We start from the raw sequence: 60948 nt of genomic DNA, 5'->3' as shown, positions 1-60948 counted from the left end.
CTCGAAAAATCTCTTGGTGCAAGTTGTGTTTAGCGATCACAGCGTTTCGTTAGCTTTTTTGAACATGGGTTGCGTTTCCCGGAACTAAAATAGAAATTGGTGGTCCGATCTAAATTTTTTTGATAAAGTCCTCACCAGATGTGATGCCTCAACTGGGCTATCGAACAAAATAACCTCGACTCTATTGGACATTCCGTTGGCGATGCCATCTCCGTAGATGAATGACCCTAGTGGCCACTTTAGAACTCCGCTCACTCTGTTCGCTTCACTCAAATTTAACAATCCCTCAGTAATCTTAGGTTATATAATTGTCTGTCTGTAGGTTATATAAATGTTGAGATAAACAAATCTATATCATTTATTATTACTAAATATAAGACTTATGTGGTGGCAAACAAATAGAGTAAAGCTTTCGCAAACTGAATAATCTCCGATCCTCCGAGCTTGGAAACTCCATACACACGATCAACAAACGTAATTGGCACCTCGCCTATAGTGTATTCTAGCTGTCTTGCTCTGAAAGGATTTTTATTGAATTATAACAATTTAACGTAAATTTTACATATTTTCTATCAATGAATACTTATATTCTTAAGTAAGTTAAAAAAATATTAATATATAGCTTTATTCTATAAGTTTTTTGTTTTTCTACAATCTTTGAATCCCTAAAATTCAATGATTCTTAAATAATACTAGATCTCACCTTATAATCATTTCCATTTGGAAGACATAGCCCTTAGACACACAGCTGTCTATTAATTTTTGAAGAATGTCTTTCTTATACAGTCTGGAATAATAATATTTAATTAAAATAATATAAGACTAGCTGTGCCTGCAACTTTGTCTGATCACAATATTAATTTATATTGAAAAAAAAAAACTAAAATTATCGAATTTTTTCAAAATACACATGTCAAGCAGTTTAAGTGAATTTTGTTATGGCTGATAAAGGAACAGACGGATAATATTGTTTTTTTTAGTATATTAATAAGCATATAGTGAAAAGTTGTAACTTCAGTATTGAAATCATCAATCGTAAAACATATGAACATAATATTAAATTTATCTACACAAAAGATATAAGTCGTGAACTGTAAATGTTAATAAAAATAGAATAACCTAAAGGATCCCGTCAAGTCTGATGCACCGGGCCTCAGAAGCAACTGTGTTATAAAGTTGGCACCCCTGGATATTAATTTCCTTTTGAAGTCCCAACCATACACTCCACCACCATCCTTGTAACGAGTCCCAGAAACCACATCTAGATCGTGTTTCTTTTGTAACTCAATGAAATTTGGTATGAATTTTGGCTAGAATTTTAAAAAAGATTCATTTAAATATTTTGTAATAAGCAAAAAATTAACAACACGACTATATCTATATAACACAGATAAATTGCTAACGTCTAATAAGATAATAAAAAACAATAAAAAAAAACTTGTCTCATAATTTCTTAGTCTGTTGGGGTCTGTGAAGAGAATATATATTTTTAAACAAAGCAGAACTTACGTGGTGACTTAAATCCGCGTCCATAATTATGATAAAATTACCCGTAGCATGTTTTATACCATGTATGTATGCGGTGCCTAAACCTAATTTCTTTTCCCGAGGTCTTAAAACTATTTTATCCGACCCGTATAATTTCTGTAGCTGCTTAGCCACTTCCAAAGTGCCATCGGGACTTCCATCATCAATCACAATCACTTCGTAATCGTGTCCACTGAAAAATATTAACAAAAACATTGGAACGCGAAATTTGTTATTGTACACAAGTAAAAATGTTGATATTTTACCTATTGTCTAGATACTTAATAATGAGCCATATTATGATCGGTAAATTCTCTCTTTCGTTGTAGGTTGGAAGTAAAATTGAATACTTATCACTTTTTGTGATTTCTGAATCTGAAACCGTGGCCGCCATGCTGTCAAATTATTAAAAATGTTAAGTGACAAAAACATGTAGATATGTTTTATCGTTTGTCACATTATATTAAGGATTAGAATAAAAATTTATATTTCACTTATACAATACACTTTTTAGTTTTACAAATATTTATAATCTTGCATTATATTATTATATTGAGGTACAAAGTAATTAAATAAATTAATCATAGTCACAAATAATGTATTTTATTTTATTTTATTTGAAATCATAAGTTGGAATGGACTATTACTTGTTTGTAAAATTGAGAAATGTCAAAGAAGTCTTTATGTATGGTAAAACAATACCTTAATGTCAAAACAACTTACGTCGGTTGTCGCATATTAAACTTGTGTTTACGTAAACATTTTATACACATAAAAATTAAAAGAATATATTGTCGGATGTGATTTAAATTTATGGCAATTGAAGTAACCATTAAATTCACTTACTTTAAGAACAACTACTACAATGTGTAAAATAAGTAAATCGGAATAAAATTCGTAACTTTATCTTGAAAAATGGGAAAAACTAGTAAAGTAGTCGTATGCGGTATGAAAAGTGTAGGTAAGACTGCGGTGTTGGAGCAGCTTATATACGGAAATGTGAACCTGAAGTCCTCCTTCTATCCAACCATTGAGGATATTTACGTGGCCAATATAGAGACGGATCGCGGTACTAAGGAAAGGGTCTGTTTCTACGACACCGCAGGCCTGGAGCCTCCACTTACAGGCGAGTTGAAAGGTTTCGTTGAAAATAAAATTATTTACTGCTTTTATTACTCAGTCGTTTTGTCAAATATGTATAAGAATACTAGAATTTTTTTATTTCGGTTAATGATAACTTTTTACTGCTTGTTATTATATGCTTAATTATCATCTCTTTTTATTTAATTATTTCATATATGTATAAAATATAATATAGCTAATATTAATTGGATTACATAAAAGTTAAGTACTTTATTTTTGCCATATTATTTGCCATTCTAATATTTATTTGTAACTGATATCTCGTCTATACTCTTCTATTGCTTTCATTATTACATGATTGTGAATACATAAAACTATATATATATATTCTCGTGAACACAGGGCCGCCACAGTCACCGACAATGCAGTTGACAACCAACCAGGTCCTTCAGCGACATTACCTCGGCTTTGCAGAGGGTTATGTGATGGTTTATGACACCACAAGACCAGAATCACTCGACGTCCTGATGTACTTGAAGAAAGATATAGATAGGAACAAAGATAAGAAAGAGGTATGAATAATTTTACCTTAAAAATGAGTATTAAAAATATGATTTTATATTTTTGTTGTTAAATTTAATATATTTAGCTTCATTTCTATAATATTACTTCTATTTACATTAAATTGGTAATTATTTTTTACATGTCTAGAGGTGAGACAAAATATAACTAGCACCGTTAGAGAAATGAAAAATTTTTATTCATTGAATAAGTTGTTAAAAAAATTACCAATTAAGTTATATACGCTTAACTTTCTCACTGTATATCAAGCAAACAAGCCACCTCTTCTATATCAGCTAACAAAAAGCCCATAACTACACAAATATATCTGAAGTTGTGGTGGCCTGGAAGTTGAAAGCCCCACCTTTCATACGTGAGGGTGCGGGTTCGAAACCTGGCAAATACCAATGTGATCTTTTCCGAGTCAAATTACTTTCTAAGAGTATTTAGACACCACTGACAAACGGTGAAGGAAAACATCGTGAGGAAACCTGGTCTTATAATTTCTAATTATAAGATTGAAATTGCCAACCCGTCTTGAGCAAGTGTGGCGATTAATGATCTAACCTTCTCCGTGTGAGAAGAGGCCTTTGCTCAGCAGTGGGCTTCGATAGGCTGATGATGATGATGATGATGATATCTGATACTCATTAATGCTAAAACAATTAGGGTGATTTTCATTAAACCTAAAGATTTTCTAACTTTAACAGCACTGCTGTCGTACTACCTACTGTAATTTATGTACAGGATTATTTTAAGACCAGTCTATTAAATATTCCGAAGTTATTCTACTTAACAAAAGCTTTCATGTATGTAAATAAAATCTAGCTATACATCAAAAGCCTCTCCAGAATCTTATATTGAGCTACCATCAATTATAGCCAGTCATATTGGAGGGTACTCCATAGATATTGAGTAATTCACATAGGCAAATACATCATTTTGAATTATTTCATGCACATCAGTATTTGCTTGTGACTTATCTTATGTGCCTTGAAGAATTTTTATGTCACATCTACCGGGACATGATATTACACCTTGAGTGATATTCTTGGGTGATAGTTTTCTGCTAAAAGCTAGATCGTGTTTTTTGATAACACCAACCCTGAATAGACGTCACATATACAAACTTTTAAACTAAATTATTTCTAATTGTGTTGGGTGTATCAACAAATGCAATTAAATTGACATCGAGTTTCATTATGTACATACATAAGTTGTTCTGATCACTTTAAGTGGTTCCCAAATAATTGTAACTAGTTTCACACATGTTGTTCTTGATGGGTTGGGGGGGGGGGGGGGGCTTGCTACATTTCTTGGTAAGATATCTATGGTATTATAGATCATGTTTTTTTTTTTGCCACAAAGTTCATTTTGCCACAACTATACGTTAAATTTCACTAGTCGGCAATAAAGAATGCTCCGAGTTATTTTACTCTGCCCTCCTACATTTTAATAATCCCTCAATGTCATATACAACACAAGTATAAGCTCATCATCGCTTTTTTTTTATATCCAGATCACTTCAACCAGCTGTTTTTTTTCTCCACAGGTGGTTATGCTGGTTGTTGGTAATCGAACCGGCCCTGATGATCCAAACAGCTTAGAAAACACTTGTTCCAAGGCAGCGAATTGGTGCGCCAGGGAGAAGATAAGGCACTTCGAAGTGTCTGCTATGGACAGACCCTCGCTGTACGAGCCGTTCATCTACATGACAACTAAGTTGAATCCAGTACAAAACAAGACCGCCTTCCCCCAACTTAGCACTCTGAGCAAACTCACCCAGAAGAATAATAGAAGTGACGCCATGTAACAGTATGCCTTTAGACTATGCCCCTTTTGCTACCAGCCCTGAGAGGTGGGATATTGTCAGGTAAACATACGCATTGTCAGTCATTTGTTATTGTTTTACTTAATCTACTTAAGTTTCATAATTATTAATTGCTCATAAAAATAATTTACTAAGGCAAATATATACATATATATATATATATATATATATATATGTTTGCTTGTTTATTCAATAATTTATCATAATATTCGGGGCCTTGTTTTTTCGTTAGTGTTGCTATAAATTAATTATATAGTTTATTTATGCTAAAATATTATCTGGATCTTTAAACGCCTCTAGTTTATATTATTGTACATACAAATAATTATTTATGAAAGATACTTAATGAAGTAGAATTTTCTAGAATCTCAAATATAAATAACTTATACGCTTGTAAATGTTATTGACGTTTTAATGTTTTACTTAAAAATGTACTTAAATATTGTTTAAGTTAATTTTGTTGATTATTTTTAGAATCACATTAATTATATTATCTTTACATTGTCCCATTAAATTTTTTTTCATTCATCATATGGATGTGTGGGGCATAGATTCTAAAAAATCGAGATGTTATGGAAAATAACTCAATATATATTAAGTGTTGGATTCGAATTTAGTTATAATAAAAAATTAGGAATTAAGACGGTTGTTGTATGTGAGGCAGTATATTTTGAACAGATTTCATAAAAAAAAAAGTTGTGAGTTATGTTTTATTGACGTTTGTTGACATTTGACATTTAACTAAACTTATGACAGTTTAGAGAGATGTGCATTTTCTGTGTTATATTTACGACTGCAGTATTTGATTAATATTCATTCGTATTTAGAGTATTATATACTAGGACATAATTTATTTAAATATGATGTTATAAATTAATTCAAAAATTAAAATGATTTAGTTCCATATTAAAATGGATCTTGCTCTACTTAATGCTTTAAAATCTTTGTAGTTTAAAAAATAATATATTTTTACGATAGGATTATATGCGATTCAATTGAAAAAAAAATCAGAAATTAGAATTTTTCATTTGCATAACAGATACTATAATTAAAATGTAATTTTTATGATAATCGTAAAAAATATTATAATGATAATTTTTTTTAAATTAAATTATGTATATGCAAATTTATGTGGAGATTGTCTATGTAGCACATTCAAAATTAATATAAATTTTTTTTATTGTAGAATGTTCAACTACCTTAGATATATTTAATGAGCTCTCATGTAAAATTTCTGTATTTCTGTATTATGGTTGCTAAATCCTGGTTTAACGTGGAAAAATACTAAATGTAATTGAGAAGTCGATTCATCTATAGTATCTATATATACATATACATACACATATAAATACATTTTGTAACTTTTTGTGACGTCATCATAAGATTGACAGTTGTGAAGTCCTCAAACTGTCACTGCTTTGAGTGACAGATATACTTTTTTTTTTTGGTCAAAGATTAGCTCACTGGGAGTAATTAATTAATATATTGTATTAACAATAATATTATGACATTAAGGTGTAATTCGAAATTTTCAATATTTTAAAATGTATACGGCTTGTAAATATATGGAATTAAATTAACTTGGAAAAGTGTTTAAGCATTTTATTTGTATTTCCTCTATTGAGAAATTTTCTAAATTTACTTTAAACAGTTAATACCTATATGTTTCGATCAAATAAAATTTTTTTAAGATGTTACGTATGCTGTATTTTTGTGCTGGAAATTTGTCTTGAGAAATAATATTAGTTTAGTTTTCTTAACAGCGCCATCTATTGTTAAGCAACTCCAGTGTTGCTATGTCGGTAAAACAGTTACAATTACAGTTTTCATTAGCTAGGAAACAGGTTAAACAGTTTTCAAAAAATTAATTCTGATAAAATTCGCACCCTAAACTCGTTTATGTGAAAGTGTATGAAAATATTTGGAACCTTAAGTTTGTTTGTAAGCATTGGAGTTGAAAATTGAAGTATAACTCGTTGACTAGTTATTAGGAATGTAGATAGATAACCGACATTTAATACAGTATGCTAAGGTTAAAACGTAAATACAATAAAATTTTGTTTTTCATTTTTATTTTACTAAAGTGTTAAAATACATCGCGTCTGTCGTTGAAAATTTTTTATAATTTATATTTTACTATTAAAGGAGAATGTGACTTATATTAATTTTTTTGGACGCTTCATAACGTTTGAAATAAGAAGTATTTTGTGACTTGACGTGGCTTAAGTTGTCTTTGTCTTTATGACGTCACTAATATAGAAGACGGCTATATATAAAACAAAAGTAGAAATGTAAATCATAAATCGTAAATATTTTAATGAAATGAGACTTTTTATCCGTTGTTTCAAAGGAGTAATAATACCTAAATTGCAAAATAACTCTTTTGCAATTTGGGCTTATATAATATTAAAAAAAATGTATTATATACTCTATTTCGGAAAAGTTATATGTTTTTTTCTTTCATTTATATTATTATAATTATGAACAGTGTCAAATTAACTTGAAAATAGTAGCAATGGATATACGTAGTCCTTTCAAAAAGGCTCTTTTATTATTCAAATCTCTTATAGTAGGTCGAGCGTATTATTTTTTATTGTCTTTTGTTGAGACTTAGTCTATTTAATTTACTTAATTCAGTAAACATAAAACTTTTCCCACAGAATATCTAAGCTAACTATATAAATATATCAAACTTGTAGCAGATCAAAATAAAAAGGAATTTAATACACGCGCCGAACTTCCGTATTATGCTGACTTGGCACTTGCTTAGTATAAACTGTTATATTGGTAAAAAGACTTCTGTAATTAATAAAACATCAAAGACACCATCTTTATTAAATAATATCTTTAGTCTCAATAAATTTGACTTAAATCTTTAAACAATCATTTGGTACATTCGCATCACTGGCGGACGTCCTTGGCTGAGGGACGTCCGGGCAGTTTTAGGACGTCACTGTCTTCAAGACGAGGGTAGCTGGGTCTGGTGAGTACACCGCATGTGTTGGACCTTGCGTGTATTCGCATGAAGCCGCGCTCGCCCCACGACTCCGACCAGGAGTTCTTCAGGATAAAGTGCTCTTCATTCTGGTCTCCCCAACCCACAGCTAACACAGCGTGATTCAAACGCGGACGCGTCTTACCGCTGCAATATTTATTTATCTTATTTATCTGTATAGACAAGAAATTTAGTATGCGTGATAAAGAATTTAGTATGTGTAGAAAGGCAAACCCTCATTTGAAATATAGGGAGTTTTGTTAAGCGATTGAGGATGTCGAATCTACTAATCGCCCCCTCCCAATAAGTTTTCTCACTCCCTTTATGCTCATAAATTAATTCTCGGTCTATATGTTAGCACTCGTACAGATCTTTCAGGATTCAGCTACTGCTGATAAGTATTAAACTGTCACGTTGTATAAAATTCTTCTGCTCGTTTTCTAATGTTTTAAAATATAAAAAGAACACAACATAAAACTGTGGACGAAGGCTTCTGTTTATTTCATTAAGAGACTATTTTGGAATGCCTACCATCTATTTATGTATAAGTGTTAGAGGTAACCTATAATAGCATGAATTTTTGTGCTTACCATCTGTCGTCATAGAAGACTCCATGCTTGTAAAACACAAAGCTCTTGAGTTTCGCGTCAACGATGACCACGGTGGGCGCGTGGTCTCGTATGGCCACCTGAGTACATCACATTAAATGAAATCTTGCAGATATTATGATAAAGGATTGAAGGAACCCAAGCTGTTAGAGAAAATTTCGTACCTTAAGAGCTGAAAGGCTATTTTCGGTAACGTTAACGTGTCCACTAATACGTGTTACGGGACGAACTGATTTTTCTGCGCATTGTTCGACCTGTAATATTATAGAGGCAGTTATGATTAATATTAAGAATTCGAGCATTACTTTAACAAATAACATAATAATAAAAAAAAAACATTTTGTCTATAGTTAAGCCATATAAAGTATTCTGTATTTGCTATTATATAACCTTCGCTTTATATGATGGGTACTCGTCGAGGGCAGGCAGACCCCGGTTTTTGACGTAGTCATACGCATGGCTTGGCCAAGTGCCTTTGCAACCTTTGCCTCCAAATCTGAAGATAAATTAAACATGTTACCCTATTGATAAAATCTAAATTCTTGGTCTAAATAAGCTTAAATAAAATAGACTATAATTTAATTTAGAAAGTATTTAATAAACAATTTATCTTTACGAGCAAGATTCGAACTTTCGAATTCGAAAAATTCGAAATTTCGAATATTTTATTCTATATTTTCTATTCTAGCTTTTTATTTAAATATAGCTTTAATATTAACAACATAATTGCATGAATTCAATAGATTATTTAGAGAATAAAATTAAGACATATCTAAATCCGGTGTCTCATCCAAATACTTTCAGTTTCATTAACATGGATAGACAGAACATCTTGATCAGGTATATACCAATATATTTATTGGAAAAAAAAAGTGTCAAATATATCGTCGTCAAAAATGTAATGAAAATTATTACGTAACTTGGCTTATAATTGTGTTGATTGTTATTCATTCATTTGTTTATTTCAGTTTTTTTTACAGCTTTTAGCCTTTGAACTTCCCATTTAAAGGTTTTAGGTATTGCGGCTCTTTATTGCCATCGGACGGAGTATTTTTTTAAATGGTACTCACGGATGTGCACAATCCACGAGGCATTGTTGTGAGAGGGGCACGAGCTTGCCGGTCCTTGCGAACAGCGCCCCTTCCACAGCACCAGATACCGCGAACGACCAACACGATGAACACTTACCCTGGACTGATACAACACACGAATCAAATGAGTACACAAAATGAAACTAAATTAGAACAACAATAACTATTTATAACACAAATACACCATATAATGGGTACCTACTCAAATTGTTTTTCATCGCGTTAAAACGACGCTATCATAGAATGCATTTATTTGCAATTCGTAATTGAATCTTATCGCTTATGATAGATTAATTGAACAGTAATGGAATCGCAGAAATCCTTACATCCTACAGGTGAGACTCCGCCTTTAACCCTCCAGTCGAAATTATCGGGTAGTTTAGCGCTTTCCTTTCTCAGCATACTTCTTGAATGAGGGAATTGCTCCGCTTGCGTTCTTTCCTCCTCTAGCTTCACGCCGCGCAGTTGTCCCAGCTCGTTGTCCAGCCTGTCTCCTAGAAAGTTCACCCCTAGCTCGAAGGTGGCCCCCTCTCGGTTACCGGATGAAATGAAACGCTTGTGCTGCATAAGTAACGTCGTTCTCACAGCTTCTTCGGAGCTGTCTATGTAACGACGGTTGTATTTCACCTTGAAACTGAGGAAACATGTTTTTCTGAATTTTGTTCAACTGAGGAAAATATACTATCATTCTCTATATTGTCTCTACGTTCAGACATATAAAGCTAAGTTATTCTATATTAATTCCTTACTCTCGTATCGCCGCCTCGTATTTCTGGTCGCGATGAGGTTGTATGTATTCCCTCAGAGGTTCGAGGCGAGATAAATGATTCGGTAGAGAAACATTCAACAATTCAACAGTGTCACATAGATCATCTATAAATGTAAAAACAAAGTTATAAAATTAAGGAACTCATTTTGAACCACAAAATACTACGATGATTTAGAATTTGAGAAGATTTTTTTTTTATATAAAATAAAACTTCTTACTTATTTTTGGTATGAAGAAATCAGCGTTCTGTTCGTGGCGACGTACATCCAAATAACGATGCTCATAGCTGTCAGCGTTTGGACCAAGGATAGAACTGTTCACTGACACTGTGTAACTGAAAATGATTTATATATTTTTATGGCTTTCAAATTTTCTCCTACGTTGCTGTGCAGAAGATTTTCCTGTACTAATAAATGGGATAATCAATTCAATACGAGATAAAAATGGTATAATTCTCATAACACTCATTAAAATAGCAACTATTTGCTCTATAAACGAAAATTTATTAGGAAATTAGTTAACAAAGATAGTGTTTTCGTTTAAACGAAAATAGATTTATAACATGATCACTATAATCTAAGCAAAACATTTATTCCGATCATTTTTAATTTCCTACCATCACAAAAAACGGAAAGAACTATGCGGAAAGTTAGGTGGGATAATAAAAATCTATATTATTTACAGTATAGGCGTTGCTTTGTCTTCAGGATCACGTATGAGAAGCAGGTCATGTTTTAGACTAAGGGACTCCCCTTGAATAGCACCAAGCTCTCCTTCTCGACCAACGACTGTGTGCTGCCAACGCTCCACACGCCCGTCAGGCTCATAACCTGATTGAAATTTTGAGTAAATATACATAGCATACTTCATGGGTTCCTAAGATTCTTGACTTCTTAAGATTGACTTAATGGAGTTTGAGACATTTCATATAGATTGAAATGTGTATATAAAATTTATTAAGAGAATAATCAACGACAAACATAAATCATTTCTGTTCTTTACTTAGTCTTATTTGTTTTCTGGAAAAATATTACAGTTTTTACATTATTATATTTTAATTGCTTTTTACTTTTCATATATGTGATATCCTCAGGTAAATTGCTTATTACTCATATCTATTTACACATTGCTAACTATGAAATAATGCAAGAGAGAAAAAACATTTCCATACAAGATTATTTCTCTGGGTACGTCAATCTTACCAACGAAGTTAAATAAATCGATGTCTGGTAACGCGGGATGAGTGATGTCAAGGGGATGGTTTTGGTAGGAGGAGGCTTTCCCACAACGACGAACAGCGCGTTCTCCGGAGCGATCCACTCGCATCTATTAGAATGTTAAGAATTTCACAATGAATCACCACATGATGTTGTTATAAAATATGTTCTAAAATTAAGATTTAGGTCACTGTTACTCAAATAAAAGTTGAATCTACAACAGAAAACTAGTAAATGTCCAGAATATCAATTTTTTATTCTAAAAGTTGCTACTTTCATGCATCATACTTCCAATCGCTGAAGCCTTTTGTCGGCCATCACTGTCCTGTATGTGCTTGTAGATCCACCATGGAAGTCAACCTTGGACGATCCGCTCGAGGCATCCCACCTGATAATGTTCCAAATATAAGTTCCTAGTTGCATAAAACATTTATCTAATATTATATTAATCTCTTGTGATCAAAACTCATGTGAAGTTTAATATCAAGACTGCTTTTCAGAGATTTTATAGTCAAAAATGCCTTGTTTGAGAGATATATTCTTAATGTGCTTTATATAAAATAACGTCTTAATATGTTCGTAGTTTTTACGTGATTGAATAAGAAACACGCGTATACACAAACTATATAGAAAAAGAGCTCAAGAAGACACGTAGGATTTTAGACTTCATACAATTTTTAAACTTTAAATTCTAGTAGTAGTAGTAGTTCTAGTACTTGTATTTAATACAAACCAGGCTGTATAAGGTTCTGTGAAGTCAGCTCTAGGGACGAAAAGTTCGCCTCGTATCACCACTGATTGTGAGAAACGGGGCCTTGATGGTTGGGGTTGAACTTTTCTTCCTCGACTGTAAATGTTTTGTTGAAATGGCAAACTAGTTTTGACGGTTGGCACTGTTGCACTTTCTTCTATGAAGTTATAATTCATTTCATTATCCTCTTCTTCTGGATGCGGTATACGTTCACTTTTGTCATATTCTGATAACAGTACAGGTGGCAGTTGAGGGGCTTGAGGCGCTTGTGCAAGGAATTGCTCTAATATTTCCTTCGATGACACTAAAATAGAAATATTTGTCATTAACGTAAGGTACTTGTTTATAATTATATTAATTACATCCTATGCTTTAAAATTCTAAAATGTTACAGTACAACTTGTTCGTTTTTGATATCTTCTGAAACATTCTGGACAAATATTATCCGAAAACATAATAAAGATTAGACTATTTACAGTTATTTATAAGTATATTTGTATTTACATATTTTATTAGTGTATATGGAAGTGTCGCAACACTATACTCACCAGAAGGAGGAATTTCCGGTGGGCTCACAGGTTGATCCAATTTTTCTACGTTGATGTACGATGGATACGAAGGTGCCTTGATTGGAACTTCATCACGATTTGTAGCTTTTAATGGTATGTTATTCATGGTGTTAGGAGCAGCTGGCCTTGATAAAATACCAACAGGCGGACTTGATAAAATACCAGCAGGCGGACTTGATGCTATACTTGGGGCACCCCATCTCACATCGATTTGTGGTTCCTCGGGTTCTGGTGTTAGTTTACATTCTAAAATATTGTAATTCAGTTATAAGTACATATAAAATTCTTTGCGTAAAATAATAAGTACCTAATATAAAGCTAGAATATTTGAATTATTTGATAGAAATAAAATTCCATCCAAAAAAGCTAAATGTTGAGTTCCTTTTCAGATGATCACTTCTGGAGTGAAGAGTAAAAATATTTTAATTATATTTTTCTTGTGAAAATGTATTTTATTAGAATTATGATATTATTTGAAATATAAAGCATTACCTGACTTCTGACTAGCTCCAGGATTGAGTGCTGACGTTGGTATTGGGAGTACCAGTAACTGTAAGTTGGCACCACGAACCCCTAAAATTTTGTTTGGTGTTACACAATTTAATACTAGTTCATAATAATACTATTCTTATCCTAGAAATCTTATAGTAGTAATTCCAAACAAAACTAATATTTTCAGATTCAGTACGCGTTTTATACTATTTTAAACTTCATACTCCCGACGTTTCGGTTAGTTTGCAGCAACCGTGATCAAAATATTACTTTTATTTCAATTGATAGTCGCGGAAGTCTAATATTTTATTAATAATAATTCTGGTGAAGGCTTTCACTTTACTGTAAATTTATCGATAAATATACATGTTGTTAATAATCGGCGATGGAATTATTTGTTTTCAGAATAATATGAAGATTTTGTACACATTCTGAAGGTATGAGTTTGTTACGTACGCGCTACACATTAAAAAATAAATGACCATCGCCGGGGCAACATCGTTGTATGGATAAATTATCATATAACGAGTGACGCCGCTGACGCCGCGGAACGAGCACCAAGCCGTGTGAGCCAGAAGATTCCTGATACCACACAAGCTAAGGAATGGCATTGCTGTCCTAACATCGGGGCAATCATGTAGTCTTAGGTATAGGTTATAAGTTTTAATATGTAATTTTTTATTATAATATACATATAGGTAAGTATGTTTCGTAGTTTTCCTGGAACCTCCGGTTGCCACCCTATATAATTAGTTTGTAAATATTGATATTAATTATAAACATATTTTTTTTATTGGTTACTTTATTATCATGAAGATTGTTTTTTATTTTTAATTGATAGTTTATATTATATTCCCTTAGTTTCACATTTCACACACATTGTGAATAAATAAATATATTTACATGTACCAAGTAGTTTTACCTAATTAATTATTTATCTAATTTATAGCGTTTGTAATGTTTGACATATGATTTTGTATAATGGCATAGTCTTTTTGATTCTCATTGCCACTGCCAATAACTTATAAATTACTAGGTACCAGCCCCGGCTTCGCACGGGTTCTTTACAAAAAATTAAAAATAGCCTATTTAATTTTGAGAATTATTTAATTAATATTATGGTAACTTTCAAATGGTTCGCCCGATTTAAATGATTTAAAAAGTAATTTACAGATACTCATGTAGACTTGAAAACGCAGTTAATTATTTTGATTAGAATTAATACTGTAAATATGTAAATAGCTTCCCAATAAAGGCTTCAAGAAATGGAAATTTTGAAAAGTAATAAAATGGATATAGTATGTTATCCTTAAAAGATAGACTTATCCCATCTGGGACTTTTCTGTAGGCTTAGATAAGATATATAATTCCACTATACATTATTTTGTTATTTCTCCAAGACTTTAGGCTAAAATCAGTATTTTCCCTAAAAACTCCCAGAAAGCTCATTTTTTACTGACATCTTCAACAAATATCGTTAATGTACACATAAATAAATTCAAAAACTTAACAGATTATATACTAAAACTTTCCTCGAGAATTATGCTATTAAGTGGTGAAAATTGTTTGGTAATTAGTGCAGTAGTTTTCCCGTTTATCGCGAACATACAGACGCGGCGTGTGACTTTGTTTCTTAATAAGTTTTCTTAAAGCAAAACTTCAAAAATCTTTGAGATTTCTGTATGATGTTTGTGGAGTTTACTCACCTATAGGTAATTCATAAGGTATTGCTTGAAGTGGAAATTTAATGCTCGGTGTTTGTGGGCTTCTGTCTTCATCTCTGTCGTATTCTAAGAAAATAATTGAAAATTGTTAAAGAAGGAAAAAAGAGTAATCAATCTGGTCAAACTTCAAAACACATTTAATTTTAAGTAATATCGGTACATTAATTGTCGGTTCTTAAGAATATTTTGTGTATATTAAGAAATATTTTTTAATATTTACCGTCAGCAAGATCTCTCCATTGACTCCGCCGCGATGGATAGTTCCGTCTGTAAGATCTTTCTTCTGATGAATATCGAGACCCAGCCGTCACTACCAGGCCTATACAAAAATATAGACATTTAGCTGACAAATATGTAAAAGTTCTCTATTCTATCAAATCTAAAATTATTTAAATTTAATAATAAGGATTCAAATAGGACAAAAAACAAACACCATTTCTAGAAAAACTAGTTTTATGTCTAATCAAAAGCATAAAATAAAGCAATGTATAAAACGGCTGCAAGGAAAAGATGATCTTTCACACATTAATAATGATAAGACGAAACAATTCAGGCCCCTATCTAACGCGCGTTAAACGCTCACTTCCACCGTCCAAGCACTTCTCTCTACCTAACCAAATTTGAAAAAACCCTACTAAGGCAGCCTTCGAAGTACGTTCCAAGAATGAATTGATATTAGTTCTGGACAGGCGCAAGTCTTTTATTAGGTTGTAGACTTTGCCATTATACCTCTCGCTCTCATTCATTATATTACAAATAGGATAGTTTAGTCCGCGTTTGTATGTGTGATTGTTATTGAATAACGCTAAAACTTGTTATCCAGAAGAACAAATATGTTTGACACATCAAATAAAACGTACATTTTGACTAAAAACAATGTTTAGATATTTTATTTATATTAAATTAGTTTTTGTTAGTATAAAAAAAAGCGTGTAGTTTCTTTCGGTGTACAAAAATAAATTAAAAGTGTTTCCGTTCTCATATTGTTTGTATTATTTTGTGGCCTCGAGACTTAATACTTTAGACACAATCTTGACATTGCAATATTAAATCTAAATGCAAAAATGAAGTCTGAACGAGAGCCTGCTCTTGACCTTCCAATTTAAGGTGTGTCCGAAAAAAGACATACATGTTTCATAATAATTATTTACATACTATCATCAATAATTTAATATAAACATGATGTTATATTAGTCAATATGTCTTTTTTATTAGTACTAAATACATATTTACTAAACAAATATTTTTTATTCTGGCAATTTAAGTTATAATTTCTGTGTATATTTGTTATTATTAAATGAATAACAAGTCACAGAACTAGAATTAGACAGACAGACAGACAGAATTAGACAAAATTTTTATACGAAGTTGTCAAAAATTAAAAAATTCCATAATAACGTGAACTTTTTTTAATTTATTACACATTTAAGATCACGATCACGAAGAGGTCTGAATATACACATACAATAGAAAAAAAGGCAAAGACATAGGATTATTTTTCAATCTTATTATAAACAATCAATACTTTCTTTAGTTTTATAAACTAATTATAAATTTAATTTAATTAAACTTCCTACGCTATAAATATAAATGTCGTTAAAATTAAACTGGCACTTGATTGAGCGATCAAAGCCAAATATGTCTTCCACCATTTTGAAAAATAGCTTCAACCTTACTCTACTGGATTATTCAAAATCAAAGACAACTAAAAACCACCACAAGGAAACTGGTTTTCGAATTAAAAAAGGCGTAAAGAATCAAAAATTTAAGTTAAAATAATATACTGAGATTTAAGATGTTAAAGCGATCTTACGTTCCGTATTACCTCGAATAATCAAATAAAAGTTTGTACCGAAAGTTATTAATGAAGGTGAAATTGTTTATATATTTATATAGCATAAAATATAAATTATAATCTAGTGTTTGGTTTCCACTCAAAATCCCAGCTATCTGTCTATCTATCTTTATTTACGAGGTATTTAAAACCTGTTCCGTTACTCTCGTCTTGCTTATCAGCTGTAACTAAGTTTTCCTTAAGCGGAACCTTTACAATGCCCTAAAGATTCTCACCATATTCGTTCAATGTAACATGTTATGTTTATTTAAAATATCTGACCTTCCAAGAGCGGCCTTTAACTGTTAAACTGTCTTGCATTGCAAAACAACAGATTGTATTAAGAAAAATAACAAGTTTAATGTAAAGATTAAATATATTTTATTCAAGAAAATTATATTACTGTTATAACTTTTAATATCTATATGATTAATAATGTATTTTATGTCTGTGTTTTTTCATAATTTAATAGTTTAACATCTAAGTGGCCGTTTTTGCTGTCGCCATGGCGATGTTTATGACATAAACGTCATCATCTATACCCAGATTTCAACGAGACAGTAAACTAAACCATGGTTAAATTTGTTGCACTTTTTCATCAAAAAAGACTATATATTTGTCATAAGAATACTTTCAAAACTAAAAAGGAAATGCCAAATAAGCATTGTTTTCTTAGTAAATAAAAAAGAGTTGACATATTTTACACTCAGAATTCCTCGCAATATAGAAAATTTTATAAGAAATACATAATGTTTTCAAGCTAACAATGTGAAAAACGATCATATATTGATTCAAATCGCAATTATTATTGAGACAGATATTGTGTCCTATCATGATGAAAAGTAATTATGTTAATGTTAAAGATTACATAATCGAAAAAAAGATTAAGAAGCGCGCTTTATTAGACTCGTATTAAGCAATAACTTATGTTGCATGAGTGTGTAAAACCTTTTGTATGAGAAATCAGAAAGATTTCCGTTAAACTGACTTTCACGCTTACTATTATTTTTTGGTGCTGTATCAAAATATAATTAACTCAAACTTTGCTAAATAAAAATCTTCTTCACCTTGTAATAAGTTTAATGATGCAAAAAGCATTTACAATTTAAACGCTAGTTAACTAATAAAAACTTAGACATAACAATATTCAATTAATACACTTTACCTTTCCTCTGCTCTTCAGCTAAACGGTTGTGTTTACGATATCCAAATACAATCAAAAAATAACAACAAAAACAACATCATAGATATAGTTTCGTTTCGGGCTACAAATTAAGTTTTAACTTCAACTTACCGAAACAGGCCACAGCGATTACAGTCCTCACCCACATGATCACCACACTTGCAATATCACCCTTCGTCACCCGTCACCCGTAACCCTAACGGACTGCAACAGAGTGTCCGATAGATGAAGATGATGTGCCTCCACATGCGCCCCACCTTAAGTGACATTTGACCTTTGTCAAAGAGGTTATTTGAAAATATTTAGGTATGTTATAGTTTTGCGGATACGATGGATGGTCGTTCGACATTTATATCGTCGTTTTTTTGTTTGGTTTTCTCAGAACGTGTTATTTGAGTTTCATAGGTTAGAGATAAGTTAAAAAAAAAAGAGTAGATTCCATTCGATTGTAAATTTTTTGCTTATTCACTATTCGTTGTTACTTGTTGCTAGGAAATGTTCTCTTGAGCAATATAAGTTTTTATTCACAACAATTAGCACCTCGTTATTGGTTATTTTACATAGAAATTTGATAAATATCATTCCATAAGTCAACACAAGCTTACAATTTGTCTGTAATAGAAGGGACCAAATTAAGATAAGCACGAAAGGTCAAGAGAGAGTCGGAAGTCGTTTGTTGGAAACACTTTAAAATAGCACCAATATGCAATAGCTTTGGATGGTAACCATGAATTAAAAAATATATATTAAAAACAGCGTTTTATAACTATAGGTTATTGGATTAGAAAATGGTCCTCGTGAATTAAAATTTTAACAGTTGACTTTTTTTATCCATTGCTCTCTCAGATAGATTTGGTTAAAACGATTCTTATCGATAAAAACAATACATTTTTTTAGGTAACAATATAGTGAAACAAAACAAGTGTTATATTTTAATTCCCAACTATATGAATACGTGCATTGTAACATTACAATACCACTCAACTTTATTTCAAACGTTAGGTAAAACCCAAGTCTTTATGTCCAGATGAGTTCTAAATGGGGGTTATGTTAACAATGTCCATATCAAGTAGATTAATTTTTTTTAAACTTCCTTGCACCTTCAGTTTACTATCAACGTATATTATTATCAAGATAAGAGTTGCATACGACTAGAAAAACTCCAACGTTGAAGAGAAAATTAGAAAATGTATCGAAATATGTAATTCTTTAAGAACAAACATTAGACAGTAACATATATTTTTAATACACATTGATTAGTGACTGCCGATTTTTTAAGTATAAAACAACAGGTTAAAAAAATCATTGATTTTTGACAAATTTTTTTGACAGTTTATTTTGATGTAAATTGTAGGTATATTTATGAAATTGTTACATAACTATTTAAAAGCAATATACTGTAATACATTGTATGTGTATTTTATTTATGTATGCATATTCTAATTAACTAAGAAAATATTTATATATTGATTAATATTTAAATTATATATATATACACATTCCAGATCATTAATAGTTAGCATAATATTACAAAACAAATGACAACCATATTTTATGTCATAGTAAATCTCGTCAGTCCAGAATCAAGGTCTATAGAGAAGACGCGAAACTGGTTTTATTGACCTTTCAATACCCATGTTATATTATCGGCCACTTCTTTCTTTTTAGTTCAATTTGATATTATATGTATAATCCTACTATACGTGTATATCACCAGACTCCTCCTGAACGGCTGGACCGTTTTGAATGCAATTTTTTTGTGTGGCATAGCAGATGTTTTAGATTCTCAAAACACTTCGGCATCTAGGTTATTTAAAAAGCCTGAAAATTAAAACGACCTATATTACTATATGTATTGTTTTAACACGTTCTCCATTTCTGTCTGATCTCACGCGGAAATACTAGTATATATATTAAAGTGTGTTAAAAAACATATTAAGTAAACTAAAATTAAATGTTAAATGTTAGTTTTCATAATAACGAATTAGTTATTTGTTGACTATTCACCAAGTAAGTGTATACGGTAAAATTCTTTAATGATCCTCCGTCGGTATTACAGTCATTATTCTAGCACTTATTATATCCCACAATCGCATTTCTTGTTCATATATATCAAACGACTCATTTGTAGGTAGCCAGTCTCATTGATAAATAAGTGATGTGTAATAAAATAGCTTGCTTTAATAAATAGTCTCTCAATAAATATTGCAGTGTAATTCTGTTAAAGACGTAACTTCTTAGCATAAACGCATAATAATGCGGTTTAAAATTCGCGAATACAGAAATGTTTCTGGTCCGGACGCCAACGCGCAAATATCCTCTGGGATTTTGTATTGTTCCTCATACTTAGCCATCGTTATAGTCCAATCCTGAGCCGCTTCAAGGATTGAGTAAGGCTTGACGTTTGATTCTATAGCCCTATTGCCTTCACCCACAAAACCTATTAGTTAAATGTGAGTATAACTCAGTAATATTAACATTTCTCCAATAGTGTTACGACGGTGGCCAAATTTTACCAATTTCTTTAAATTTTCTTTGATCAATCACAATGTCACTGTATTTAGATCATAAAGGCTTTGTTTTCTTGTAATTCTAATATAAGTAAATAATTTTTCTCAGTCTTAATAAAAAAAAATTAATAGATTTTCATAAACCATCTTTTATATAATTTAATAATTCTTTGGATCAGAAAAAACATTCATTAAATGAAATCAGTTTAAATATTGTTTTCCGATAGTAATCGTATTCAAGATGATTAGAACATTACTTATAAATAATTATGAGATAAATTGGTTATAAAGATAAAGAATAACAAGAAAAGAAAGGAAACGAATAAGAAATATCAATATAATTAAAATGCAATGAAAGATTAATGACCAATTAATATATCTTTACTTTGTAATATATAAATTTATATATTTCCTGTAACTATTTAATCCTGTATAGGTCTTAGTGTTATTAAATTTTTTATAATGTTGTTATTATGAACACTGTTCGCTTACCGAATTAAATGAATAAATGAAAAATTTTTTGAATGTAACTTATCTTCTGAATGTAATATTCTGAATGTATTAATGTTTGCACGAACATAATACATCATATGTAGAAAAAAGACCGGTATAAAATATTTTCATATTGAATGAAAATCTATTATATTGGTATGTTATTTTAATTTTATTATAAAGCCCAAAAATGTTGTGGAGAATGACTCAAACTGGTCTTGTACTTTCGACATATCATAGACACGTTTGACATTTTAGCAAATACAAAAACACAGCAGATTAAATAATTCCATCGAAATAATTGTAATCTACAAAATATATTTCGATTTTTGAAATCGTGGCATAGTAATTAAAAAAAAAATTAAGTATGACATTTGATAACGAAGACCAAGTAATGACTGACATTCGAGAGTGATTTTCACAACACTAGTTGTGAAAGAGTCATTAAAACAACAAATTACTTGTTCTAAGTCAATATTCAAGTGCTCGTTACGTAAATAATTTATAAGATTTTATAAAGATAAATTAACACTCAGTATTATTGGTAAATGTTATTATGGAAGCAAAAAGTCATATTTTTGTGATAAGTAGAGTTTATTCACTGTCATGTTTTTAACTCAGGTTTATGTTTAAAAAACAATACGTTATCAAAAATAGAATATTGTTGGATTCAATAAATGGATATGATTTTTTTTGGTCTCGAAAATAAAGAGATTTTAAACATTACTTTCAATATATCATTAAAGAAAAGGAATAATAGATCTGACATTGTTTTGTCCCAATTATGAATTAATGTTTAACTTATGGTTACTCTGCTATTATGTGACGTGGTGTTCGATGGCATGACTTAAAAGAGGAGATGAGATAACTCATGTACAAATAACTTATGTACATGCAACAATTTTCTTATTACTATTATAGGACTCTGATTATTTTTTATTATTTTTATGACCGTATATGTAGGTAGGAGGAGAGTTTCAGTTGTATGCCTCATATTGCCTTTTACAAGGTATAAGGTTCGAGTCTGTTGGCTTAGGATGGAGCTCATTTAAGGTCGCAAGGGAACAGATCTAGGTGCACGTGCACGCTTTTCTGGAGCAATGTTCGTGTAACGCGTTTTGCAAAGATTGGTAAAAGAGCAGTTGAGATCTTCCTGTTTTATGATCCTGGTGATTCACCAGTGGGATGTTGGGACCTAAACTGCAGGGTTCTAAAGTACTGGTGCTGATCTTGGTTCGTATTTTTCATTATTATTCTAATTTGTTTGACCCACCATACAATACATTGTGCGTGTATAGATCAGCAATTACTCACAGAGGTCGACACGTCTGTAGTTTTCTTTTGCCAGACTTCAGTAAAAGCTAGCCAAGAAGATTCTCAACGTTAGTACAAATTAATGTAAGATTTTAATGGTTTGAAGTGATATCAATATTTCTTTACGTGGTCAGATGCTTATAAATTTTAAAGGCAATAAAAAAAAACATATCGTTCCGTTTGATTATATTGATATATTATTAACAATTTAGACGTATATTTTTATAAATAGACAAAAAAATATAAAGATCTGTTTTGAATTTAATACATCGAAGCAGAGAAACCAACGGTTTTATATCCATGAAATATAGATATCTCTATTAGCAGTTGAGAAATATATGTTTCCATCATGGAGCCTATGAATTCATTAACCTGTTTGTATAATTGGAGGGTAGTTGGAAGATGAGAGTAATTATTATTTTTTTTTGCTAAATTGATGTAGTTATAACCAATTAGATATTTTAACAGACATAAAATGTATGTGAACAATATTTTGTAAATCTTTGGCCAAATTATATGCATTATTAACATCTACCAAGAACGAATACACCCACAGAAAACTTTTTTTGGAATTTCGATACCGGTTTTAAATTTAGATTTTAATAGTTATTCTTAGTAAAAGAACTAAAATTACAGTTCAATTCATTCACATTAACATGGTATAGCTAATTTCACATAAAAAACCTTTAAAAATATATTTCGAGAACAGAATATTATTTTTAGTATTTCCTATTTTGTTTTACTATAAAGTAAGTCTTGTTTTTTTTTTCAATCGAATCAGGATTATTAAACCGTTTCAGTTTAGATAAATATTTTCGTTTACTAAATTTGTAAAGCATATTCTCAGTTTACTATCTAATGTGTGCTTTAAAGCGGTAAACATCAATACTATCGTTTATTAACAGTGTATAAGCAAACACATACATATGTTTTAATGTGTAATGTGTGAAATTCTGAAAGCACGACATTAATGTAAATCATTTCATACAATTACGGATCCTATGTGCCATGGTTTCCATACATGAGCGATATCCCAAAACCAATTAGATCTGGGTTTGATTGAAATTTATTTAACATTAAAAATTTTGGCTAATATTTGCCATATGATAATGTGTTTAAAGTAAATAAAGTCATAAAATTAAGAACTTTTACTTTATTCGATATTTAATTAGTGTTTTTATGTAATGATATTTAAGATTCATCTCGTCTGCCAGTGATCACGGTTGCTGCAAAGGAACAGAAAAGCCTTGATTATGTAGTAATAAAATAATTAAAACGCGTAATTTTATCCCAAACCTAAAACCTTAATTTCATTTAAATATCTCTATTTATTAGTTTTTTAAGTGATACTTTTTTAATTTTTGGTTTTATTCACTTAATATCTTCTTTCAACAAATATATAACGCTTTACAGAAGGCGAGCTTCATGCTGAGATGTCTGTAGTTGTCATGAATTCGGATGATGTGCTGTTAAGGGACATTTTTTGGAGAGAAAATACGAAGTATGATAAAGGAGTAAATATCTAATTTCATTTCCATTTAGGCTCTTTGAGTAGGTTGTTATTTTAGGCAGCATTATTTCGGGTGACTTAGCTAAAATAATGTTTAGCTAATAAAAATTATATAGTTAAATAAAATAAGAATAAAATTATATAATTATTTAATTTTATATAATTATATAATTGTTTAATTTAATTAAGAAAATATTATATAATTATTTAAAAATATAAAAATTATATAATTAAAAAATGCCCGAAAACACTGGTACGCTATATTCCGAATTTTGCAGTTTCGTATTCAGCTTTACCTGTTGATTTTGTTCTTCTTTAAATTTCATTGAACATCGCTTAAATAAAGTAGTGCTTTTCAAAAAAATATATAATCTTGAAATATTCAAAAAAAGTACACATATAAAAGGATAAGTCCAAATTTCAAGGCATACAAAGCTGTTACAGCTAATGGTAGAAACGTGATAAATTGCTGTTATTTTAATTCAAAATACATACTAAGGAGGGAATAAGAAATAAATAATGCCAGTTTTTTTATATATTTTATGTACAATTACTAATTATATTATTTGAATTAATTTCAGAACTGTTTAAAATCGTCTTTTCCGTTTCTTTCAAGATTTTCCCAATGATTTTACAATAAGATTCATATTTTGTGTAAATAATGTTCAGTGATTATTACGACTTCTATAAAAATATTAACCGGGCTTCTGAAACGAGTTATTGGAAAGGTTTTAAACAGAAATTTGCCTACTTTATAATATTAGCAAGGAATAAAGTAATTTTATTATTATAAATTTGGAAGAAATCTTTTATTATTAGTTTAGTAATGAGATTTAAAAAGTTTTTTTTTTGTAATAAATTTAATAAGTTTTAGTTTTATAAATTGATTATATTTTAAAAGACGTAGATTAGTGTCAGAGAGAGAGAAAAAAGTGACTGGCAGGAAATTTGTGGGTGAAAAGTTAGCTGTTTGCTCATATAAACAAGATATATGTATATTGAAAATGTGCGTGTCTCTATTGTACATTCCATTACCTCAATAGAGATAAAGTTTCAGTCAATAAATTTTATTATAGATGTAAATAATTTTGTTTACGACATTTATTACATTGTTTGTATTGTTATTTTTGTTCTTCTCGTTTCTTTTAATGGCTGCAGTGAAATAAATTTTCACAACACTATATCATTTTAAATTACTATCTGTTGTATGAAACTTCGTCTGTATAGAGCTTGTTTTCGATTGAGAGATTCGGAACCAGTTCTTTAAACAAAATATTGAGCCACTTAAAGCGACATCTATCGTCTGTGTGATAGGACTTTAATAATTGTCACTTTAATAACACGGAATATAAGTATACATTATATCTAATATTATTGCATAGTTACATTAAAATACAGAAATAAAAGTTTACACCTATTTTTTGTGTTTTTTCCTAAAATTTTCCGTGTTTATATTATTTATATATGAAATAAATAGTGTGACATGTTGAGACGTACTCTTGCTTTTTTTGTTTAGAAAAAAAAAAGTTTTTTTTATAAAGATTTAGTTTACCCAAGTATCTAATTTTGATATATTTTGCTTGAGTCTATTAAACTACAAATTATTTCCTTCCATATATTTCATGACAAAAACATGTAACATAATGTCATTGCTATATTATAGATTTTGGTTAACATAAGTAAGAAATAAGTTATTTAAAACATACTTATATTGAGGTCAGATGTTTATTATCTGAAGGTAGAAATAAACAATTTTTTTTTCTATGGCTTCATTGGCACTCGAAGCTGAGTAATTATTTAAAATGTAATTTAACCAAAATTTTTTAATATTAATGTCTAAGTGAAGACGTATCGTTATGCAAATTGGTTGAAACCACTGTCTATTGTACATAAGAATTGCATTATTGTGAGAGAAATAAATATTAATTAAGACAGAAATATATATATGTCTGGTCTCGAGGCCGACGCAGTAAAATGTCCTCAGGGATTATATATTACTTCTCATACGTATCCATCATTATAGTCCTTAATTCTTTTAATTATGCGCAATAGATGATAAAGTTCGTCTCAACTTCACTTGAATTGATTTCATTTTATACAAGAGCGAAGTCTCACCTGGGGCTAAGTATGCAGGTGAATAAAAAAATAATTAAATTAGCAATTTCGCTTTCGAAAATTCTAACAAAACTGTGAATAATTTTAAATGCTTGTAATAGTTTCATTTGTACCATGTAAATAGTAAGGTGCTAGTGTTCAGTCTAGAAATATCATCTTACCTTTAGATCGTATTGAATTCTACAAAACAAAGATTTAATTTTAATTAATATTTCGTTTAGGACCAAGCCTAATTTTTATTTTCGAATTTCGTCAAATATATACAAAAGGCCTTTGATGTTTCTTTTAATTTATATTTTGAAGTAATTGGTAAAATTTTGTTCTTTCATTCGAATCTTTGTATTTGTTGAATGCTACGAATTAATGTTTCCGTGACATTTCTTTTCGCTGGAATGTTTTTGGAAATTTAAATAACCAGATTATTATACCTATTATCAAAATGTGTCGCTATCAAGAAAGATGAGTGTAAGGAATAAAATCAAATACAGAGCACAATACTTTTATATGAGTGAAAATGCTGCAATGTTTTTTTATTTAATATAAAGATATTTATAGTTTAAGTAGAAGTCTTGATGAATGAAATGAATGAATGAAGAGTGACCTATTCTGAACACCGAATGTACTCCGATTCTTAACTTCTCCGATGACATAACATATTAAGTGAAAATACAATAAGCTTGCAAAGAAGTTTTTGCCTATTTCTAATTATCATCCTGCCAGGAATATTTATTAAAACGACTACATTAAGATTTTTTGTGTCTTTTAAATGAAACTAATATTATTCGGATATACGCGTGCTTTATCTCGTCCGCCCGTGATCACGGTTGCTGAAAAGTAACCGAAACGTCGGGAGTATGTAGTTTTTAACAAAAATAAAGCACGCGTAGTATATCCGAATAATATTAGTTTCATTTAAATAATTAAAACTCGCGAAGTTCTTAGATCTCATTTTCTGTGTCTTACTAATCGAGTTTTATCGTGTAAATCATTTTACGGTAAAGTAAATGTACGTATTTAATAAAAATCACTTATAGTTTGAATCAATTTTTTCGTATGCTTTTACCGTGTAGTGAAAGATAAATTAAATTAAAACAACAGTAAGAAAAACATTAGTTTCATATAAATTAACAGATCCGCTCATCGGTTTTTATAAATGACAATAAAAGGTATCAGGTAAATTTCAATAATTTATTTTTAGAGCAAAAAAAGTGACATTTGAATATGTAGAGTGATATGTAAAATCTCGACGTGTTAAATCATAAATGATTTTCCTTATTTATTTTTATAAAAGAGTCACATAAATATAAAATACGTTTTGTTCTTAGCAACGTTTAATGAAACGATGAAAATTTAAGACAGCGAATTAGTTTTCCTAGCATCTTTATATTGTGATCTTGAAAATGTAAAATGAAAGTCTCTGAATAGTAAAATGGATTTAATAAAAAGGAACTTAAAAGATACACCTCACTGAAAATATCATCGTCATCATGATGATGATGACGATGATATTTTCAGTGGGCTCCGATAGGCTGATGAGCCTATCGGAGCCCACTGCTGAGCAAATGCCTCTTCTCACATGGAGAAGGTTAGAGCATTAATCACCACGCTTGCTCAAAACGGATTGGCGATTTCAAACTTATAATTTGAAATTATAAGTCCAGGTTTCCCCACGATGTTTTTTTCACCGCCTGTCAGTGGTGTCTAAATACTCTTAGAAAGTACATATGACTCGGAAAAGATCACATTGGTACTCGCCAGGTTTCGAACCCGACCCCTCACATGAGAGGCGGGCCTTTAACCTCCAGGCCACCACGACTAAAAATATCGGTATATTACAAATATTCCACTATAAACTCAACTCATTTCAAACCAAGTTAATAGAAGTAACATCAGTCTGACGGATCCACATTTTCTTGTATGTTTTCTTTTCAGTGGAAGATTGCCTCGCGGTTACACGACATCTATTCACCCTCGATGAATAACTTACCTCGGCCGGAGGCTGCACCCCAAGGGATATTTCCAGGTAAACAGGTAAATAAACTCTGTGATATTTCCTTCACTATGAACCGAATACGAACCATACATCCCATGTACATATGTAGCTTGCTAAAAGGAGTATATAAAGTCCACGTCCCATGGCTCACTTTTTAAATTATTCTTAGTACTGCAGCCTAGGAATATGTTGTGAGTGCCCATTCATATAACATTACGAACGAAATATTATCTGTGTGTAATTAAAGCGTTTGTATAATACAAATCATCCGTGATAAAGGATTTTTCAGTGAAAACCAGCGAGGAATACTACTATAATAATTTGTTTTTTAATTTATTACATCTAGTTATTGCTAATAGACAAACAAGGAACTTCTATTCTGTCGCAATCAAGACTCAATATATAATCATTATATTTTCGTTAACTTTTGTTGGCAATAATTTTTTCATAGACTATGTTTCATGATGTATGACAAAGTTCTATCTAATTCAAATTTAAACAATAAGTATCTGGCCATTGTGTAATTCAGCCATCATTTACTTTCAACGTAGTAATATTTTTTTAAATATTTTTCTTCACAATAATCATATTCAGATAAATTTATGTATCTTAAGGAAATTATGCAATTTTAAAGTAAAAGTGAGCGTTCAATGCGATACGGGACCCTTAAACTTACACCTGGATCCCAAGTACTAAGCACTGTTAAGAGTGTCAAATGTCAGATGTTTCAGATACAATATCTAAGACTAATAAAACGTTTAAAACACTTTGTATTAAATTGTAAATGCAATAAGTACAGAAAATTAAAGAAAACCACAGATTTAAATAGATTATAATTTAATACTTATTGGAGCGTTAATTTTTTTGGTCGTTTTTTATCTGTTTATCCGATTATTTTATTTATAGCTTCCATAATAAAGATAACGTATATATGTAGTAAATAATAAATAATATGATTATCAACAATCGTTTTGTCAAATGTAGTATTGCAATAAAAATAAGGATTCAGATATCGTGTTTTAACTTTGTCAGTCAATTTTTAAATATACATAAATTAAAATCTTTATGAGTCACTCTTTATTTTAGTTAGTATTAAAATTTACAAAAATATATCATTCAGTACCAATAAACTGTGAAATGATAAGTAATATGCAAAAACTAAACTTATAATTTTTTGCAATAATTGCACTATCCATTAATATGAATAAAAATACTATTAATACGCGGGGTCAATGGGGACAGCTTTCTAGAGAATAGGCAAAAAAATACTGTGGCCCATGAGGGGATCGAACCCGCGACCTTCGCGTTATTAGCACGACGCTCTAACCAACTGAGCTAATGGGCCGTTAGTGACCACGGTCTACGGCCGCATCGCTAGTTATATGGCTGATAGGAAATGCTAACATTATTATGTGTTTTTTATTATACATAAGTATAATGTTTTATATAAACCTAGTCCAGCTATAAGTTCTGTTACAAATTAAAATGATTTTTTCGATATAACATAATATGCGTGTTCCAAATTCAAAATTTAAAAAGTTTTTAAATCGGAAAGTTTTTATGTAACAGTATTTATGGCCAAACAAATTATTTCTTTATCTGTTGTTGTTTTCATGTTAGTGACAGCAAGTTTTTTTGCAATATGTTAAATGTATAAAAAAATTATCTATATACCTAAAATATTTACTAATTATATGAAATCCTGTTGCTTACAGATTACATTATGAGCCTCATTATGGTTTTATAAAAGGTTTATTTTCCTCCATATACGTCACCCTGAGGGTGTAAGGGTTTCCTATTGTTGAAAGTATAACAAACCTCTCATTTATTATCAAAAATACCCAAATTATTTGAGTGAGAACAAGTACATTTCAATACGGAACTGTAAAATATCGTACGATGCTCTTAAAAGTTTTGTACCTAAACAATGTAGAGCTCTTTGTTTCATGTACATTTTCATGTACATGAAAAATAATGACGTAATTTAAAAAAAGAAAAGGAATCTTTCATATCGCGTCTCAAAAGAAAGAATACGATGTAATTGTCAATTATATTTGTTTCTGAATGAACTTGTGAGTAATACTTCATATATAGAAGAACTAGGTACCAGCCCCGGCTTTACACGGGCTCTTTACAAAAAATATAAAATAGCCTATTTAATTTTGAGAATCATTAAACTTATATTATGATAACTTTCGAATGGTACGCCCGATTTAAATGATTTAAAAATTTATTTACAGACGCTGATGTAGGCTTGAAAACGAAGTTTATTTATTTATAGATAATAATTAATACATTATTTATGTAAATAGCGTTCCAATAAAAGCTTTAGGATACATAGTATGTTATCCTTAAGGAATAGACATATGCCACCGCAAACTTTTCTGTAGACGTATATAAGATACATAATTCCACCATATATTATTTTGTTAAATCTCAAAGGCTTTTGGAACCGTTTTCGTTAAAAGCTCTCAGACGGCTCATTTTTTCCCGACAATTTCAACAAATATCGTTAACATACACAAACATATATATAAAAACTTAACAAATTATACTAAAACCTTCCTCGAGAATCACGCTATCGAGTGCTGATATCTGTTTGATAATCGGTGCAGTAGTTTTTCGGTTTATCGCGAACAAACAGACAGACGCGGCGAGGGACTTCGTTTTATAATATATATCGATAATATATAATTTTGGGGTTAAATTTTATATCTACTTAACTTCAGAACTACACGAATGATAATAACACACATTTGTATTACAAAATTTAATATGTTATAACTTTTCATTGTTGTGAACATTTTTTTTTTAATTGTTGAAAATGGTTTTATTTCATAGGCTAATTCACATCCGCAAAAAGTCACTAGTAGATAAATTCATTCAATAAACTTGTACAACTTAATTAGGTTCCGTCTTAAGTTACAAAATAGTCAAAGATATATATGTTTATCTCTATATTGTCAGTTTGCTTGTCCTTGGAGAGTACTTTAATGGGGGATTAAAAAAAAAATGTACTTTTAAAATATCATAGAAGACAGGAACGCGAATTCTCTATTAACTCAGCAAAGTTCTTAAACATTTAAAAGATCTGTAAAATTATTGATATTAATTTAATTTTATATAAAAATTCCTTAGAATTGTTAATATGTAACTGAAGATGAGTTAACGTTGTGAGTAAGTCAATAACTCACTGCTCCACTAAGGGCACTGCTATGTTCCCAATGATAGACTGAAGGCTTTCACTACTGCAAGTTATCATGGTCTCTGGTATAATGGAAATTAATAGAGATTTGAGATTTACGAATACATTCCTTGTGAAGTCATATATATTTTTTAATATGAATATTTTATCTCAGTAAATTATTATCAATGATTTTTTTCATTTGAAATCGTAACAAGAATGCCACGTACGGATTTTTTTTTATCACATAATTATATACTTGTCAAGAATTTTATGTACGCGTCCGTTATTTGTTGAGCAAAAAGCTGTACATAAAAATACTTTGCAATTATTAATATATGTTTCTTATAAAAAAGTTTTAATATTGTAATTAAAATTACCGCAACTGTTAGGTTTGTATCCGGAGTATTTTAACGAATAATTCAGTTTTAATCAAAATTTTCAGAAAAATAGATCGTACACTTCTTTAAGGTAATTAAACTAATAAAGTTGAAGTAAGCCACATACATACGTACTACACTCATGATACGATTATTTTCATATAATTACAACATGAGCTTTATACAAAACTGATGTTTTCATGTATGAAATATTACTGCTATAAGTATTCAGAAATAAAAACAGTCACTTATACTTCGTAGATAATTGATTGTTCTATTAAGAATTTAACAGAGTACCAGTTATTTAACGCACTCGCTCACTCAAAAAGGAAGTTATTGCAAATCTGATTTTGCAAATGTTAATAGCCTTATTTTTACTTTCATAATATTCTGTGAAAAGGAATATCTAACATCTACCCTCATAATATTTGATTATCAAAATATATAAATATTTTAATTCGTTGTGTAGAATTTTTTTTATAACCGTGTCTATTTGTTAAATATGTTAAGTATTGGTTTAAATAGCGTTGGAAAATTAGTTTTAATGGCAACGACTGTCGGGTACCTCAATAAAACGATCCCATGCTTATGCCACAATCTTTATTGTGATATTTGATTAACGTTTAATCACTGGCTTTAATATTAATAGCTTTCAGGTATTTTAATAAAACAATTATATTTCTCGATAACATTTACATATATGGATTAAGTTTCAATCACTTCACTTTATCATATTTTACTAATTGACAATCACTAATGCTTATAGCTAGAACGTTGTAAAAAAGACAAAATATGACTTACAAGGTATAAGCCCTCATTTAATATATATCTATTCACAATTTAGTGCAAACTTGATGAAGTCTTCGCCGACCAAACGGGCATTGACTGACTGTTGCATTAACACTATAAAACTTGGCAGTCGTTTTTAAAACACCACCCTCTTGTAGTTTCTATTTATATTTGCAACAGTAAGTCTATTCACATATTAATATTAACAGTTATTAATCATTTTACAACTACAATTCAGTCACTCTAACAAATATATATGGAAATAAACATTTAATATTTTACTAACCAACGTATGTTCCTGTTAAATCGAGTGTCAATTTTTTTTTGTATTTTTTCATAGCATTATATTATAATTCAATCCCACTATAGGCATCTCCATATTACTTTCGTCTTTGTATGATGACACATGTGAGTTGACAAATTGATATTTTCGTACAATAAAATAGAAGAAGGAGGAAAATAGAAACAAAAAATAAAAATTGTAATTTTTATTCCTACAAGAAACGAATAGCTACTTATTTTAACACAAAGATTTTTCATAAATTTTACGTAAATACATTTGTAAATTCTTCTACGTAAAGAAACTCTTTGTTTTTGTTCCGGATTTTCATCACTCTTTAAAATATTTAAAAATTTCTCACAACTAATTATTAACTAGCTTAACACTAAAATTACTAAAATCGGTATAAACAACCTTAGCCAAATTATATAGAGTGGCAACCAGACGTTCCAGGAAAACTGCGAAACTTACTTTCTTGTTGCCCCGGCGATGTTCATTTATTTTTTAATATGTTGCGCGAAAGTAACAGCCATACCTTTTGTGATGTTTTCCATAATTTCAGATAAGTTCGGTAGTGTAAACGTATTTGCTAGTATAAATAAAATATTCAGAATTTTATCTTTATAAGTTGGTGTCATGAAATTAATATTTAAAATTTTATTATGTACCTTAACCTTTTTCTTAATTTTTTCGTTCTTTTGTTTGTTTATCTATTTATTATCCTTTATGCATAGGACACACACATGTTAAATATAAAAAAAAACAATTATGGTCCAACGGCGAGAGTGTCACTGAAAGTATCACCAATATACAGACACCCCTTACGAAAAAATAAACGAATTACAGAGGCAGTTATCGTAAATAAAAATAATAAATAATGTTGATACAATAAAGTATTGAATATTGAAGATAAATATAATATTTCTAATAAAAATTGTTTAATTTTGAGGTGACGTTTAAGTGTGTTCTGTGATTTAGATCTTACTTTAATACATAATTCTATTGCTTTATCGCACGGATGACATAGGAGTCGCCGCAGTATTTAGTGCTACTTAGACGGACTTCAAGAAGAATATAATTTTTTTGAACGAATATTTCTAGCAAGGACATAATTAGAATCAAAGGAAGAAAAATGTTCTTGTATATAATCAAGATTATTACAGTAAATAAGAATTTATTAAAGAAGAGTAAAGGAGAATAAAAGAGTAAGAGAATTAATAGAAATTGCGGATGTGTTGCCATCCCCGATTAGGGAAGAGGGGGAGGAAAAGTGGGAAAGGGAGGGAAAAGGGAAGAGGTAGGAAAAGGTGGGAAAAGGGATAGGCACCCGGCTCTCTCACTCATCAGACGAAACGCAGCCTTTAAAAACTATTTCACGTCGATGTTCTCTGAGAGGGTGGTACCTCATAATGAGATCTAAGATTTTCGCGAGTTTTATTCAAATGAAACTAATATTTTTCGGATAAACCACGCGTGATTTATTTTTGTAAAAAACTACATACTCCCAACGTTTCGCTTACTTTTCATCTCGTCTGCCCGTGATCACGGTTGCTGAAAAGTAATCGAAACGTCGGGAGGGTAGTACCTCCCCGGTTGAGCCATCCCATGTTCGAGCTGCAGTAACTTAACCACAGCTCGTCTCTCCCACCATTGTCGCAGTTGTAATTAGAAAATAAACTAATCAACGGCATCAGTAGCAATGTTTAAAGACTATAAAATAGCTAAAAGGCTACAACTATTTACCCTGTTGAAGGCGTTAGAGAAATCAAAAAGAAGAGTATACTACGATTATGGTCAATTACAAATTTTAAATCCTCCGAAACTTGGACAGGCGCTTTTAAAGTGTAAGCAGTGTTAGAAACTGAAACAAGGATTGGATGGAAATATTGAATCTATCTTAGGAACAAAGTTGCTTAGATATGAATAATGTCTTCGATGTTTGGTAGTAAAGGAAATAAGTCAAAGTGTGTAAGAATCGTTGAGTTTAAAATTTTAGATTTATTATAGGAGCTAGACCTCATATCACCTAAATATATTTGAGAGGGAACAGGCGAAATCGTTCCATGCAATGAGAAGAGTGAGTAATGCTTATATGAATATTTTACTGCCGATGCCAATACTGTCTACTGATTCAGATTTAATAGAAGCTTGGGTGAAATAAAATTCGAAGCAATTCTTCCGCACTCCTTTTCCAAAAGATTAATTTGTACTTCCTTAGCCCTGACAAAAAATCGACACTAATCTGGAATAGGAATTATAGGTGCATTCATATATTGTGCATCTAAAACGGAATATAATGCCTTTACCAAAATAGTTGAACGTATTTTTCATTACGATTTTAAAATTGAGTTGAACCTCATCAGAGGCCGGATAAGAAACTTTTCATTACCTAGTTCTCAACTCAGAAATAGTAATTGGCTTTTCCAATAACGGAGCCCAAGGGTATATAAGTTTTTTTTGAAAAACACGTTTAAAATGAAATTATGTTTTTTGTATACAACTATGCGATTTGATTATTTCTTTTCAGCAACCGTGATCATGGATAGATTAGATGAAAGTGACTGTCAGTTAGTACTGTTTCTTCGTCATATTTTTTTCTTAATATTTTTATGTATGGCTCTGGATTTTCGCCCTATGCGCCATGTATTGAAATCTGACAGTTTGGTCATGAAAATAGGATTATATATATATATATATATATATATATATATATATATATATATATATATATATGATAATATTGTATATAGTCTTCGGCAAAATTTTTGTTTTTTTCACATTTTATTTCAAAAACTCACGAAACATTATAATTGAGTCAAAAGTTTTCCTAAGAATAAAATTAATATTGCAAAAGTTATTATAACCTATTTTAAACTGTTTAAACTTGTTAAGGTTTCTGCTATTATTTTATATTCAACACTACAATTACACAAATAGTCTATCAATAACTATAAATCTTAGAAGATATTTAAATTAGAAATATAGTTATAGGTATTGATGAAGATATTAAATGTCTTTTACGGTTTACAAAATTAGATGATTCCGTCTTCTTTGAGGACAATACATGTGTCTTGTGAAACAAAATTCATTTAATTTTATAATAATAAAGAGTAAACATACCGCAAGAACCAAAAATTAATCAGAGTAGTGTAAAGTCAAGTAATTAAAAGAGCACAGGGCGATAAATCCTCCGGGCTTTGTATCTGACGTCTTGACAGTGTTATCTAAACGCGCGAAACCCAGTCGTCTAATTGAGCTAATTTCGTATGTGAACTGTGTTGACAAGGACAATGCTGGAAGGATTTTATTAATTTAGTTTTATGGAAAAATAATTAACAATAGCAATTGGTTTTATGTCCGAACAGTAAGTACTTTATTATTTATCGAATGCTACAGTCAAATAAATACTGATTTTTATTTATATTGCACATTTAAAATGAATATCAGCATAATTCATACTCATTTTAATATTATAAATTACGTTTGTTACATTTTAAATTAAAGAAGGGATAAGTAGAGAACACAGAATAAATATTGTGGTCTTTTTACACCAGATGTGAAGTCAAAATTTTATTTATGTCCCATAAAACGGACAAACAATGATTATCAATCGATTTAGATAATATAATTTAATGCTATAATATATAAACAAAACCAACTTAACTACAAACTTACTACTATCCTCCAAAAAATCCCAATGAATTCGTCTGTGAATCAAACTAACTAGTTATTTCTATTAGGGCCAGTTAAATTCCCTAACAACAAAATACATAAAAAAAAATATTTACGCATTCTAATGATTCATCAAAATTTATATTCAACACAAAAGTTCAGTTTACCTTTAGGACATATTTCAACTGTATTTTGTAGCCCTAAACGCCTGATTGCCATCTTTTTATCCTTCTCTTATTTTCCACTGTATTAAACTTTCAATATCTTAACCAGACAGTCTTTCTCGAAATCCAAAAATGGACGGTTCTATGAAAAAAAAAAATTAACAGACCTATAATAGTTAGATGAATAAAACGAAAATCAATATTTATATTCCGACAGGGCACAGATTGCGTTTCTGAATAGTTGGGATCTAACCGGTAAAACGATTTTGAACAATTTACAACAAAACATTATTTTTTTTTTATTTATCTTATTAACGAGTGTAATTGCAATGTTATAATAGTGCTAACTTAAATTTATAATAATATTATTCATAATTTTAAATTAACAAATATAAAAACAATAGTTTTGAACTGGAACCACTTAAAAGGTTGTGGCAATTGTTAGTTTTCGTAGAAATGTGACGATTAAAGAGGCAATTATAATAATGTAACATTTTTGTTACCTTAACATAAACAATAAACCTATAATTCTATTTATAAATAGTGTTCATGGTGAATGAAATAAATAAAGTTAGTAGTAATAATATTATTTGTTGCACATCACTAGCCGTGAAGAGTTGACAGGTGTCAGAAAAGCAATCCTTGAGCGGCCGGACTGAAGCTTAATTCTATTTGAATGTTAAATGTTGTTCATTTGCAGATGAATGGGTACGTTAGCAAGCTGAATAGTTCCTGCTCTTATTCTGCTTTAAGTTTTTCAGTTTTTGTCGCTGTGAAAACATTGTTTCGGTTTATTTTTGTTAAAATTTCAGTAGAGTATGTAGTATTCCTAGATTTATGATAACGCTAAAGAATACATATGTATATTTAATCAAAGACCTATCAATATGTACTAGGTAAATTATGTAGTAATAAATAAAGTTAAAAAATAATAGTTATACTTAAAAAATTTAAACAGTTAAATTTATATACATATTATAAAACAAAGTCCCTCGCTGTGTCTGTCTCTCTGTCTGTTCGCGATAAACGAAAAAACTACAGCACTTATTATCAAACAATTATCACCACTAGATAGCGTGATTCTCGAGGAAGGTTATAGTATATAATTTGTTAAGTTTTTGTATTTACTTGTGTGTACATTAACGATATTTTTTGAAGATGTCAGGAAAACATGAGCCATCTGAGAGCTTTTAACGAAAACGCTGCCTAAAGTCTTTGAGATATAACAAAATAATATATGGTGGAACTATGTATCTCATATTGGTCTACAGAAAAGTCCGCGGTGGCATATATCTTTACCTTTAGGATAACATACTCTATCCATTTTACAACTTTAAAAAATCGGCATTCCTAAAACGTTTATTGGAAAGCAATTTACATAAATACGGTATTAAGTCTTAGCAAAATAAATTACTTCATTTTCAAGCCTGTTTCAGTCTCTATAAATAACTTTTTAAATCATTTGAGTCGGGCGCACCATTTGAAAGGTATCGTAAGATAAGTTTAATGATTTTCAAAATTAAATAGGCTGTTTTATATATTTTTGGCAAGAGTCCGTGCGAAGCCGGGGCTGGTACCTAGTACAATATAAAATAGAAATCTCTATTTATGTGAAATCTAATTTATTTTACAGAAATATTTTCTACTTCTCATTTTTACAAAAAATAAATAAACAAGATCACATCATGAGATATCATTACGTTATTGCTCTGAATTAGAAACTCCTTTAATCCGGCCGAGAAGTTACTCGCCGACGCGGTTAAGTCAAACGTTTTGCTATTTGAAAGTTTTAAGGGATCTACATTATTGGATATATACGGGCCTAGTTACTCGATAAAGTGATTGAAAATTCCATGTATCCACTACATACCAACCCTACATAAGTCCGAAATTAAGTTAAAGGGCTACTAATCCAATTATTTTTCAATATAAGCCATTACTGTGGAAATTATTTTCTTTGAGAATTCTATTTCATTTTAAAACTTAATCTCGAACAATCTTAACTTGGTCCGAGACGTTTTGTTTGATTGAAAAAGCAATGATTAATTTAATCGTGTAAATTATCATCAGTACAAAAGTGAATTATATTTAATTTGTGAAATCTCTTTTCGAAATTTCTGAAAACTATTTCTGATTCAGATATTATTGGATGATTTTATGCACTGGATGTAAATTATATTTTAGACAGCAGCTTTTTTTTTTAATTTCTTTATACGTATAATGTGACAACAAACGTACAACTTAAAGAAAATTATGAGAGGAAGTAGTATATAAATAATGATTTATTATTACTACAAATTCTGTAATTATTTCACGCATCTTATCGCAAGACGGTTTTGTAAGATTCATGAAGAAACGTAAAATATTTTACAAATTAAATGTCAATTACTTAAAAGTCCATTTACAGTGATACAGGGCTTAAAAACATTGCAGCCTTCTGTTTTGTACAAACAATTTTTGTTATATCTAATTTATATATATATATATATATATATATATTATTAAATATATATTATTAAATTAAGTGTAATAAAAACAAAAATATTTGAATGAGCAAACAAGTGTAACTTCCATACTTTGTTACTCTGGACTTTTGTTAGATTTTCATTTATCGTTTTAAATATCAATCAAAAATACGTTAATTCATTATTAAATTTAAATATTATTTATTTAAATATTTATTTTGACTTAATGTTTCAATTTCATTCCTTTTGATTTTTTTGATCTTCCAAAAAAAGGCTGCAAACACGCATTGTTGCCAAACGCCATTACGACGGTATTGATTGATCTCGTGTTTGGCTTACTTCGGAGACGAGAAGAGAATCGAGTATTCTATACGGTAGAGACATTATTGACATGTCTTGATGAAGACACAAACACACTTGGTCAGACCTTAGTCCGAGTAAGCTTAGTGCGGGAATATATAAAATATAGTGACTTTCACTTTAATCACAGCTATACAATATAGAATCTAAACGTCCAACACTTTTGCAGGATTTATAAAAATCTAAAATAAAGATCTGAAAATCTTTATCAATATTATTTTTATGGCACATGCATCTCGTTATTGTTCAGAGTGGTTATAAATAAATCTTTTAACACATTAAAAACAGCATGTGATTTAATTAACAAATTACATATTCAGCTAAAAAAATAAAACATAACTTTTAGTGAGTGTAAATTATGTAACTTTTATAAACTTGATTATAAATTACTGGACGAAAGTAACCAAAAAGGTCCTATTACCTCGCTTAAAAGGTAATGTATATTGTATGCGTAAAAGTTCAGTAAAAATTAAAAAAAAATCGTATAAACATTGATAGGCACACATATATTTTCAATGCAGTTGTGAAACGTACTCGTCTCATCTAATATAGCTTTAGTTTTAATATATTATTTACTAATATTATTATAATATAGTAAATATCTCTTTGTTCATCCATAAAACTAATAATTTGCCTATTATGTTGAAACACAGCCGAGTACTAAATAAAAGTAGACGACCTCCAGCGAAGATATTAACAATGAAAACATTGCTTCTAAGATTTTTTCATTAAAATTATTTGTCATTTTTCTTATCTATTATTTCTGAACGTCAACTGTGAGGTTGAAAAATATACTGAATATAAACTATGTTGATAAAAATAATTTAACGTTTACATGTTAATTGTAAATATTTTTTCATCACGTTATACGAAGGCTTTCGAGAGAACACATTTACATGAGACTGTGATTTTAGGATCTATTAACGGGATTTATTATAATATTTTTCATTCTACCCCACGTTTCAGTAAGCGTACAAAGTGTGTTTAGCTAACCAATTCACAATTACCATAACTTTTCAATCAATCCTTGTTTTCATTAATTTGGCCGAGGTAGTCAACCCTCTTAGGCCAATACAAAGTAATTTATATTTGTTTTATAAACTACTGTACTAATAATAATGTAATTTTAAAAATCGGTGACAGGATATACATGGTGTTCTAGTCATTTACGAAAAGCAAAAGATTTTAGACTTTGATTCAACTTTCAACATTTATAGATACCATTTTGCAAAAGTCGATTTTATTTCACGCTATTGTTTTCACATTATTATAAGTTTCCCAGAATTAAGATTGGATATAATATAACATTCTAAGCTTATTTACGTGCATAAGAACAATTTTCATCAATTGTGTATTTCATTAAATTCTTAATTGTTGGTTTGTGTAGTTGATATTAGATTAAAAAACCTTTTTTGTGAGACCTCTTGATGGAGCTATAAATGTCACACGAATAACTAACGAGGATTTTTCTGAATGAGCGTTGCTACATCAAATTAAATATCCAGCGTAACAGGACCATGGAAATCACATAATCCGTGAGTTGACCAGAATTCAGTATAGACTGACGCGACTAAATAGATTAAAGGACTTGAAGGTTTCAACATTGACAGTCCATAACCATCGGACTTGATGTGACGGCTACTAAAGTTATTTTATAACACAATTATTAGTAGGAATATTTTAAAGTCTATATAAATAAATCTACATTATTAGTTTTTTGCAATTTATATACATACATATATTTTAATAGCAAGTTGTAAATCAGCACTTTGAAGAACAGAAAATCAATATCTTTACTTGACGAATGCGTATCATCGTATAGCTGCGACGCTTGGAATGCCTTTTCTAAAGAAAATTTAATTAACCTCTCGTCCCTGTTAGATATACCACGAGTTGTCATTTTGAACATCAGAGTCTAGTTAATGAAGTCACTGAATTATGCGCAATGTGTTAGTGCTTGGAATTTCAACAGAGCATTTTGTTGCTTAAAATCGCTATTAAATTTTTACGACTCTCGCAGCATTCCGGAATTAGTTTAGTTAAACTTATTTTACTTATCTTACGTGAATCCCGGTTTTTTATGAAAGTATTCATCTCAACAGTTAAATCTGTAAAAAGATCATTAAGTGTTTAAACATATAGACAATGATTGTTAATAAATTTAGTTAAGTGGCAGATCAAATGGGATTTGGTGAAGGTATCTTGAATAGAGTTGCCGCTTATGTGTGGTAAGCCGGTAGCGTGAAAGTCGCAGCTGGGTAACCGCCTCCGTCGTCTGCGATTAGTCTTAATACTATCTAGTACTTTGGTTCAACTTCCTATTCTTAAAACATATCTCAGACTTATTTTTTCATTCCTTTGACTATTTTATAAGTGTCCTTTAAATGTAACGCTCTAAGTCTACATCTACTGCTCTTTATATATATATCGGATTTTATTATAAATTCATTGTTTTAAAGACAGGACGCCAGCCTCGCTGACGTCTCTAATGTCACTTGTTTCAGTAAGTTCCAGATATTTTAAAATGAAACTTCAATTCTTCTAAATGTTCTTGTATTTCTCGAAGGTTCATTATGCTCCGCACTCGCTGAACTCTGCAGTTCCCCGTCGTGCGTCCAGACGTCATATTTAAACCAGAATTCAAACATAGTTCTATTCTCTTTGATTTCGTTTTACTTTTAACAATAGTAATGACGACCAATAAGGTGTTATAATAATTGGTGCCAGTTATTTTCATGTTGCATCCGTCGTTGAAGCTGCTTGCGCCGATACGGCCATTCTGGCAGGCGGTGCGTGCTCTGCACCTGCCTGGTGATGTGTTCTCTCTTGCTTAGCTTTCGTAATGTTCTCGTACCCGTTGCAGGTCTCGTAGAGTAGATGGTCCAGGTTCAAGAATTGATGCTTCATCATCCGAAGTCATGCCGATACGGTTATACTGATGCGTGCTCTGCATTGTTTTCTGTGATAACAAAGAGATACTTATGTAGTCTAGGTACTTCCACAGTAAACCTAGATAACTTTATATTGTTATAGTTATGGTTAACAAATTTGTTGTTGTCGTATGGGTTACGTTGTTTATTACGACTCATCGTGAGACGAAATCATAATATCAGGTCCAATTATTTAATCTACTTATGGCTTTGGGGCGTCACACGAACATTCATAACATATGTCATAGGACGTCTCCATCCGCTTACAACACAATTTTTTTCTTTTTTTTTTTTTTTAATTTGTTTGGCGTAAGACGTCTCCACCCGTGTACAATATTGTTTTTTATTATTATTATTATTATTATTATTTTTTTTTTTTCGTAAGACGTTTCCACCCGTCTACATAATTTTTTTTTTCTTTATTTGTTTGGCGTAAGACGTCTCCACCCGTCTACAATATTTTTTTTTTTATTTATTTTTTTTTTTTGTTATGGTTCGGATCCGCACGCCAAATGCATCTTTTATAGTAATATATCTCAAACTAAGTGTTAGACAATCACATTGCTAGCAATGATTAATGGTAATGCGTTTGAATGAAGCAATTTGAACAAAATGAAATACGCTCACCGGATAACTATTAGGTAGGCGAACCGTCCACCTAACTGCTTGCTTAGTAATTCTGTGTCGTCCCTCAGATGCTGTGAAGTCTCATCGTAGCTGGTCATTTGCCACATTTCGAAGTCATCCATTGTCTAAAATCACTTTACAAGATATTAATCATTCTCAATTATTTTCTGGATTTTGTATAGTTCACAAAATTTTAAATATAGGGATATCCGATTTCTGGGGTTATATTTTTATTATTACAATATCTCCCTTCTGGAATCTTTTAATCGTAGCTCGACCTCTCAAAACCTAGCTTTGTATCTTCTCTCCGCCTCGACCATCCTGTTTTGAATGTGTTGGTGCATTACTTCGATTTAAACGGACTGATTGTTGAATTGTAATCTAAACTGTCAAAGCATAATCGACTTGTTCGTATGTGCAAAACATCGGCAAGGATACTAAATTTTCCACATGTATTCTTATCACGTAATAAATCTGCTCCGGTTAATATATCAGTAGTCGTTTCAAAACCTGGAACTATAGAAAATTATTTCTACATTAATAACAATTTAACTATTCATTGAAATAGTAAGGTCCGATCTCAATCCACGCAAATAGTTTACGATTTGTTTTCTACTCCCAGAGATTTTATTTGCAATTGATTCTTTTATACGCACCACTGCAAACTTGCTTTTAATTTAGGGTACATTTACCAGTCGATATTGAATTGAAATTCGGCGTCATCTTTTTCTCGTCGGAAACACGATTCAAACGCATGATCACGGTTAGCACAAAAGGAACTGAAATTAGTTATATTCGCAATAGATGTATTTGATCAGGATTTTGGAGTCGAGTATGCTTTCGTTTGAATTACAGCATCGTTTTTGTAGAGGCACTGCCGTGTGTTAACCAGACATGTTGCAAATATTACTGTGAAGAGTATGTCTATTGTCGTATTAAAATAAAGCAATGGTCTTAGTAGTTTGATATTAAAATCATGCAAGTTCTTATAGATCGAGTGAGTACCTTTCTACATTTATCCAGAAAATAATTGAGAATGATTAATATCTTGTAAAGTGATTTTAGACAATGGATGACTTCGAAATGTGGCAAATGACCAGCTACGATGAGACTTCACAGCATCTGAGGGACGACACAGAATTACTAAGCAAGCAGTTAGGTGGACGGTTCGCCTACCTAATAGTTATCCGGTGAGCGTATTTCATTTTGTTCAAATTGCTTCATTCAAACGCATTACCATTAATCATTGCTAGCAATGTGATTGTCTAACACTTAGTTTGAGATATATTACTATAAAAGATGCATTTGGCGTGCGGATCCGAACCATAACAAAAAAAAAAAATAAATAAAAAAAAAAATATTGTAGACGGGTGGAGACGTCTTACGCCAAACAAATAAAGAAAAAAAAAATTATGTAGACGGGTGGAAACGTCTTACGAAAAAAATAATAATAATAATAAAAAACAATATTGTACACGGGTGGAGACGTCTTACGCCAAACAAATTAAAAAAAAGAAAAAAATTGTGTTGTAAGCGGATGGAGACGTCCTATGACATATGTTATGAATGTTCGTGTGACGCCCCAAAGCCATAAGTAGATTAAATAATTGGACCTGATATTATGATTTCGTCTCACGATGAGTCGTAATAAACAACGTAACCCATACGACAACAACAAATTTGTTAACCATAACTATAACAATATAAAGTTATCTAGGTTTACTGTGGAAGTACCTAGACTACATAAGTATCTCTCTGTTATCACAGAAAACAATGCAGAGCACGCATCAGTATAACCGTATCGGCATGACTTCGGATGATGAAGCATCAATTCTTGAACCTGGACCATCTACTCTACGAGACCTGCAACGGGTACGAGAACATTACGAAAGCTAAGCAAGAGAGAACACATCACCAGGCAGGTGCAGAGCACGCACCGCCTGCCAGAATGGCCGTATCGGCGCAAGCAGCTTCAACGACGGATGCAACATGAAAATAACTGGCACCAATTATTATAACACCTTATTGGTCGTCATTACTATTGTTAAAAGTAAAACGAAATCAAAGAGAATAGAACTATGTTTGAATTCTGGTTTAAATATGACGTCTGGACGCACGACGGGGAACTGCAGAGTTCAGCGAGTGCGGAGCATAAAGAACATTCGAGAAATACAAGAACATTTAGGAGAATTGAAGTTTCATTTTAAAATATCTGGAACTTACTGAAACAAGTGACATTAGAGACGTCAGCGAGGCTGGCGTCCTGTCTTTAAAATAATGAATTTATAATAAAATCCGATATATATAACAATGTTTTGACATATATTTGTCCTTAAAATACTCTTATACAATAAAACTAAGACGATATTTTATCTTTCACGATGAATTCTATAAAAAGTATTACATTGTTTATACATATTTCATAGGTGAATGAATATAATAAATTGAAAATTTATTTTGTTTAATAACATGTATGTATATAATGTATTCAGTCTTCAACAATTACTTATACATCGAAAGTAAGACTATCCGTCTAAGAGCCTCATGTTTACCTTTTTCTTGAACAATATTAATTCAGTTCTGAATAATGAGATCAACTGTCAGACATCTTCATCTCGTCTGCCAGTGATCACGGTCGTTGAAAAGTAACCGAAACGTCGGGAGTGTGTAGTTTAAAATAATAAAAAAACGCGTAGTAAAACCTAAAATATTAGTTTTTTCAGTTTTATTTGAAATAATCTCAGTTAGATAGTTGACAATTCAAATATTTACTTTCTAAGCCTTAAATTTTATTGCTACTAAGTCAAACCAAATGTTCCACCTTTGTTTTGGCGAATAGTAACATTGGTGGGGTCGGTAATAAGTTGTTTTCAATTTAAACTTATAAAATATTACTTATTTATCACTTCAACAGGTAAATGTATATATATATATATATATATAATATTTTAAATTGTCACTTGCATTGTAAATTTATTGGGAATCTTGAAATTATATGCAAAAAAGCCAATGAAAAATTTACACGGTGTGACATAAAATGTTTACACGATAGTTGTAAATTAAAAATTTAAAGCATTGCGCACATTGTTTTTGCTCTATACCGCATTGAATAAATAACCCTTAAGACGATTGTTTTTACGGAAACTAAAAAAATTTCCTTCGCTAATTTAAGTTAAATTCTTCAATTTTATATTTATCCGTGTTGTTAGTATAGGGTTTTCCATTAAGGGCGCTTGATCGTGCAGAACTTCCATCGTAGCGTGTGCTGTGTGGCACGTAGCGCCGTCCTGTTGAAACCACATGTTGTCCAGATCCATATTCTCGATTTCAGGCCAAAAGAAGTTGGTTATCATCGACCGGTATCGCTCACCATTGACGGTGACGGCCACACCATTATCGTTTTCGAAAAAATACGGACCAATCACGCCTCCGGCCCAAAATCCGCACCAAACAGTCACTTTCTGCGGGTGCATTGCCACTTGGTGAACCTCGTGTGGATTGGTCTCGTCCCAAATACGGCAATTTTGCTTGTTGACATAGCCATTCATCCAAAAATGCGCCTCGTCGCTGAAGATGATTTTTTTGCCAAAATCGGCGTCAACTTCCAACTGCTCTAATGCCCAGTCAGCGAACACACGGCGCTGTCTATGGTCATTAACCTTGAGCTCTTGGGTCAGCTGGATCTTGTACGGGTGCAGGCTCAAGTCACAACGCAAAATTCGCCAAGTTGTCGTCTGCGAAAGGCCGAGTTCCTGTGCGCGACGCGGAATTGACTGCCGCGGGTTTTCGAGGACACTGTCGCGCACAGCGGCGATATTCTCGGCAGATCTCGCGTTACGTTGACGCACGGGAACCGGCTGATTGTTAACTGACCCGGTTGACTCGAATTTGTCCACCAATCGACGGATAGTCGACTCGGCAGGACGATCATCGCGACCGTAAAACGGGCGAAGTGCGCGGAACGTTGCTCGAACTGAAGACCCATTTTCATAAAACAATTTTATGATTTGCACGTGCTGCTCGACACTGTAACCTGCCATGGTGGTTTGGGAGGACGGAATGAATATAACACACTGCATTTGACAGCTGTCACTCAAACAACATGGCCGCAATCAGCTGTCAAAGTTCAAGCGTCCCTATTGGAAAACCCCTTATAAGATCAACTCGGTTTTCAAATAAATAACAACGGATTACTTCGATTTAACTAGATTTAATATCCACACTTTAATGTCGACCGCTCAGTTTTACATATCGTGATTAACTAATTACCCTCGTCCAATGTCAGAGGGACAACCGCCACTCTCGAATGACAAGTGTCACTCTGACATTTGACGTTACAAAATATATTTATAATTGATAATATATGGAATCGATTTATAAAATAAATAATCGATTCTTACAGCTCGGCCATCCTAATTAAGGTGGGTCCTCACACAAATTATCTAACAATAACTAAATTTAAGAAAAAAAAACATTTTAACATTTTAACAAGAAAACATAACCTCATTATCACACTAGTTGGTGTAATCTGCAGTCATCTGTGCCGACAAACACTGATTGCTCACTGCCTAACTAGTGCAATAACCGCAACTGTGATCATTTTTCACACAAAATAATAGCTATGTAACATACAATTATCATATTGTCACACAGGAAGGTGTGATCTGCAGTCATCTGTGCCGACAAGCACTGACTGCTCACTACCTAACTATCGCGACAAACATCATTGTAATCATTATTTAAACATCTTCAAAATATACAACATGTCATAATAAATTTATCACACTAGCCGGTGTGATCTGCAGTCATCTGTGCCGACAAACACTGATTGCTCACTGCCTAACTAGTGCAATAACCGCAACTGTGATCATTTTTCACACAAAATAATAGCTATGTAACATACAATTATCATATTGTCACACAGGAAGGTGTGATCTGCAGTCATCTGTGCCGACAAGCACTGACTGCTCACTACCTAACTATCGCGACAAACATCATTGTAATCATTATTTAAACATCTTCAAAATATACAACATGTCATAATAAATTTATCACACTAGCCGGTGTGATCTGCAGTCATCTGTGCCGACAAACACTGACTGCTCACTACCCAACTAGCACGACAAACATCATTGTAATCATTATTTAAACATCTTCAAAATATACAACATGTCATAATAAATTTATCACACTAGCCGGTGTGATCTGCAGTCATCTGTGCCGACAAGCACTGACTGCTCACTACCCAACTAGCACGACAAACATCATTGTAATCATTATTTAAACATCTTCAAAATATACAACATGTCTATATCAGTTAATATCACTTTCCTCACCACTGTTATGAGTGTCAGTGTCGTTTTCACTCTCAATACTTCTAAAATTAAGCCAAGGGTGTATCTTATCGATTGAAACAACATTTTCATATCTTTTATTACCTTTTCTGGTTAATGGAGTGTCCCCTACCACATATCTATCTTTAGATAACACTTTGATAATTCTGTATGGTCCGTGAAATTTAGGCATAAGCTTTTTAGATTTACCTATTCTATCCTTGTCAAACGTCATTCTTTCTATTCTTACTAGATCACCCTCACTATAACTATGAGTCAGTCTCCTATGTTTATCAAAACGGTCTTTTGCAATGGCCTGCTCTTTTTCGATTTTGTCAGCTACCTCACTTCTCATGCTATTCAGTTCATCCCCGCTTACCCTTTCTAAAGTTTCATTTATCACATCACACAGTATGTTTTCACTAGAACTTGTGATTTTATACCCAAACAATAATTCCGAGGGGCTTTTACCGGTGCTTTTATTAATTGATGTATTCAATCCCAATTGTACATCGCACACATAGTCGTCCCAAGCGTTGTCATTTTTGTCGTGACATTTGGTACCTAGGGCATCTAAAATAGTGCGGTTGTAACGTTCTACCTGACCGTTCGCTCGCGGGGTAGCAACAGCGTTCAGAACATGTTTTATTTTAGCAGAATCAATGAAAGACTTAAATTTAGAACTCGTGAAACATGTTCCTCTATCAGTAATTAGTCGAGTGGGTACGCCAAAATAACTAAAATGTTCTTGAAATACACGGATTGCCGTGGCAGATTTAGTATTCTTTTAGTGGTATTTAGTGGAAGCAAGTTTTTCTTTTTGCAATATGTTAAATGTAAAAAAAAAAAATATCTATATACCTAAAATATTTACTAATTATATGAAATCCTGTTGCTTACAGATTACATTATGAGCTCATTACGGTTTTATAAAAGGTTTATTTTCCTCCATATACGTCACCCTGAGGGTGTAAGGGTTTTCTATTGTTGAAAGTATAACAAACCTCTCATTTATTATCAAAAATACCCAAATTATTTGAGTGAGAACAAGTACATTTCAATACGGAACTGTAAAATATCGTACGATGCTCTTAAAAGTTTTGTACCTAAACAATGTAGAGCTCTTTGTTTCTCTACGACGAAAATTTTCATGTACATGAAAAATAATGACGTAATTTAAAAAAAGAAAGGAATCTTTCATATCGCGTCTCAAAAGAAAGAATACGATATAATTGTCAATTATATTTGTTTCTGAATGAACTTGTGAGTAATACTTCATATATAGAAGTACTTGGCACCAGCCCCGGCTTTGCACGGGCTCTTTACAAAAAATATAAAATAGCCTATTTAATTTTGAGAATCATTAAACTTATATTATGATAACTTTCGAATGGTACGCCCGATTTAAATGATTTAAAAACTTATTTACAGACGCTGATGTAGGCTTGAAAACGAAGTTTATTTATTTATAGATAATAATTAATACATTATTTATGTAAATAGCGTTCCAATAAAAGCTTTAGGATACATAGTATGTTATCCTTAAGGAATAGACATATGCCACCGCAAACTTTTCTGTAGACGTATATAAGATACATAATTCCACCATATATTATTTTGTTAAATCTCAAAGGCTTTTGGAACCGTTTTCGTTAAAAGCTCTCAGACGGCTCATTTTTTCCCGACAATTTCAACAAATATCGTTAATATACACAAACATATATATAAAAACTTAACAAATTATACTAAAACCTTCCTCGAGAATCACGCTATCGAGTGCTGATATCTGTTTGATAATCGGTGCAGTAGTTTTTCCGTTTATCGCGAACAAACAGACAGACTCGGCGAGGGACTTCGTTTTATAATATATATCGATAATATATAATTTTGGGGTTAAATTTTATATCTACTTAACTTCAGAACTACACGAATGATAATAACACACATTTGTGTTGCAAAATTTAATATGTTATAACTTTTCATTGTTGTGAACATTTTGTTTGAAATTGTTACAAAATGGTTTTATTTCACAGGCTAATTCACATCCGCAAAAAGTCACTAGTAGATAAATTCATTCAATAAACTTGTACAACTTAATTAGGTTCCGTCCTAAGTTACAAAATAGTCAAAGATATATATGTTTATCTCTATATTGTCAGTTTGCTTGTCCTTGGAGAGTATTTTAAAAGGGGATTAAAAAAATTATATGTACTTTTAAAATATCATAGAAGACAGGAACACGAACGAATTTTCTATTAATTTAGCAAAGTTCTTAAACATTTAAAAGATCTTTAAAATTATTGATATTAATTTAATTTTATATAAAAATTCCTTAGAATTGTTAATATGTAACTGAAGATGAGTTAACGTTGTGAGTAAGTCAATAACTCACTGCTCCACTAAGGGCACTGCTATGTTCCCAATGATAGACTGAAGGCTTTCACTACTGCAAGTTAAATGGCCTCTGGTATAATAGAAATTAATAGAGATTTGAGATTTACGATTACATTCCTTGTGAAGTCATATATATTTTTTAATATGAATATTTTATCTCAGTAAATTATTATCAAATATTTTTTTCATTTCAAATCGTAACAAGAATGCCACGTATGGATTTTTTTTATCACATAATTATATACTTGTCAAGAATTTTATGTACGCGTCCGTTATTTGTTGAGCAAAAAGCTGTACATAAAAATACTTTGCAATTATTAATATATGTTTCTTATAAAAAAGTTTTAATATTGTAATTAAAATTACCGCAACTGTTAGGTTTGTATCCGGAGTATTTTAACGAATAATTCAGTTTTAATCAAAATTTTCAGAAAAATAGATCGGACACTTCTTTAAGGTAATTAAAGTAATAAAGTTGAAGTAAGCCACATACATACATACTACACTCATGATACGATTATTTTTATATAATTACATGAGCTTTGTACAAAACTGATGCTTTCATGTATGAAATATTACTGCTATAAGTATTCAGAAATAAAAACAGTCACTTATACTTCGTAGATAATTGATTGTTCTTTTAAGAATTTAACAGAGTACCAGTTATTTAACGCACTCGCTTACCCAAAAAGGAAGTTATTGCAAATCTTATTTTGCTAATTTTTATAGCCTTATTTTTACTTTCATAATATTCTGTGAAGAGGAATATTAACATCTACCCTCATAATATTTGCTTATCAAAATATACAAATATTTTAATTCATTGTGTAAAGAAGTTTTATAACCGTGTCTATTTGTTAAATATGTTAAGTATTGGTTTAAATAGCGTTAGGAATTTAGTTTTAATGGCAACGACTGTGGGGTACCTCAATAAAACGATCCCATGCTTATGCCACTATCTTTATTGTGATATTTGATTAACGTTTAATCACTGGCTTTAATATTAATAGCTTTCAGGTATTTTAATAAAACAATTATATTTCTCGATAACATTTACATATATGGATTAAGTTTCAATCACTTCACTTTATCATATTTTACTTATTAACAATCACTAATGCTTATAGCTAGAACATTTTAAAAAAGACAAAATATGACTTACAAGGTATAAGCCCTCATTTAATATATATCTATTCACAATTTAGTGCAAACTTGATGAAGTCTTCGCCGACCAAACGGGCATTGACTGACTGTTGCATTAACACTATAAAACTTGGCAGTCGTTTTTAAAACACCACCCTCTTGTAGTTTCTATTTAAATTTGCAACAGTAGGTCAATTCACATATTAATATTAACAGTTATTAATCATTTTACAACTAAAAATCAGTCACTCTAACAAATATAATATGGATATAAACATTTAATATTTTACTAACCAACGTATGTTCCTGTTGAATCGAGTGTAAATTTTTTTTTTGTATTTTTTCATAGCATTATATTATAATTCAATCCCACTATAGGCATCTCCATATTACTTTCGTCTTTGTATGATGACACATGTGAGTTGACAAATTGATATTTTCGTACAATAAAATAGAAGAAGGAGGAAAATGGACACAAAAAATAAAAATTGTAATTTTTATTCATACGAGAAACGAATAGCTACTTATTTTAACACAAAGATTTTTCATAACTTTTACTTAAATACATTTGTATATTCTTCTACGTAAAGAAACTCTTTGTTTTTGTTCCGGATTTTCATCACTCTTTAAAATATTTAAAAATCTCACACAACTAATTACTAACTAGCTTAACACTAAAATTACTAAAATCGGTATAAACAACCTTACCCAAATTATATAGGGTGGCAACCAGACGTTCCAGGAAAACTGCGAAACTTACTTTTTTGTTGCCCCGGCGATGTTCATTTATTTTTTAATATGTTGCGCGAAAGTAACAGCCATACCTTTTGTGATGTTTTCCATAATTTCAGATAAGTTCGGTAGTGTAAACGTATTTGCTAGTATAAATAAAATATTCAGAATTTTATCTTTATAAGTTGGTGTCATGAAATTAATATTTAAAATTTTATTATGTACCTTAACCTTTTTCTTAATTTTTTCGTTCTTTTGTTTGTTTATCTATTTATTATCCTTTATGAATAGGAGACACACATGTTAAATATAAAAAAAAACAATTATGGTCCAACGGCGAGAGTGTCACTGAAAGTATCACCAATATACAGACACCCCTTACGAAAAAATAAACGAATTACAGAGGCAGTTATCGTAAATAAAAATAATAAATAATGTTGATACAATAAAGTATTGAATATTGAAGATAAATATAATATTTCTAATAAAAATTGTTTAATTTTGAGGTGACGTTTAAGTGTGTTCTGTGATTTAGATCTTTCTTTAATACATAATTCTATTGCTTTATCGCAAGGATGACATAGGAGTCACCGCAGTATTTAGTGCTACTTAGACGGACTTCAAGAAGAATATAATTTTTTAAAGAATATTTCTAGCAAGGACATAATTAGAATCAAAGGAAGAAAAATGTTCTTGTATATAATCAAGATTATTACAGTAAATTAGAATTTATTAAAGAAGTGTGAAGGAGAATAAAAGAGTAAGAGAATTAATAGAAATAGAAAGAAAATATTATTCCGAGTTATACCAACACTGGGTTTAAGATAATTCTATTTTTAACTCGTACGTGTTTTTATTATGCCAAAGGGGGCCACACGCACACAGCTAGGCTCTCCCACCATTGTCGCAGTTGTAATTAGAAAATAAAGTAATCAACGGCATCAGTAGCAATGTTTAAGGACTATAAAATAGCTAAAAGGCTACAACTATTTACCCTGTTGAAGGCGTTAGAGAAAGCAAAAAGAAGACGAGTATACTACGATTATGGTCAATTATAAATTTACAATCTTCCGAAACTTGGACAGGCGCTTTTAAAGTGTAAGCAGTGTTAGAAACTGAAACTAGGATTGGATGGAAATATTGAATCTATCTTAGGAACAAAGTTGGTTAGATATGAATAATGTCTTCGATGTTTGGTAGTAAAGGAAATAAGTCAAAGTGTGTAAGAATCGTTGAGTTTAAAATTTTACATTTATTATAGGAGCTAGACCTCATATCACCTAAATATATTTGAGAGGGAACAGGCGAAATCGTTCCATGCAATGAGAAGAGTGAGTAATGCTTATATGAATATTTTACTGCCGATGCCACTACTGTCTACTGATTCAGATTTAATAGAAGCTTGGGTGAAATAAAATTCGAAGCAATTCTTCCGCCCTCCTTTTCCAAAAGGATTAACTTGTACTTCCTTAGCCCTGACAAAAAATCGACACTAATCTGGAATAGGATTTAAAGGTGCATTCATATATTGTGCATCTAAAACGGAATATAATGCCTTTACCAAAATAAATGAACGTATTTTTCATTACGATTTTAAAATTGAGTTGAACCTCATCATAGCCCGGATAAGAAACTTTTCATTACGTAGTTCTCAACTCAGAAAGAGTAATTGGCTTTTCCAATAACGGAGCCTAAGGGTATATAAGTTTTTTGGAAAACACGTTTAAAATGAAATTATGTTTTTTATATACAACTATGCGATTTGATTATTTCTTTTCAGCAACCGTGATCATGGATAGATTAGATGAAAGTGACTGTCAGTTAGTAGTGTTTCTTCGTCATATTTTTTTCTTAATATTTTTATGTATGGCTCTGGACTTTCGCCCTATGCGCCATGTATTGAAATTCGACAGTTTGGTCATGAAAATAGGATTACATATATATATGATAATAATGTATATAATCTTCGGCAATTTTTTTTTTCTTCACATTTTATTTCGAAAACTCACGAAACATTATAATTGAGTCAAAAGTTTTCCTAAGAATAAAATTAATATTGCAAAAGTTATTATAACCTATTTTAAACTGTTTAAACCTGTTAAGGTTTCTGCTATTATTTTATATTCACCACTAAAATTACACAAATAGTTTACCAATAACTATAAATCTTAAAAGATATTTAAATTAGAAATATAGTTATAGGTATTGATGAAGATATTAAATGTCTTTTACGGTTTACAAAATTAGATGATTCCGTCTTCTTTGAGGCCAACACATATGTCTTGTGAAACAAAATTCATTTAATTTTATAATAACAAAGAGTAAACATACCGCAAGAACCAAAAATTAATCAGAGTAGTGTAAAGTCAAGTAATTAAAAGAGCACAGGGCGATAAATCCTCCGGGCTTTGTATCTGACGTCTTGACAGTGTTATCTAAACGCGCGAAACCCAGTCGTCTAATTGAGCTAATTTCGTATGTGAACTGTGTTGACAAGGACAGTGCTGGAAGGATTTTATTAATTTAGTTTTATGGAAAAATAATTAACAATAGCAATTGGTTTTATGTCCGAACAGTAAGTACTTTATTATTTATCGAATGCTACAGTCAAATAAATACTGATATTTATTTATATTGCACTTTAAAATGAATATCAGCATAATTCATACTCATTTTAATATTATAAATTATGTTTGTTACATTTTAAATTAAAGAAGGGATAAGTAGAGAACACAGGATAAACAAATATTGTGGTCTTTTTACACCAGATGTGAAGTCAAAATTTAATTTATGTCCCATAAAACGAACAAACAATCATTATCTATCGATTAAGATAATATAATTTAATGCTGTAATATATAAACAAAACCAATTTAACTACAAACTTACTACTATCCTCCAAAAAATCCCAATGAATTCGTCTGTGAATCAAACTAACAAGTTATTTCTATTACGGCCAGTTAAATTCCCTAACAACAAAATACATTAAAAAAAAAATATTTACGCGTTCTAATGATTCATAAAAATTTATATTCAACACAAAAGTTCAGTTTACCTTTAGGACATATTTCAACTGTATTTTGTAGCCCTAAACGCCTGATTGCCATCTTTTTATCCTTCTCTTATTTTCCACTGTATTAAACTTTCAATATCTTAACCAGACAGTCTTTCTCGAAATCCAAAAATGGACGGTTCTATAAGAAAAAATCTTTTGACAGACCTATAATAGTTATATGAATAAAATGAAAATCAATATTTACAGTCGAACAGGGCACAGATTGCGTGTCTGAATAGTTGGGATCTAATCTGTAAAACGATTTTGAACAATTTACAACAAAATATTAATTTTTTTATTTATCTTATTAACGAGTTTAATTGCAATGTTATAATCGTGCTAACTTAAATTTATAATAATATTATTCATAATTTTAAATTAACAAATATAAAAACAATAGTTTTGAACTGGAATCACTTAAAAGGTTGTGGCAAATGTCAGTTTTCGTAGAAATGTGACGATTAAAGAGGCAATTATAATAATGTGACATTTTTGTTATCTTAATATAGCAACAATAAACCTATAATTCTATTTATAAATAGTGTTCATGGTGAATGAAATAAATAAAGTTAGTACTAATAATATTATTTGTTGCACATCACTAGCCGCGAAGAGTTGACAGGTGTCAGAAAAGCAATCTTTGAGCGGCCGGACTGAAGCTTAATTCTATTTGAATGTTAAATGTTGTTCATTTGCAGATGAATGGGTACGTTAGCAAGCTGAATAGTTCCTGCTCTTATTCTGCTTTAAGTTTTTGTCGCTGTGAAAACATTGTTTAGTTTTATTTTTGTTAAAATTTCAGTAGAGTATGTAGTATTCCTAGATTTATGATAACGCTAAAGAATACATATGTATATTTAACCAAAGACCTATCAATATGTACTAGGTAAATTATGTAGTAATAAATAAAGTTAAAAAATAATAGTTATACTTAAAAAATTTAAACAGTTAAATTTATATACATATTATAAAAGAAAGTCCCTCGCTGTGTCTGTCTGTCTGTCTGTTCGCGATAAACGGAAAAACTACAGCACTTATTATCAAACAATTATCACCACTAGATAGCGTGATTCTCGAGGAAGGTTATAGTATATAATTTGTTAAGTTTTTGTATTTACTTCTGTGTACATTAACTATATTTTTTGAAGATGTCAGGAAAACATGAGCCATCTGAGAGCTTTTAACGAAAACGCTGCCTAAAGTCTTTGAGATATAACAAAATAATATATGGTGGAATTATGTATCTCATATTGGTCTACAGAAAAGTCCGCGGTGGCATATATCTTTACCTTTAGGATAACATACTACATCCCTTTTACAACTTTAAAAAATCGGCATTCCTAAAAAGTTTATTGGAAAGCAATTTACATAAATACGGTATTAAGTCTTAGCAAAATAAATTACTTCGTTTTGAAGCCTGTTTCAGTCTCTATAAATAACTTTTTAAATCATTTGAGTCGGGCGCACCATTTGAAAGGTATTATAATATAAGTTAAATAATTTTCAAAATTAAATAGGCTGTTTTATATTTTTTATGTCAAGAGTCCGTGCGAAGCCGGGGCTGGTACCTCGTACAATATAAAATAGAAATCTCTATTTATGTGAAATCTAATTTATTTTACAGAAATATTTTCTACTTCTCATTTTTACAAAAAATAAATAAACAAGATCACGTCATCAGATATCATTCCGTTATTGCTCTGAATTAGAAACTCCTTTAATCCGGCCGAGAAGTTACTCGCCGACGCGGTTAAGTCAAACGTTTTGCTATTTGAAAGTTTTAAGGTATGTACATTATTGGATACATACGGGCCTAGTTACTCGATAAAGTGATTGAAAATTCCATGTATCCACTACATACCAACCCTATACAAGTCCGAAATTAAGTTAAAGGGCTACTAATCTAATTATTTTTCAATATAAGCAATTACTGTGGAAATTATTTTCTTTGAGAATTTTACTTCATTTTAAAACTTAGTCTCGAACAATCTTAACTTGGTCCGAGACGTTTTGTTTGATTGAAAAAGCAATGATTAATTTAATCGTGTAAATTATCATCAGTACAAAAGTGAATTATTTTTTTATTTGTGTAAATCTCTATTCGAAATTTCGGAAAACTATTTCTGATTCAGATGTTATTGGATGGTTTTATGCACTGCATGTCAAATTATATTTTAGACAGCAGCTTTTTTTTTTAATTTCTTTATACGTATAATGTGACAACAAACGTACAACTTAAAGAAAATTATGAGAGGAAGTAGTATATAAATAATGATTTATTATTACTACAAATTCTGTAATTATTTCACGCATCTTATCGCAAGACGGTTTTGTAAGATTCATGAAGAAACGTAAAATATTTTACAAATTAAATGTCAATTACTTAAAAGTCCATTTACAGTGATACAGGGCTTAAGGACATTGCAGTCTTACGTTTTGTACAAACAATTTTTTTATATCTAATTTAGATATATATATATATATATATATATATATATATATATATATATATATATATATATATATATATATATATATATATATATATAGATGTATATTATTAAATTAAGTGTAATAAAAACAAAAATATTTGAATGAGCAAACAAGTGTAACTTCCATACTTTGTTACTCTGGACTTTTGTTACATTTTCATTTATCGTTATAAATATCCATCAAAAATACGTTAATTCATTATTAAATTTAAATATTATTTATTTAAATATTTATTTTGACTTAATTTTTCAATTTCATTCCTTTTGATTTTTTGATCTTCCAAAAAAAGGCTGCAAACACGCATTGTTGCCAAGCGCCATTACGACGGTATTGATTGATCTCGTATTTGTCTTACTTCGGAGACGAGAAGAGAATCGAGTATTCTATACGGTAGAGACATTATTTACATGTCTTGATGAAGACACAAACACACTTGGTCAGACCTTAGTCCGAGTAAGCTTAGTGCGGGAATATATAAAATATAGTGACTTTCACTTTAATCACAGCTATACAATATAGAATTTCAACGTCCAACACTTTTGCAGGATTTATAAAAATCTAAAATAAAGATCTGAAAATCTTTTATCAATATTATTTTTATGGCACACGCATCTCGTTATTGTTCAGAGTGGTTATAAATAAATCTTTTAACACATTAAAAACAGCATGTGATTTAATTAAAAAATTACATATTCAGCTAAAAAAATAAAACATAACTTTAAGTGAGTGTAAATTATGTAACTTTTATAAACTTGATTATAAATTACTGGACGAAAGTAACTAAAAAGGTCTTATTACGTCGCTTAAAAGGTAATGTATATTGTATGCATAAAAGTTCAGTAAAAATTAAAAAAAAAATCGTATAGACATTGATAGGCACACATATATTTTCAATGCAGTTGTGAAACGTACTCGTCTCATAAATATGAAACAAGCTCGTTTCATCTAATATAGCTTAAGTTTTAATATATTATTTACTGATATTATTATAATATAGTAAATATCTCTTTGTTCATCCATAAAACTAATAATTTGCCTATTATGTTGAAACACAGCCAAGTACTAAATAAACATAGACGACCTCCAGCGAAGATATTAACAATGAAAACATTGCTTCTAAGATTTTTCATAAAAATTATTTGTCATTTTTCTTATCTATTATTTCTGAACGTCAACTGTGAGGTTGAAAATTATACAGAATATAAACTAAATATATCGATAAAAATAACTTAACGTTTACATGTTAATTGTAAATAATCTTTCATCACGTTATACGAAGGCTTTCGAGAGAACACATTTAAATGAGACTGTGATTTTAGGATCTATTAACGGGATTTATTATATTATTTTTCATTCTACCCTACGTTTCAGTGAGCGTACAAAGTGTGTTTAGCTAACCAATTTACAATTACCATAACTTTTAAATGCCAATTTATTTTATACAATCAATCCTTGTTTTCATTAATTTGGCCGAGATAGTCAACCCTCTTAGGCCAATACAAAGTAATTTATATTTGTTTTATAAACTACTGTACTAATAATAATGTAATTTTAAAAATCGGTGACAGGATATACATGGTGTTCTAGTCATTTACGAAAAGCAAAAGATTTTAGACTTTGATTCAACTTTCGACATTTATAGATACCAAAACTCGATTTTATTTCACGCTATTGTTTTCATATTATTATAAGTTTCCTGGAATTAAGATTGGATATAATATAACATTCTAAGCTTATTTACGTGCATAAGAACAATTTTCATCAATTGTGTATTTCATTAAATTCTTAATTGTTGGTTTGTGTAGTTGATATTAGATTAAAAAACCTTTTTTGTGTGACCTCTTGATGGAGGTATAAATGTCACACGAATAACTAACGAGGATTTTTCTGAATGAGCGTTGCTACATCAAATTAAATATCCAGCGTAACAGGACCATGGAAATCACATAATCCGTGAGTTGACCAGAATTCAGTATAGACTGACGCGACTAAATAGATTAAAGGACTTGAAGGTTTCAACATTGACAGTCCATAACCATCGGACTTGATGTGACGGCTATTAAAGTTATTTTATAACACAATTATTAGTAGGAATATTTTAAAGTCTATATAAATAAATCTACATTATTAGTTTTTTGCAATTTATATACATACATATGTTTTAATAGCAAGTTGTAAATCAGCACTTTGAAGAACAGAAAATCAATATCTTTACTTGACGAATGCGTATCATCATATAGCTGCGACGCTTGGAATGCATTTTCTAAAGAAAATTTAATTAACCTCTCGTCCCTGTTAGATATACCACGAGTTGTCATTTTGAACATCAGAGTCTTGTTAATGAAGTCACTGAATTATGCGCAATGTGTTAGTGCTTGGAATTTCAACAGAGCATTTTGTTGCTTAAAACCGCTATTAAATTTTTACGACTCTCGCAGCATTCCGGAATTAGTTTAGTTAAACTTATTTTACTTATCTTACGTGACTCCCAGTTTTTTATGTAAGTATTTAGCTCAACAGTTAAATCTGTAAAAAGATTATAAGTGTTTAAACATATAGACAATGATTGTTAATAAATTTAGTTAAGTGGCAGGTCAAGTGGGATTTGGTGAAGGTATCTTGAATAAAGTTGCCGCTTATCTGTGGTAAGCCGGTAGCGTGAAAGTCGCAGCTGGGTAACCGCCTCCGCCGTCTGCGATTAGTCTTAATACTATCTAGTACTTTGGTTCAACTTCCTATTCTTAAAACATATCTCAGACTTACGTTTTCATTCCTTTG

The 60948-nt window shown here is 30.6% G+C and overlaps 3 protein-coding genes and 1 non-coding gene across 6 annotated transcripts; 1 reads left to right on the top strand and 3 right to left on the bottom strand.

The window, feature by feature from the left end:
* Nucleotides 1-340: 340 nt before the first annotated feature.
* Nucleotides 341-2279, bottom strand: LOC116775462 (dolichol-phosphate mannosyltransferase subunit 1). Of its 2 annotated transcripts, none has more exons than XM_061524596.1 (6): nt 2251-2279; nt 1794-1922; nt 1510-1720; nt 1120-1310; nt 704-787; nt 341-516 (listed from the first exon to the last, which is right to left on the bottom strand). In XM_061524596.1, exons 1-6 carry the CDS (start codon nt 2262-2264, stop codon nt 381-383), a joined length of 765 nt encoding a protein of 254 aa, XP_061380580.1. In that variant the 5' UTR covers nt 2265-2279; the 3' UTR covers nt 341-380. The 2 variants fall into 2 exon arrangements, with proteins under 2 accessions (XP_061380580.1, XP_032524260.1); XM_032668369.2 differs by lacking the exon at nt 2251-2279 and adding an exon at nt 2033-2055.
* Nucleotides 2280-2434: 155 nt separating this feature from the next.
* On the top strand, nt 2435-6238 carry LOC116775304 (NF-kappa-B inhibitor-interacting Ras-like protein). 2 transcript variants are annotated; one of them, XM_032668177.2, is made up of 3 exons: nt 2435-2653; nt 3013-3182; nt 4724-6238. In XM_032668177.2, exons 1-3 carry the CDS (start codon nt 2443-2445, stop codon nt 4982-4984), a joined length of 642 nt encoding a protein of 213 aa, XP_032524068.1. In that variant the 5' UTR covers nt 2435-2442; the 3' UTR covers nt 4985-6238. The 2 variants fall into 2 exon arrangements, with proteins under 2 accessions (XP_032524068.1, XP_032524067.1); XM_032668176.2 differs by having other exon boundaries at nt 2435-2665.
* A 1569-nt stretch (nt 6239-7807) lies between these two features.
* LOC116775326 (uncharacterized) lies at nt 7808-18506 on the bottom strand. The gene is made up of 17 exons (XM_061524734.1): nt 18347-18506; nt 15439-15537; nt 15201-15284; nt 13495-13575; nt 12982-13248; nt 12416-12737; nt 11971-12070; nt 11668-11791; nt 11148-11295; nt 10684-10799; nt 10446-10569; nt 10023-10330; nt 9676-9799; nt 8996-9101; nt 8770-8859; nt 8588-8685; nt 7808-8144 (listed from the first exon to the last, which is right to left on the bottom strand). The coding sequence occupies exons 1-17, from the start codon at nt 18381-18383 to the stop codon at nt 7904-7906; spliced, it is 2469 nt and encodes an 822-aa protein (XP_061380718.1). The 5' UTR covers nt 18384-18506; the 3' UTR covers nt 7808-7903.
* A 10934-nt stretch (nt 18507-29440) lies between these two features.
* Nucleotides 29441-29514, bottom strand: Trnai-aau (transfer RNA isoleucine (anticodon AAU)). Its single transcript has one exon. It is a non-coding gene; the product is annotated as a tRNA-Ile (tRNA).
* Between the last annotated feature and the right edge of the window lie 31434 nt (nt 29515-60948).

This window comes from Danaus plexippus, chromosome 25, assembly GCF_018135715.1.
Source record: "Danaus plexippus chromosome 25, MEX_DaPlex, whole genome shotgun sequence".
NCBI classification, from domain to species: domain Eukaryota; kingdom Metazoa; phylum Arthropoda; class Insecta; order Lepidoptera; family Nymphalidae; genus Danaus; species Danaus plexippus.
The sequence above is the reverse complement of the archived record's forward strand: the minus strand, read 5'-3'. Positions and strand labels throughout refer to the sequence as shown.

What these genes read in the sequence shown, in the direction of transcription:
- LOC116775462 (XM_061524596.1), bottom strand. An exon ending in GACTTGACGGGATCCTTTAG is followed by an intron (nt 788 to 1,119) that starts GTTATTCTATTT and finishes TTATTATTCCAG; the next exon opens with ACTGTATAAGAAAGACATTC. An exon ending in CAAATGGAAATGATTATAAG is followed by an intron (nt 517 to 703) that starts GTGAGATCTAGT and finishes AAATCCTTTCAG; the next exon opens with AGCAAGACAGCTAGAATACA.
- LOC116775304 (XM_032668176.2), top strand. Translation starts at nt 2,443, where the DNA reads ATGGGAAAAACTAGTAAAGTAGTCGTATGCGGTATGAAAAGTGTAGGT. An exon ending in ACTTACAGGCGAGTTGAAAG is followed by an intron (nt 2,666 to 3,012) that starts GTTTCGTTGAAA and finishes TCGTGAACACAG; the next exon opens with GGCCGCCACAGTCACCGACA. An exon ending in GGAACAAAGATAAGAAAGAG is followed by an intron (nt 3,183 to 4,723) that starts GTATGAATAATT and finishes TTTTCTCCACAG; the next exon opens with GTGGTTATGCTGGTTGTTGG.
- LOC116775326 (XM_061524734.1), bottom strand. Translation starts at nt 18,383, where the DNA reads ATGTGGGTGAGGACTGTAATCGCTGTGGCCTGTTTCG. An exon ending in TGGAGCTAGTCAGAAGTCAG is followed by an intron (nt 13,249 to 13,494) that starts GTAATGCTTTAT and finishes ACAATATTTTAG; the next exon opens with AATGTAAACTAACACCAGAA. An exon ending in CGGAGTCTCACCTGTAGGAT is followed by an intron (nt 9,800 to 10,022) that starts GTAAGGATTTCT and finishes GTGTTGTATCAG; the next exon opens with TCCAGGGTAAGTGTTCATCG.